Raw genomic sequence first — 72,089 nt, 5'->3', positions numbered from 1 at the left:
GTCCTAGAGGTTGGTAGATAACAGCGGTATCTTAACTGAGGGATAAAGTTGAATTGAAAGGACCTCAAAGAAGAGGTTAGGGTTACTACTAAGTGATAGTAGTAGAGGGAGAGTTTGGAAGTAGCAATGGGGATCAAAGAATGTTCTGACTCATCCAAGACCAGTTATCTAGAAGAAGACCTGCCAGCTGGATCCCTGAGGGGTAGAGTGAGGGTGTCTTTTTAAATTATATATAGCTAATGAGTTCCCATTGGTATCCTTTTTCCTAAGATTTTCACTTGAGAATCATTTGTAACCAGACAGACTTAAGTAGCTTTTAGAAAGAGGTTTTTAAAAAGGCAGTAGAGTTGGTAATTAAACTTCCTACCAAAAGTCTGTGACATGTTCTCTCACCAGTATAAATACAGTGCAGAGGAAAGTGGGTTCAAGCTGAGAGAACATATGTGGCAAAGGCTAACTCATAGATCCTGATTAGTTTCAATCTTCTCCTTTTCTTCGTAGGCTGCTTAAGAAGTTCCCCTTAGGCATGGGGTAGCTTCTTTGCTGGGTACTGGGAGGAGCTATAAATCTATATCCGGTTTGTCCTTGGCTCCTGCTATACATACTACCTTCAGCTGATTTGGGCATGTGGTCAGGACAGAGGACACAGTTGGTAAGTTGAGATGTAACAGATTCTTCAGATCCTCTGAAGCTCACAAAATCCTCCTCCAAAAGGTTGTGGGGGAGACCTGCACCAAGGCCTTGCCTTCCCCTCAAGGGGTTCTTCCTCAAGGTTTTGCATGTACTTGCTACAATCTCTGTAATAGTGGCAGTACTAAAGTAATTTGATATTTCTTAGATTACCCTTAGGGCATGGTCAAGGTTCTTTAGTTGGTGATTCTGAATCACTGGGATGGGGAAGAACATGTAGCAGTGAGAATATGCTAACCAGTGAGGAATGAATCCAGATAGAGTATCAGTGGCTAGAAAAGGATCCACTGAGAAGGGCAGCTTGATTAGATTGTTCAAGGCCCTCCCCATGAAGGTTGGATGAGGCCCTAGAGACTTGCTTCATAGCAGGCAGGAAGAGATGAAGGTATGGTCTGGGAGGCAGGAACTATTTAAGTGAGGTTTGAGTTGGGCACTGGAGAAGGCCTTAGGGTGAAGACCAAGATCTCTGAGGCAGGTAGACTAGATCAGGACTGATGTGGGGCTTCCTGGGAAGACTCTGGAGCAAAAAGGTGAGGGGCAGGTGACCTGGATTCAGGTCTGATGCCATACAGAATAACACTGTGTCATATGACACTTTGAAGCATATATCATTGTTTTCTTACATTGACAAAGCTGTATAAGTCAAGTTTCATGTACATGCATCATAGAGAAGAATGGACACTTAGTTCCCTTTTGAGTGTTTATTCATAAAGGGATGGTAATGATAGTGCAACCTGACATGTGTATATTGTTGATGTTTGTCCTTTGTTTTTGAAGAGGACCAATGTCTTGACTTATGTGAATTGGATTAAAGTAGGGAAGAGCTGGGCAAAGTCATCAGCCTCACTCTCTCCTTCAGAGTCACTGAAATCCAGTAGCAAGACAAAGGCTAAGAAGACTGACCTCAGCATCTTCCATGTCTGATCAAGCTCTAAGTGTTCCACAGCACCTGCTCCAGCAGCCTTCTTGGTCATTTGAACAAACTGTTCTCATCTGTCAGTCCACCAGGGAGAAGTCTTCATATGATTGGGATAGACATTCCCCTAATCCATTAACAGGTAGGAGGTCTGTAGTTTACCTTCAACCTGGTTTAGCCTGTCTGTGAGTAGATGAATAAAATCTAAGTGGGTAGATATATTAGTCTATTATCCCCTCCCCCTGAGGAGAACAGAGTAACCAAGTTTCTTGCCCTGACTTCATTTTCCCTCTTGGCAGAAGTTAAAGTCTCCCTTGGAGAAGGTTAGGGAAGAAGAGGCTAGAGATGTCTGTTCTGCTTCCCTTGGAGCCACACAATACCCCCATACTACACGTCTTGGATAACCTTTGCTATCTATCTAGCTCTATCCATCCATCCATCCATCCATCTATCTATCTATCATTTACCTACCTATCAATATATAATTTATAAAGAATTTTGCATATGTTATATCTCAATTCTAACCACTATTCTGTGAGACAGATACTGATTATCTCAATTTTACAGATTAGGTAACTGTCTCAGAGAGGTTAAGTGACTTGCTCATTGTCACATAGCTTAACATTGGTTAAGCCAGAATTCAAAATTAAGGTATTCCAATAATGAATACAATTAACCAAAGCTGCTTCCACTGAATGAAATAACAGGCCATTAAAAAAAAACACACAGAAGTTAAGTTTTTTAAGGACTTAACTTCATGAAAAAAATAACTATAAATCTGAAACAAGAGAATGCAAAAGATTTCAATCTTTCACTTTAAATTTTATATCTTTTGCAGCATCCTTTTTTAGCACGGTTGCATGGGCATTCCTTTCACCATGCCAGATCATTTTCTGTCTGTGCCTTCTCTGTGCACGTGCTTAATATTTTTGCTTTTTAAAAAATTTTACCATTGAGTATATAAGTAATTACCTCCACAGTTTACTAACCCCATGCCCTCTCTTCCTTCCTTGAGTCCCTCCCTACCTCGACTTTGCTCAGAGCTCTCCTTATGTGTCTTGCAACAAACAGGTCAAGCATCTGAGAAACTTATTCCCCAGTGTTTTATTGGCCACAGAGTTCTCCCCAAAGCTCAACATCCTGAAACGTCAAGTTTAATTTCCCTCCTTCTGAATGCCTCACAGTTCTCTATTCCCTTTTCCCCAATTCTCATTAATTCAAACTCCTGAGCTGCATTTATTAGTTTTAATTTAAAATTTTTTTCAATTAATGAGCGTTTATTCTCTCTCCTTTTTGCCACCCTCTCCAATGCCAAATTGGAAAAAAATCCTGGAAAGAAATAGGCACAGGTAAACAAAACAAATTCCCACATTGGCTGTCATGTATGGCTCATCCTAGGCAGCTAGGTGAGACAGTGGATAGAGTACTGGGCCTAGAGTCAGGAAGATCTGAATTCAAATTTGTTTTCAGGCACTTACTAGCTGTGTGACCCTGAGCAAGTCACTTAACCCTCTTTGCCTCAGCTTCCTTATCTGCAAAATGAGCTGGAGAAGAAAGTGGCAAACGATTCTAGGATCTTTAGAAGAAAACCTCAAATGGGGTCATGAAGAATAGGACAGGACAGCAAAAACAGCAGTGGCTCCTTCTGCTTCTTAAGTCTATCATCTCTCTGTCAGGAGCTGGGTAGCGTGTTTCATGCTCTGTCCCATGGAATCCTATTTAGTCATTCATTGGTCAGAGTTTTTAAGTCTTTCAAAGTTGTTTTTAAAATGTTGTTACTGTATACATTTTTCTCCTGATTCTGCCCAAGTTTGTACAAGCATTCCCAGGTTTAACTGAAACCTCTCCTTTCATTATTTTTTTATGGCACAGTAAAACTATTATATTCCTATACCATATTTTGTATACAGCCATTCCTCAATTGATGGGCACTTTTTTAGTTTTGAATTCTTTGCCACTGAAAAAAGAACTGCTAGAAATATTTTAATTTTTTATTTTTATTCTGAACTAAAAAAACCAGAAACAAGTATTTCCATTTTGTTCCATACAATAACAACTGCCAGAAGAGACTCAAAGGAGAAAAAAATGGATTTTTAACAAATATTGTTACAAAAACAAAAAACAAAAAGAGATTGTAAATTAAACTGAATCTCTATTTTGTATCACTTGCTTTAAAATACATAAATATTTGCATTTTTAAAATATTCTTTGTTTTTAAAAAAAATGTTTCAGTCCCCTCTCTCATTATAAACAAAGAAAAAAACCACATAACAAATAAACATAATTAAACAAAATAAATTCACATGGAGGACATGCCCAAAAATATATGTCTCTTTCTACACCATAAATCCATTACCCTTTTTTTCCAAAGATAGGTAAAAACATGCTTTAACATATGTCCTCTGGAGACATTGCTAGTCAATACACCAAGCAGCGTTTCTAAGTATTTCAAAGTTTTTTCTTTACAACGTTGTCCTTGTATAAATTGTTCTTCCAGTTCTGCTTATTTCAGTCTTGAACCATTAATACCTCATACAATCCTCTGAAATCATGTCTTTCATCATTTCTTCTAGCACAATAATTTTCCATTACATCCATTTCTTTAGCTATTTTTCAACTGCTGTGGACCTCCTTAGAGTCTAGCTCTTTACTTTTTCTTTTTCCCTTTTAATCTCCCTTTTGGGTGTCAAGAAGTTTGTTTTGCTTGCACCTATTCTTTCCTTGGTATCATATTACCTTTTAAACTCCCCCAGCCATCCCTTCTTGCTTTCCTGTTGAATTTGATGTATTTCTTCACCAAATGATGTATATGTTCAGTCCTTTATTGTCCATTTCAGACCAAGGTAAGCTTTATATGATGCTCTCCCTTCATCCTCTGTTCTTTGTATATCCTTCCTCTTACACAGAGAAAGAAAAAGTCCACTACCACTTCCTCTTTTCTTCTTTAGTATATTCCTCCTTTTCCTCTTCCTTCCCTTTCCTCTTCTTAAACCTCAGAACATAACAAATCTCCTCTTCCCAATCTTTTTCTTACTTAATTCCCTCAGTACCTTCAGAAAAAGATGAATCTCTGATAGAATACATTCAGATCCTTCCAATTGTTCAAATAACTTAACCTTGCTCTGAATTTTTGTGTCTGTTTCAAAGTTCCTGCTAAACTTGTCTTTTTATCAGAAATGCTTAAAAGTTCTCTCGTCCATAAAGCCTATTTCCCCTTTATTGTTCTGTTTTCAGATTTTCTAGGTAAACTATTGTCATTTGAATGCCTGCCCCTTTTGCCTTTTGGGACTTATTTAGCTCTTATGGCATAATCTTTTCTTGGTTTTAGTAGAAACTTACCTTGTGCAATTCATCTGTAGTATAAATCTGTCTTGAACCTGCTCAGGTCTTGAACAATCCCAGCTGTGATTCTCTTGTATTGAACTGTTTCTTTCTGGATGTGTACAGTACATTTTTTTTCCCTTTTAAATCGTATTTTATTTTTCGTGTACAGTATTTTTTCTTTGAGATAGAATCTTGAGATTTTGTCTATAACCTTCCTGGAACTTTTCCTTCACGGGTTTCTTTTCAGGAGGTGTTCAGTGAATTCTTTCTGTCTTCACTTTTTCCAGTGGATCTAATAGATCTGAGCAGTTTTAGTTTATGATTTCTGGAAATATAGTGTCCAGGAGTCTTTTGGGCTCATGGCTTTCAAGCAGTTAAATAATTCTTACATTAATTCTCTTTGACCAGTTTTCCAAGTTAGTTGTTTTCAATATCAGATATCTTACATTTTCTTCTATTTTATCTCATAGAGTCAGTGATTTCTGTTTGATCTATTCTAATTTTCAGGGAGTGTCTTCTCTGGGTAAAGTTTACCACTTTCAATTCTCAACTGTTTATTCACCTTTTAAATTCTTTATTTCAGAGTTTTAATTTTATTTTAGAAAGTCTTTTGCTTTGTTTCTTCTAGGTCTTTTTACTTACTTTTTATATTTTTTTCTCTTTTGAGTCTCTTCTAGCAGTTGTTATTGTATTACTTGCTGCTTCTTTTTGGAGAATTTTAGATCTGCAATAATATTTATATTCTTTTATTTGATTTAGTCATCTCTTTGGCCTTGGGTCTTAAACTGTGGCTTTGCCCTTTACCTGGCTGTACTTTTGGTGGATTCTCTTTTTCCATTGTTCCACTCCCAGAACAATGCAAATTATTACAAGTGATGGTAGAGCCCCTACCCTACCATGACTCTGATTATGCAGCCTATCACTGATCCCTTCCTGATTACTGTTTTTCCCCATTTGCCTCAAAATCTCCTCTCTGGGTCCATGCTTTTTCACTCCACCAGGTGTCACTTGTCTCCAGAAGTTTCAACTATGACATCCCAAGGTAGCATGAGTAGACTTTTCAAGCACCAAATCCTCCAGGCCACATCTAGCACAAGGTTCTTATCTCCCTTTACAAACCATCTCTTCACTCATAGGAGCATTTGTCAGCGGAAGCCTCTCCCACCACCAAAGCAAGGTCTTCTTCCGTTTCTCCCTTTTTCATCCTTCCCTCTTTTCCTCATCCACTCCCCTGTAGGTTTTTCTCTTGAGACTATAAGGTCACCTTCACTTCATTGCTAACTAGCCCTTGATTTGACCTGGTAGATCAGAAAAACAGTGACTTACCTATAGGGAGGGTGTTGTCAGGTTCTGTCCATAATGCTCCCTTCGCCAGTCTCCACCTTCACTCTAGTCCCCTTGTACACCTTTAGAAAGTTTCTTACTGACCTCTCTGCTGTCATTGTTGATATTGCTGTTCTTAGCTGTTGCATTTATTCAGTCATCCTGCATTTCTGTTGTTTGAAAAGCAAACAATCTCTTTGATTCTGGTTTTCATTCCAACAGTGTTTCTCATGCATGGTCAAGCTCGGATTTGTAGGGTAGGTCACTCTGGGTTGTGTCTGAAGCTCCATTGCTCTTCAGGACACATTCCATTCCCTCCTATGTTTTCTAGTGGGTACAAAATAGTCTTGTGTTATTCAAAATTTCTTTCCTTTGTATTTGATTACTGATTACTCAAATAATTTGTGAATTGTTAAATTTAACTATTACGTGTTTTGGAGTTGGCAGCCTTCATTTTCCCCGTCTCTGAAGGTGATCAGTGAATTCTTCCGGTTGATATTTCATGTGCAAAAGTTCTGGGCAGTTCCCTTCTCTTCGTTTTGCACTGTGGTGTTAAGGTTTTTTTTTGTTTTGTTTCGTTTTGTTGTCTTGTTGTGTTCTTTTGGGAGACCCATGATCCTCACTGTCTCTTTGCAGCCTGACTTGCTTGCATAATGAGCATATATATTTTTAACGCTATCATTTCTTTTTTTTGGTTTTCTCTTCTAGATTGTCCTTTACTTTTAGATATTTGTATTGTCAACCTATTTTTCTCACTTTTGTTTCTTCGGTCAGACTTGCTGTCTCAGAAGCCAGTTTTTCTATCTGGTTTGCCCATTCTAGTTCTATCTAGTTTGCCCATTATTTTTGTTGTCAAAGCCATAAATTGTTTTCATAATTCTCATGTCTCTTTTGAACCACTAAGGAACGGTCTGTTGTGGTTCCATGTTCTCCTCACATTCCACAAGGTCCTCTGTGTAGTCAAGTGTTGGATCATTTTCCTTTGTTTTGTAGTATTTATTCATAGGCACCTGAACTCATTTACTGTAGGTGGAATATCCTTCTGTTGGTAATATTTTCCTTATTAATTTATCTCCTTATGTTCAAGGCTTTCTTCCTGAGATCTTGGTCATTTCAGTCATCCTCCTTCTGGTTTTTTTCTATTCACTTTCTGGTTCTGTTCCCTCTGACAGTGGTTTCCTTGGGGGTTAATTTCAAAGCACCTCAAATTCCTCCCAGCCTGTACAATTCATGGTTCACCAGCCTAGGTTTCTGCCCCCAAGTGACTTTTGAGTGTTCAGAACTGACCCCACCTGGTAACAGTGCTCTTTCCCTCCGGTTTGGTGGAGTGCTGTGCACCTGCTCTGTGCACCCTCCCCTCCCTACCCCAAACCTCAGCCCTGCCATTGACAGCATCCAGTTGTCCTTCCTCTGTTTCTTAGTTCTCTGGTCTGCAACCAGCAGTTCAGAGATCTGCCCCTCTGGTGCTATGGAGATATCTGTTCTGGCCGTGACAACTGAGAACTTTGCAATGCTTGTGCTGTGTGGTTGTGGCCCCTGGTAGGCTTTTGCTCCTGAATGGCTCTAGCTATGTCTGTCATGGCCCAGGTAAACTTCTGCAGTCTGGAGCCTGAACTCTACATAACTGAAAAGAGGGAAGGGGGACCAGGATGCTGGAATGGATTATATTCTATTATAAGCCTTTGTCAGGCCCTTGGGACTGCTGGTGCAGGCTCTCTGCCAATAGTGTGGGAGGTGGGGGAGGGGTGATGCTGAGTGAGCATCAGTTCATGGGTTTCTTTTTCCTTTTCTTGTTAACCTTATTTTGGATTCTGGGTGTCCTAGTTCTTGGAGACAGCTGATGCTTTATCTTCAGCACCTAATTTCTGTTTTGGAGAGGTCTGAGTAGTCATTATGATCAGAGAAAATGTCTGGTCCTCCATCTTGATGCTCATATGACCTGATCAATTGATTCTTAAACCTTTCTTCACCAGCTGTTTACTAAGTATAATTTTATTTCATTATAGTCGTTAAAAGATGTCTCATAGTTTAGATGTGTTTAATGGTTCAAATATATAAGATATGTAACTTCAGTAGAGTCATTGATTTCTGTTCAGCTCATAAATTTCAAAAGAACTGTTACTTGAGTAAAGTTTTATAAAACCTCTTGTATTAGCCTATTAATTATTTCTCTAAGTTTTTTCTATATCACTTATTTCTTTTCAAATTCTTTTCTCAAGAGATCATACATCATTTATTGCATATGATGTTTTTTAGCTATGGCTACATTTCTTCCAGAAATTCTAGTTGACTTTGTGGCCAAGTTGAGTTTTTCTTTGAGGCTTTGCTTGAAGATATTGTGGAGTTATTCAGCCATCAACTAGTATTTATTGCCTGCTATGTGCCAGGCACTATGCTAAGAACTGGGGATACAGAGAAAGACAAAAAGACAATTCCTGCTCTCAAGGAATTCATGTTCTATTTGGGGAAACAACAAGAAAACAACTATGTACAAATGTTACATAGTCTCAGAGTGAAGGCAGTAAGATTAAAGAGGACTGGTAAAGACTTCTTGCTGTAGGTGGGACTTCAGCAAATACTAGAAGGAAGCTATTCACTGCTGTTGGCTTTGTGTTTTCTTTTCTTTTCTTTCTTTTTTTTTTTTTTGAGGTTCAGAGAAGTTTATTTGATTTGAACTCAGGTTTAAATATTTTTTAAAAATAGTTTTATTTGTTTGTTTTTAGATTTTGACATTCATTTCCACAAAATTTTGAGTTCTAATTTTTCTCCCCATCTCTCCCCTCCTCATATCCCATAATACCTTGCATTCTGATTACCCTTTCCCTCAATGAGCCTTCTCTTCTTTCACACTCCACCCCACGCATCTCCATCTTCTCTCTTTTGTTGTAGGGCAAGATAAATTTCTGTACCCCATTACTTGTATTTCTTATTTCCCAGTTATATGCAATAATAATTCTCAGCATTCGTTTCTAATACTTTGAATTCCAACTTCTCTCCCTCTCTCCCTCCCCACCCATCCCCACTGAGAAGGCAAGCAATTCAATACAGGCTATATATGTATCATTTTGCAAAAGACTTCCATAATAGTCATGTTGTGTAAGACTAACTATATTGCCCTCCATCCTACCCTGTCCTTCCTTTTTTTCTATTCTCCCATTTGACCTTGTCCCTTCCCAAAAGTGTTTACTTCTAGTTATTCCCTTCTCCCATTTGCCCTCCCTTCTATCATCCCCCTCACCCCACTGGTCCCCTTATCCCCTACTTTCCTGTAGTGTAGGATAGATTTTCATGCCAAATTTAGTTAGCATGTTATTCCCTCCTTAAGCCTTATATGAAGAGAGTAATCTTCACTTTTCCCCTATCACCTCCTCCCTTTTTTCCTCCATTGAACAAGATTTTTCTTATCTCTTTTATAAGTGATAGTCTGCCCCATTCCATTTCTCCCTTTTTCCTCCCAATATTTTCCTCTCACCCCTTAATTTTATTTTATTTTTTTATGGATATCATCTCTTCTGATTCAACTCAACTTGTACTCTGTCAATATGTGTGTGTGCGTGTGTGTGTGTGTGTGTGTGTGTGTGTGTATAATTCTTCCACCTACCCAAATACCGAGAAAAGTCTCAAGAGTTACAAATATTATCTTTCCACATAGGAATGTAAACAGTTCAGCTTTAGAAAGTCCTTTATGATTTCTCTTTCCTGTTTACTTTTTCATGCTTCTCTTGATTCTTAAGTTTGAAAGTCAAATTTTCTATTCAGTTCTGGTCTTTTCATCATGAATGCTTGAAAGTCCTCTATATCATTGAATGACCATTTTTTCCCTTGAAGTATTTTACTTAGTTTTGCTGGGTGGGTTTGTGTTTTGTGTGTCCTTGGATACATGAGTTCCTTGTTATGGGTGTTTTAAATTTATTTCTTTTTCCACCTCTAATTTGCAAACTAGGACTTTGTGTTAGGGACAAGCTCTGTGCATTTCTGGAAGGAATGTCACAACCATATTAAGCTATGTTCAGTGTTCTTTGGAGTTCTGCTGCTGCTTTCCTCCAGGTTTATGTTTGTCAAGAATCTCAGGGACGGCTCAGGCTACAGACTAGATAACTTTCAGCATGTGCTGTAAGTGGTCTGATCTATGGTGAGGTTTGACTGTTGCCCTCTGGGTGTGGGTTTTGTAAGTTTCTGACTCCAGTTGGGGTCTGGGTGACACAGCTGTAGACTTGCTCCTGGTTTAAGTTCCAACTGATAGTTGTGAAATCCCAGCCCCTGTCATCTAGCTGGAAGACTAAAGATTCAGAGAAATAGGTTCACCTGCAACAGAATTTCATGTTCACCCTTGGGCTGAGCTCTTCACCTTGGTTATTTAGCTGTAGGCTCCACCGCAGATCTGTGAGCTGAATCTGTGACCCTGATTCTGAGTCAGAGCCATACAACTGCCATTAGCTTATGATCTTGATTCTTGTGCAGTTCAGTCTGACACCTCATCCATGCAAAATTCCTAATACTCCTGGTTCAACCCCAGCCTCATTCCATGCTGGATCACTGACCAAGCTCCAGGGTCAGGACTGTCTTATTTTTGTTATTGTATCCCTAGTGCCTAGCAAAGTACTTGGCATATAGCAGGTGCTTCACTAAAGGCTTATTGAGTAAAATTTCATAAAATCAATAGCTGATATTTATATATCACCTGAAAGTTTGCCAAGCATTATATATACATGATTTTTTGAATGGGTCACAAAATAGCCCTGTATGACATGAGAAACTGAGGCTATGAGAATTGTTTGACTTGTCTAAAATCACACAGATAATGTCTGAGTCGGGATGTGAATCCAATTCTCCTTACCTCCGAATCTAACACTTTACTATGCCACCCTGCCTGATTAGACTTAAAAGAGACCTTATGGGAGGGGTGCTTAACCTTTATTGGGTCAAGAGCCCCTTTGACAGTTTGGGGGAATCCCTTTTCAGAATAATGTTTTTAAATGCATAGAATTACAAAGGAAATCAATTATATTGAAATATAGTCAGCAAAACATTTTTTAAAAATTGGAAAAAAATTTTTTAAAGTTCTAAATCCTAAGCTAAGAACCCAAGGACCGTAGAGATTTTCCAGTCTACTCTTCTCATTTTACAAATGGGGACAATGGGTCCTACAGAAGTGAAATGATTTGCACCAAAGGTGAAAAAGAACTAGAAGAAGAACACAGTTTTTTTTGACTTGTAATTCTGTGCTTCAACACAATGGGTTCGGAATGCTTTTCATCTTAGGAATTGGGCTTTTTACTGCCCTCTGGCCTATAATAAGCCACAGCTGTTTATCAGCTGGCTATGTCCTAGTTAGCCTACTTGTACACTACTTGAAAGATTTTGAAGTATCTTTAAAAATATTAAATAGTTCATATTTTTCACCATTTCAAATGGGCTTTTGACCTTCAGTTTAAATTCCTTTCAATTCAGTATTCATTTAGGATTACAGGAGCATTGATTTAGAGCTAGAAAGAGACAGAGAAGTCATCAAGTCCAATCCTCTCATTTTACAGAAGGGGAAACTGAGACCCAGAGAAATTAAATTTAGCACTATCTGCCACTCGCTAGATTTGTAACCTTAGGCAAGTCACTTCCTCTCTCTAGGCCTCAGTTTCCTCATTAGTCAAATGAGGTGGCTAGGCTAGAAGACCTCGAAGATACATGCCAAACCATGAGTCCCATATGGGCACTATTGTGGGCCATCAGAGAAGATGCACAGTTAGGTAAGACCTAGCTCTTGTCTTCAAAGAGCTTATAGTCTATTAGGGGAATAGGACATTAGTGAAATAGCTATAACACAATTTAATACCTTTCTTCAGATTAGTCCAAATTGATTGTGCTGTTTTGTTGTTCAGTTGTTTCAGTGTCCAATTCTTCATGAACTCCTCTGGGGTTTTCTCGCAAAGATACTGGAATGGTTTGCTATTAGTTTTTTTCTCCAACTCATTTTATAGATTAGGAAACTGAGGCAAAAATGGGGTTAAGTGATTTGCCCAGGGCTCATGCAATTAGTAAGTGTCTGAAGTCAGATTTGAATCATGTTGTGCCCTAATCATAAAACCTATGTAGTTCAAAGGATTTCCATACAAGATCTTAACTTTTAAAAAAATTCCCTAAACAACTGATTCACAGGATCATATGAAAGGGACTTTTCAGGTTATCTAGTCCTACCCTTTCATTTTATAAATGAGGGAACTGAGGCCACAAGAGGCAGTAACTTGTCTAAGATCACACAGGTGACAGAGCTGGAATTTCAATCCAAGTCTTCTGGGTTCAAATCTGTCACTTTCTAGTGCCCTCTACTCTAATCAGGTTAATATCTTATTTATTTGTTTTGAGAATTATATACCAGAATAACCAGAATTTTTCACACATGTATTTATAAAAAAAAATCTAGTCCTCACTTTAAATGTTGATAGTTTTTTTGCTTTTGGAAGCTAAATGTAGGAAACATATTTTGTGATATTAAAAAAGTTTTTAATTTCCAAAAGTTGTATTCTAGTATCTGAAAAGATTTTCTTTGTGTTGTAGTCATTTCGTTAATCATCCCTCAAGATAATCTTGCTCTTGTAACCTGTTAGCACCACTTTCACTTTGAAAATAAGAAAAGTAACACCAAATCATCAGGAGAGCTGTGTTTACTCATAAACATGGCTTTATTTCCTGAATTCCTACTTTGCTACTTCATATCCATGAAATTAAGCAATTAAAATGATTGGTCCCATATTGTTCCTGTAAGAGGCTGGCTGATGAAGTAAGAAGAAAGAACTTCTCCCCCCACCCTGCTCTTAGAATCCAGAGAGAGCTAAAAAATAATCCTAACTTTGCTATCTGCCAGTTATATAGTCCGGAGCAATTTGCTTCCACTCTTTCAGCCTCAATATTCTCATCTGTAAAATGGACTGCTGCTCCGTGGACTACATCACTGGATGGTTGTTAACTTTAAAGGGCTATTGAATTCATATTGAAAACATATTCATATTGAAATATGATTACATAAGCATATTTTCAAACTGTCAACTTTCCCAGTTTTCAATTATCCACTCAGTCCTACCAAACCAAAAAGATAATTTCTTCCCATGTAAAAGCATCAACATTTGGCTTGATAAGGGCAACCAAGAAAAAAGAAAGTGGTATTTTATTTTTCCCCAATTACATTAAGAACAATTTTTAACATTTCTTTTTAAAAATTTTGAGGTTTTACAAGTATTTTAACTTCTAACTTACTACTTGCAGAGGGGAGAAATCAGGCTGAAAAAAATATTAGATAAAATATAAAAATGTACCTTTAGTAGCTACAACTCTTAGGCAGGTAAAGCTTTTAACTTGATCTCTGGCACCACCTACAGGCTAAACTTTTTAACTGCAATTTAGAAAATGACAAAATGGAAATCAGGTTCTGGAGTAAAATGTAAATAGAATTTAAGAGCCAGAAGGGGTCTTGGAAGTTGTTTAGTGCAATCCTCTTATTTTACAGATGAAGAAACTGAGATTCAGAGAGATGAAATTAGTTATCTAAGGTTATATAGATGCTAAGACCCCTGAAATATTTTAGTTGTACAACTTCTAAAAACTTTTTGTGACTGGGTATGGAAACTCAAACATGTCTGTGGAGACTTTCAAGAAACATGTGGAAGAGAAGGGTGTGTTCCACTTGACTCCAGAGAAAGTACTGAAAGCTACAGAGGGCCAGGCTTATGTTTGATGCAGAGAAAAACTCCCTAACAATTATCCCAAAGTATTCAGTGGAAAAGGTCTTTTTAGCATCAGAGATTTTTGAACAGTGATTGGATGACTGCTTGTGTGAGATAGTAGGTAGAAAGGATTCTTGGTCAGGCAAGCGCTGGACTAAATGTCCTCTGAGCCTCCTTCTAACGATAAGATTCTATAAAAGTCTCTATTAATGAACCCACCAGTATTCTGGGTTTTACTTTCCTACTCACATTGTCCTTTGGAAAATTCTAGTTTCTCTAAGTACCCTCAAATAAAATACCAATAACCACAGATTTAGAAGTAAACAGAATTTACACAGAATTTTAAAAAAAATAGAAACTTTTTTTGTCCCATGAAACACTGTGATACCATTATTTAGGGCTTCCAAAAGAATTTGCCAGCAGGAAAAAAAAATCATGCTGTGAGCCTAAGCTTTCAAAACAGAAATAAGAGCTGTAATCTTTGTGGCTGATGTAAGAATTTCAATATAGAATTAACAGGAAGTAGAGCATTCTCCTAATATTTATACCACTCCATTTAAAACATCTGCCTCTTCCTGTTAGCTTGTTGCATCATGAGACACCACAACCAGACTCATCCTTATAGGATATGATCTGGGTGGGGCAGCTGTTGGGGGTTTGGGGAATAAGGAGCTGGGGGTGGGGGCAGCTTCCTGCTGCTGTGGAGCTCCTGGGATTAACACTTTTCAATCTAGAAAGCTTCTTTTACACTCCCTATGTTTTTTTCACCTATTTCCCTTTTTTTCAATCACCACTACCTTTTGCTTCTGGCCAGGATATCTTTCTATTCATGGATGATCTTGCATACAGTCCTTTCCAGGTTTTTTTATTCTCTCCCTCCCATCCCCCAATTAATTGACTAACTGAAAATGGGTAGAGGGAAAGCCTCTCCTTCACTGAACAAATGATGGTATTCGAATGATAGAGTATTATTACATCCTAAGAAACAAAGAATATGACTTATTTTGAGAAACCTGAGACTTTAAGCAGAGTGAATACAACCAAGAGAACAATTTACATGAGAATGACCATAATATATGGGGAAATAATCTTGAAAGACGTCAAGGCTCTGGTCTGTTCAGTGACTAATCATGACTTCAGAAGACCGGTAAGGAGGTATGCTTCTCACTGCTTGGGCAGAGACGTCTCTCTGCCTAGAGGTGCAGGAGAATGGACTGAAGGTCATAGACACAGACAATGGACTGACTTATTTTGCTCAAATATACTTATTGGTTAAAAGGGAGGGCTTCTGCTGGGGGAAAAGATGGAATTCATAGGATTGTAGAATTAGAGCTGTGACTTTACCAAGTCCACCTTCCTCATTATATACATGAAGAAACCTAGAGAGATTAAGGGATCTGTTCAAGGTCAATCAGTCAACCCATATTATTAAGTGCCTTCTATGTGCCAGGGACTGTGCTGATGGATAAGGTCACACAGGTGAGTGGCAGAACCAGAATGTAAACCTAAGCCACCTGTCTCTAAATCTAACTTTCCTTCCTCTTCAGGAGGAGTTGTATCAGACTCTTTGTGATCCCATTTGAAGTTTTCTTGGCAGAAGTGGTTTGTCATTTCCTTCTCCAGTTCATTTTACAGGTGAGGAAACTAAGGCAAATAGGGTTAAGTAACTTGCCCAGGGTCACACCTTAGCGTCTGAAGTCACATTTGAACTCACAAAGATGAATCTTCCTTACTCTAGGTCCATCTCTCTATCCACATAGATGCCCAGTCTCTAGGTTACCCAGGACTAGTTCATTCAATGAGTCCCTTTATAGCATTGAGTCCAATCCCCCTCCCTTCCTGTCTGACTTCTAGTTATGTCAATATCCTTCCTAAAAGGGGCCTGGAACTGAACATAGTCCAGATTAGGACAACAAAGAGAAGATCTAGCACCACATATTCCACAAACTTTTATGAAGCGCTTACCATGTGTAAGGGTTGTGCTACATTCTGGGAATTTAAAGACAGCAAAACCAAACCACCCTTTTCCAGTTCTCAGGGACTTTAGATTCTACTGAAGGATGAGGAGGCTTATTAACAGATACGCAAATGTTCTCTTTTGTAGGCTGGCACAGACTGAGTTAGTAGATAATGATAATGATACAAAAAAAAAAAAAAAAAAGAACATCAATGAAGGATTTAAAAATACCCAGATGAGGGCAATAGTTCAGAAGGGGACATAGACAAGCAGGACAGTTTTTTTCCTGTTGGATTTAATAGACTTTTTTTTTTTTTTAAGCTGTACACAACAGAAATCCAGGTTTGAATACAATCCTCTTTTCTGTTTTTTGTATCTTGAAATATTCATGTTTGGTGATTAAATCCATAAGATTTTTTTAAAAAAAGAGCATAGTCTAATACCTTATTCAGTTCTAATGTTTCTTTACATTTAAAACTTGGTTTCAAGGAAGTGAAATATATTAAACTTGGCACCACCAACTTAACTACATACCAAGTCTTTTGCATCAATTTAACATTTATATTTGATAAAATTTTTAAAAATTCTAAAGTAGCAAAGTCTCCTTCCTTAACTCTAACCTTTCCCCTTGACTCACTTTTCATTTAGATTGTAGGGAAGGACAGCTGCTCCTAAGTCTGATGTTGAATCTTTGTACACAAGCACTCAAGTTTATTTCCTTATAGGAGCTGAGGCAAGTCAGGGTAGAGAGTGGGATGAGGCATTTCAATAGAAAAGGCAGCTGAGATATTGCTGTGGGGTGGTGGGATAAGGCAAATGTGGATTGTCCCCATTTTATCCCTTCCCTCTGTAGATATCACCCAGAGGTGAGACAAAATTACACAAAGGTCTAAGGCTGCCTTTTTTTTTTTATACCCAAAGGTCTAAAGTTGGGTTAAAAAGTGGAGGGAGGGGTAAAGTGGAAGGGGATGTCCTAAGCAAGAGCTGGGAGAGGATAAAATGCAAAGAAAGTCCCAAAGGGTGTTGTCTGGGTAAAAAGACCATTAGTTGAATTAATGTATATGTAACCTTTCATATGTCAGGGTCATATGTGAATCAGAAATGTACATAAACCAAGATTAGGAGGTCACAGACTGGCTAGATTTTAGAAAATAAGCTCCATAAGAAAAATAAACAAACAATAGTTTGCTTCTTTTGACTGTGAATTTTGTGTTAAAAAGCCACATGAAACACGAGGGAAAATAGTTTCTTCCCTGTACTTGGAACTTTATTGGATTGCTGAACAATTCCTGTGAATTCCAGGATGGTGCTGGGAACGTCTGTCATCCAGTTAATGAAGGTATAAGGTACCCATATCAGGGTAAGGAAATATAAGAAAAGAAGTCAAAAAATACTTTTATTTACTATTGCTCAGAGCATTTTAATTATTTTTCATCATCTAATCAGTAGCGTTTTGGAAACATTTCATACACAGTGGTTATGATACGGCATTTCAGAAATGATGTGCTCTCAAGGTTTTCACAATGTGAAAAAATGGTCATATATGGCAGTATAAAATTATAATTTATTTTTCAAGGAGCCAACCTGGAAGTACTTAAATCATCATGAGAAAATTTCACAGAATTCTACTGATGTGTTTTAAACCGGTGGAAGAGATCGTTCTGAAGGAAGACATATAAAAAGTTAATCCGGTATGGAGTCTGCAGGGCAGAGCAGAGCTGGGTGGGCCCCACCCTGAATGATGGAGTACGTTTGTTTGGGCAGTTCTTGGGGGGAGGAAGAGGCAAAGATGGGAGGGGCCGTGGTGGACACCGTGATGTTCTGGCCTCCGTCGCTGACCACGGTCACTTCCGCCGCCCCCTCCTGGATCAATGCATTGAGGCCTTCCAGGTCGGAGCAGCTAATGCCCGAGCTGCTGATGAAAGTCTGGCTGGCCGGGCCGTCGTGGCTGCCGCCCGAAGGGGCGGGGATCAGAGTCTGGTGCAAGGCGGCCCCTTCGGCCGGGTCGTGCGCGGTCAGCAGAACCGCCGGCTGGCCCACGGGCCCGGCCTCGTTCGGGCACGCGGAGGGCTGAGTCGGGGCGATCAGGCTGACCTGGCGCAGAATCTGCAGCCGGTTACTGGCCGGGAGGTCCTCCTGAGCTTGGCCGACCAGGGCCGGAGGGACGATGTTCACCGCAGTGGCTTGGACGATGGCGTTTGTCTGTGGCATCTGGTGACCCACGATGATCTTGACCCGTCCTTCGCCGAACTGCGGGATCTGGCTGGGCTGCAGGGGTACCTGCAGGGGGCTGACCGTGAGCGGCGTGCCCCCCTGACGGCCGGGCTCCACCTGAAGCTGCAGGACGGCCAGCTCGGCGTTCTTGTGGCCGCTGTACTCGCTGTGCTGCTTGCGGTGGCTCCGGAGGGAATCTTCCCGCACGAAGGACGCTTCGCAGGCTTCACACTGGAAGGCCTTCTTGGCGTCGAGCCTGGCCACCTGGCGGGAGCCGCTGCCTTTGGGCCGGCCGGCGCCGCCGCCCGCGCCCTGCCCCGCGCCACCCTTTCTCTCCGGCGGCTGCTTCTTGGCCCGGCCCTTGTCCCCGTGCACCTTCCTCACGTGCGTGGTCAGGTTGCTGCGCTGCTTGGTGTCGAAGCTGCACAGGTGGCACTTGAAGGGCCGCTCGGCGCAGTGGATCCGCTCGTGCACCTTGAGCGCGGCTCTGTGCGCGCAGGAGTAGCTGCAGTCCGGGCACTTGACGGGCTGCTCGGGCTGGTGGCTCCGGCTGTGGTGGCGCAGGCTCGTCTTGTTGCCGCACTGGAAGTCGCACTGGGCGCACTTGAAGGTGTTCTCCGTGCTGTGCTTGATGCGCATGTGCGACTTGAGGTTCCCTTTCATGGCGCAGCGCACCTCGCAGAACTCGCACTTGTAGGGCTTCTCCCCCGAGTGCACGCGCAGGTGTCTTTTCAGGTCCGAGTTGATCTTGAACTTGGCGCTGCACATCTGGCACTGGAACGGGGCGTCCCCTGGCAAGGGAAGGGAGCCCAGGTGAGAAAACCGCTCCCGAGGCGGCTGCGGGGCAGGGCAAAAGTGGATCTTTTTTTTCTTCCCCAAACCTAAGCAATCATTTATTTTGGCATTGTAACGCAGAATGGTAATGGGAGATTAAAAAGGGGTCTCTAGTTTTCCCAAATCAAAATATAATTTGTGAGTATACTTAGTGCATTCTTCCTCTCTAATAAGCAAGCTCCCCTGCATATGGCTAATTTGCCCACTTTACCAGTTAATGGTTCATAGTTGTATAATTTTGCACAATTTGTTGATTGAGTTACATATTATACTGATTTTGCTACATGTTTTTGTATCATGCTGTGCTAATCAGAGTATATTTTAAGAATGTTTGAAATGCCTAGCTCGTATTTTATGCAGATTTTTATTAATAAAGATGCATTGTTTACTGGTCTGATTTATTTATCGTACAATCCCAGCTGCATGCTCTGCTAGTGGAGTTATATAAAACCCAGCTGCTGGGTTTCTTAAAAAAATCAATTTTACCGAAAGATGTCTTGACAGAGGAAAATGGTCCAGCAAACGGTGATTCCAAATTCCAAATTCATTTGCTCATGGCCTGGCTAAATTCTTTCTGGTTGCTCTGTTTTAAGAAAAAAGCTACAGAAAATAGGGAAAGGATCTTCCTAATCTTAAGGCCCAGAACATGGACATCAAATATAATGCTCCTTTTCTTAGGCTGCATAGTACTTTGATATGTTATAAAGGGCAGCTAGGTAGCATGGTGGATAAAGTGCTGGGCCTGGAATCTGGAAGGCCTGAGTTTAAATTTCATCCCAGACGCTTACTAGCTATTTGACCCCAGGCAAGTCACTTCATCCCCATTTGCCTCAGTTTCCTTATCTATAAAGGGAGCTGCAGAAAGCTGTAGAAATGGCAAACAACTCCAGTATTTTTGCTAAGAAAATCCTAAATGAGGTCATGAGTTGGACACAAATGAAGCTGCTGAACAACAAAATTCCCATAGCATATAGACACTCTACTATCTCATTTGTTCTTTACAACAAATAAGAGGAACAAAGAGAAAGTAGATGTCATTATTATCCCCATTTCACATTTGCGGAAACTGAGGCCAAGAAGTTAACTGATATGCCCAGAGTCACGCAGTCAGTAAGTGTCTGAAACAAGAATGGAATTCAAGTCTTCCTGACTTTGTCAATTTTGCTATCCGTTAAGCTGCCTCTACTGCCCAGCACAACACAGGCATTTTAGATGTACCATTTTTTTTAATGAGAACATGGAGAAATAAACTTTAAATGTGAATAATCACCTGAAGAAAAAGTGATACCTGAGAACACATATTGAAAGCCTGAATTATAATCTCTGAATTTCCCCTTACATATTCTAATCTTATGACCTTATTGTCTTTCACATCCTAGCATACTTTGTGTGTGTATGTGCCTGAGAGAGATAATTTCAAATTATTTTTTGTGGTAGGGATGTTGCAGAGCAGAAATGTCAAAAACACTCAGCCCACAACACTCCCTCATGGGGAATACTTGACAAAATAAATAAAAATACGATTAAGAATAGATAATGTTATGTGTAGTTTTCTAAGTCACTATGCAGCCTGCAAGGGTTCTTGCACGTGGCACGATGGCCCCGATTTCTATTTGAATTTACTACCATGGTTGTAGAGGGAATTCTTGCACCAGAGTGTTGCAATCGATGACCTTTAAGGTACTGTTGAATTTGAAAAAATCTGCTTCTATGTAAAACCCTCAGAAGGCTAAATCCCAGGAAATTTAGACCTCTCATAGCTAAGCTGCAGAGCCTAAACTCTTTTTGAATAAGGGAAGAATTAAAGTTTAAATAAATCTCTTCTTTTGCTAGGGATTTATTTTTTAATCAGTAAGAAATAAATCCTTCAGAGCCCAGGCAAACCAATTTGAAGGGAACTTATAGGGAATTCTCAAGTTCAGGTTTCAAACTAAGAGGAAGCCCTCATTAAGACTTCCCTTGAAATTCACAAGCAAGATGGCAAAGAAAAAAAATTAAATAATTTCATAGGTCAGAAGCTCAAGAGGGACAGCTAGAAAATGACATCATTTCCATTTCCTAGGCTAATTTGAAAATATTCCTGTTGCACATGACAAATTCTGTCTGATAATACAGAACAATACAATAGTAACAACTCACATTTCTAAAGCAGTTTTAGGTTTGCAAAGTACTTTCCTTACAGAAACACTAGTAGGTAGTGAATATAAGCAATGTGCCTATTTTATAGATGAGGAAATTGAGACAGACATGGAAAAAATTGAATACTTATGGTTAGAAGAATCTCACCTCTGACATTTGATATTTGTGTGACTTTAGACGAATCTCTTTATGTGCCTCAGTTTCTTCATCTATAATGTCATAGGCATTAATAGGCATAACTGGCATTATTCCCATTTTATAGATGAAGAAACTGAGGCTAATTAATGGGGTTGAGAATCAAATGAGGTAATGCGTGATAAGTGTAACCTTAAAGCACCATAGAAAATTTGGTTATTGTTATTACTACCTGTGAATAAGTCATATAACGAGTCAGAAAAAGGGTGAAAAACTAGGTTCACTGGTTATTCTTCTTCTTAACTTAATGAAAATTAATCATAATAACTAGGGCTTAGCACTTCAAGGTTTGCAAAGCACTTTATAGTGACCTTGTTTTATCTTCACAACAACCTGAAAAGCAGATGCTATTATTATTATTCCCATTTTTAGGATGAGGAAACTGCAGCAGAAAGAGGTTGAAGCGAGGTCCCTCAGACAGGAGGTATTGGAGGCGGGACTCGAATTCAAGTCATCACTGCAGTTAGCATTTATATTGTGCTTTAAGGCTTGCAAAGCATTTCACAGATATAACCTCACTTTATCTTCACAACACTCTTGGGAGACAGGCGCTATTATACAAATAAGAAAACTAAGGCGGAAAGAGGCTAAGTGACTTGCCTAAGGTCACGCAGCTAATAAACATCTGAGGCTGCATTTGAACTCAGGTGTTTTTGTCTCCATGTCCAAGGCTCTATCCACTACACCACCTCCTTCTGCTGATTTCTGTACTATTCTGTGTTGCCTTTTCACACACTCCATTGATCTCTCCATACTAGTGATCTCTGCTTTTCTAACATAGGTAAGGCAAGTCTCAGAAGGCCATTAATCCTTTCTGCACCAGCTATATCAGACCTCACATTTCTGAAATAGAAGTAAGGCATGTTATATGTAGAGAGACAAGTTGGGAGGAGGTTTTCTGGTGAGGCCCTTCCTTACCAGTGTGGGATCGGAGGTGCACAGTCAGCTGGCTGGAGTTCCTGCTGGCATATGGACAGATTTGGCATTTGAAAGGCCGCTCATTAGAGTGTATTCGTTGGTGTTTGTTCAGGCTGCTGCTGTCAGCGGCAGCGTAGTCACAGCTCTTACACTTGTATGGCTTCACGCCCGTGTGTGACCGCATGTGCATCTTCAGTTTATCTTTCCGGCTGAAGCACTTGCTACAGACCTCACACTTGTGGGGCTTGTCTCCTTCAAACAAAACAGACATCACTGGTTGGTCATGATTGGAAAAAAGGAAAAAGGTCATGGGCAGGGAGTCAGGTTGGGATAAGCTATTTTAAAGGGTGATGGCACATTTAAGTTGTTTTGTGCCACTTTTGGGGTGAAGAATGAGCTCATGCAACCTGTGGGTTCCCATGTAGCAGCTTAGCACCCTGGGAATCTGTCCAGACTACTTTGGAGAGAGATACAAAATAAGGCATTTGTTGTCTCCTCGATATACATGATTTCAAACAAATGATGGCAAGTCTTAGAACAATGAGATTACACATTTTACCAAACCTTACAGCAATTTTGCTTATAGAAATACAGTTTATGAAGTTTACCTACTCTATTTCAGCTAATAATTTATAACAGTGGTAAAATGATCAACTGTTTGCATGCATTCCTTCCTTTTGCAAACATTTGTAAAATGCTGGCTACATGTAAAGTTAAAGCAGATACAAAGATACATTAGTCTTTTCCACAGATGAATTTATCATCTAATTCTAGAAGCATACCTGAGTGGTTGATAATAGTGACCAATAATAACTTTTAAAGATCTGATCCATCTGATAGTACAACCTATAAATAGCTACAAAAGGTTGCACAGTTAAACATTAAAACATATTCTGGGAATACATGAATAAAAAGAGAAGATCATGGACACTTACCTGTGTGAGTTCTTAAATGACGTTCCATATCTTTCATGCCATATGCTGTCCTGAACTGGCAACCTAAAAAAAACCCAGTAACTTTTAAAAATTTTCCTAAGTTTTAGAACCAATCAGAACAGGAAAATGATGAGGTAGTAGCTATGTAAATACAGAGAAGACTTTGGATTTGAGAGACGTTGTGGATATAGAAACGGCAAGAATTGACAAATGACTAGATGGAAGAGGTGAGCAAGGGTGAGGAGTTGAGGATAAAGCCACAGTCATACACCTGAGATACTGGAAGGATGGTAGAACCTTTGACAGAAATAGTTGTAGTTTGGAAGAGGAATAGATTTTTGAGAAGATAATGAGTTCACGTAGACTTTGAGATGTTTTTAGGTTGTACAGTTTGAAATGGCCAATAGGCAACTGTTGATGAGGTCCTGAGATGTGGGAACCATCTGCAGAGATATGATGATTAAATCTATGGGAGGTGATGAAGTTACTGAGAGAGTAGAGAAAGAAGAGGAGACCTGGGACAAAACCTTGGGGAACAACAACGTGAGAACTTTAGAATGGGGTAAAACAAAGTGCTAAGTGAGGTCTGAGGAGAAAGATCATTACTAATGGAGGTGGGAATCAGAGAAGGATTTATGGAGGTGGCATCTGAGTTGGGCTATAAAGGATGGAAAGTCCGGAAGACAAGATGGTGGAGCAAGCAGTTAGTTGCTCTCACTCTCCCTTATTGACCCTTATTGACCTTGAAAAAACAAAGAGAATATTGAAAAAAACCCAGAGAATACTGCCCCAGGAAAAATCCTGGAATAGTGGAGTCAGCAGAAAGATGGGGTACAGCAGTCTTTGAGCTTGGGATGCTAGAGGGATTGAGGGAAAAGGTCCTTCCTGTTGTGGCTGAAGGGGACCAGTACAGGATGGGATGCATCCCAGCAAGCCAGCAATAAGCCCCACCTCATCAGATGACCAGGAAATCCTGAGCCCCAGGGTGGAGGAGCAGGCAAGCACCAACATCAAGCACACACCAGCTACCACCACCGGCTCCAGCTCAGCACCAGGTAAACTAACAGATCACTATAACATCCAGCTGCCAGCACCTAAGGCCCCAGTAACCAGGTCCCTAGCCCCCAGCACAAGAAGTCTGGGACAGTGCACCCTGGACCTCAGAAACAAAAATCAAATTTAAAAGCCCAAAAAAGGGCAAACAACATGAGCAAGAAGAATCAACAATGACCATAGAGAAATATCTTGGTGACAGGTAAGATCAAAATACAAATTCAGGAGAGGACAACATAGTCAACATACCCACATCCGAAACCTCAAATGGGAATATGAACTGGTTTCAAGTCCAAAAAGCCTTCTTGGAAGAGCTCAAGAAGGATTTTAAAAGTCAAATAAGAGAGGTGGAAGAAAAATATAAAGGATGGGAAAAGAGCATGAGCAAAGGCATAGGGACAGTAAAGTACAGATTATTCAGGGAAAGAGATTGATAGGGACAAATGCAAGAGATATTACAAAGGTAAAATAAATAGGACTCAGTAATTGATAAGGGGAACGAAGGAAGGGGCAAACATAACCTAAAATTTCAGACACAGGAGTGAAGGATACATGTGGAAGACAGAAACAGCCAAGTCAGAAGAAGGAAAAAATTTAAGACAATTTGAGTTTGGACTCATCAAGTGTGACTGAAGCACTCATGGATTCAAGTGGTTCTGGGCATCCAGGCATCTGGAAATTTCAGAAGAGAGATCAGACTTGGGGACGTAGATCTGGGAGTCATCTATATTGAAGTGCTAGTTAAACCTAAGGAAGAGAATGTATTTACTAAAGAAAAAGTGTGGAGAGAAGAGAAGTGAGACAAAGGTAGGACTTTGTAAAAGGATGAAGAACCAAAGGAGACAAAGAAGTAGTGAGAAACAAAGGAGAACCTCTCTGCAGCCAAGTGAAGAAGATATCCAGAAGGAGCCAAGTCAACAGTTTTAGATGTGGTGAAGTCTAAGAGGATAAAGACTGAACAAAGGCCATTGGATTGAGCAACTGGGAGTTAGGTGATGACCTTAGCACTGTAGAGAGTTGGGTTGGGGACAGTAAAATTGCAAGTGAATGAATAGCGAGGGTGTAAGGAAGAAGGTATCACTTGATAACTAGATGACTTGGTCACCAGATGATTTTTTTAAATAATCTTAGAGGAGAAAGATAAGGTGTCATAGCTGGATAGGTGGCAAGGTTCAAGAAGGCTTTTTTTCTTTCTTAAAGGACTCAGAGGTCAGAACATGCTTGAAAGCAGACAACAGGAAGCTAGAGGAGAGGGAGAGGCCAAAAATGCACATGAGAGACAATGACAGCTGGAGATATGGACAGAATGAGATCAAAGGTGTAGGGAAAGAGATGAGTTTTAGTGAGAAATAGGGATATCTCTTCTTTTGTGAGTAGAGGAAAGAAGACGATGGGAAGTTATGAGGAACAGAGTAGGTAAGCCTTAATCTCATTAAGTCATCTGTATTAAGTGTAGTGGTATGGTTTGAGACTTAAGAGTCTCTCAGTTGCTCCTCTTCCACCTTCTCAGCTGAGAACCTTGCCTCATATTTTACTAGATAATTGAGACCAATAAAAAAATGTCTTCTCATCTTACATCCCCTAGATGCCTTCTGGCACCATCTCTCCCTTTACCTTCTCCTCACATGAAGAGGTGGCCTTAACCCCTATGTGCACAAGTGGTCTCATCTTCTCCAAGAGACTGCCTCCTCTGTCATGCTCACTTTCTTTTATCTTCAACCTCTCCCTGTGAATTGGCTGCTTTTCTACTTCCTACAGATATGTGTATGTCTCCTCCATCCTCAAACCCCCCTCACTTCATCTTTCCATATCTGTCCTAACTTTTGTGGCCAAACACATTGAGAAGGTTGCCTATAACAGGGATCTCTACCTCTCTTTTCACTCTGTTCTGAACTCTTTACAATTAGGCTTCCTACCTCATCACTCAACCTAAACTACTCTCCAAAACTACGAATGATTTCTAAATTGCCAAATCTAATGGTTTTTTCTCAATCCTCATTCTTCTGAACCTCTTTGCAGCCTATGACCCTGTTGATCACTCTCTCCTCCTTGATATTCTCTTCTCTCTAGGTTTTCATGACTGTTCTCTTTTGGTTCTCCTCCTACTGGTCTCACCACTTCTTAGTCTCTTTTGCTGGATTTTCATCTGGATCATATCCACTAATCATGAGTGTCCCACAAGGCTTTGTCCTAGGCTATCTTCTCTTTTCCCACTACACATTTTCACTTGATGACCTCATTAGCTTATAGGGTTCAAATTATCATTTCCATACTGATAATTCTCAAATCTACCTTATCTAACCCTAACCTCTCTACTGACCTCCAGTCTCTCATCCCTGTCTATTGGACATCTCAAACTGAATGTCTTATAGATATCTTAAACTCAAACTATCCCAAACTGAACTAATTATCTTTTCTTCAAACACTTCCCCCTTCCAAACTTTCCTATTATCATTGAAGGCACCACCATTCCCAGTTCCCTAGGATAACAATGGGAGTGTTATTCTTGACTCTTCACTCTCTCTTGTTCCTCATCATGAATCTGTTGCCAAGACTTGCTGATTTCACCTTTACAATATTTCTCATATGTGCTCCCTTCTCTGCTCTGACACCATTCTAATGCAGGTCCTGATCACCTCATGCCTGATTATAACAACCTACTGATGGGTCTGCCAGCCACAAATCTCAAAGTACTCCAGTCCATCCTCCACTGAGCTGTCAAAATGATCTTTCTTAAGCACAAGTCTGATAATGTCACCCTCTTACTCAATAAACTTCAGTAGCTCCTTATTTCCTCCAGGATCAAATATAAAGTCTTGTTTGGTTTTCAAAGTCCTTTATAACCTTCCCCTGTATGCCCTCCATCTTTGCAGTCTTCTTATATCTTATACCTCTTTACTAACTCTTCAATCCAGTGACACTGGCCTCCTTGTTATTCCTGAACAAGATATTTCATCTCCCAATTCCAGGTATTTTCACTAGCTGCCCCCCATCAATGGAATGCTTTCTCTTCATCTCTGCCTCTTGGTTTTGCTGGCTTCCTTTGAGTTCCAGATAAAATCTCACCATCTACAGGAAGCTTTTCCTGATTCCTCTTAGTCACAGTGCCTTTCTTCTGTAGATTATTTCCAATTTACCTTGTATACAACTTGTTTGTACATAGTTATTTGGATGCTGCCTCTCCCATTAGATTGTGAGCTTCTTAAGGGCAGGGCATGTCTTTTAACTTTCTTTGTATCCCCAGTGATTAACACTGTGCCCAGCACATAGTAGGTTCTTAATAAATGTTTACTGACTAAAAGTTTATTGACTGACTAAAAGACTAGTCACTATAGAGAATGAGAAGAATTTGATAAGAATAGAGTAAGTGAACTGGTGAGTAGCAGTGAGGACTTAGTAGCATCAGGCACCAAATGTCTCCAGTAGATTTCCCCCAACTGCAAATGCTCTCCTCCTTCTGTAATTAAGTTGTATTTAACTACCTTGTATTTATTTTCTTTATGATTCATTCCATATATACTTATAAAGGTACTTATCTCCCCAGTCAGAGTGTAAGCTCCTTAAGGGCAGGGATTGTTTCATTCTTTGTGTTCGTATACACAAGCCTCGGCTCAGCACCTGGCACATTCTACATGTTAATAGACAGTGGGTGAGATCATTTCAATTTTGTAACTTTCTCCAGTGATGCTCAGAAACCCAGTAGAACCAAACAACTATGAATGTGGTGATATATGTGTATATATGTGCATATACCCTCATATATATATTTATACATATGTGTATATGTATGTATTATACAATGAGAAAATTTGTTTTCTTGATTGCATATTTATTACAAAGAATTTTTTTTCTTTTTTTAAAGGGGTAGGGGAGGGTGGGAGAGATATAAAACAAATTTTTATTAATTAAAAAAAACAATTTAACAACATAGAGAGGAGAGGCGTTCCACATGTGGAATGTTGGCTGTACTTTCAGATGAGGTCACTATAGTCTTAGCTTTGCTTATTTGTTTTATTTTGTTACAAGAGACCTCATGGGGATAATCTGTGCTTGTAATATAAACATAAAACACATCAATAAAACTTTTAAAATTGTGAAAAAGGGAAGAGGCTCTAGGGTAGTAGCTAATGAAGCAAATGAAGTGTTTGATTGCAGGGTCAAATCTGGATATGGAGGCACGAAATGCCAGAGTGGGAGGGATGCTCCAGAAGAACAGGGACACACTAAGAGTGTAAGGGCCCCCTTACAGATTAAGGGTAATTTTTGTGTGAGTGATAGAGCAGCTGCAGTGAAGTGATAGAAGGTTGTGACTGAAGGGCAAGAATTTGAAGTGTCGAATCTTGGTGCAATTCTCAAAGACAGTAAAATCTAGGTTGTAACTATGTCAGTGTGGCTGAACTGAGCTAGTCTCAACTGGGATTAAACACTTGTATGGCCACCTGGGGATGAGAACTTGTTAATCAATCAGCATGAATCAAATGCAGTTCGTAAGGGTAATGGCAGGGGGTGGTGTGGAGAGGAAGACCATAACCTACTGAGATCATCTGAGAAGAATGGGAGATGAGTGATTTTAAGGTTGGTAACAAAGGTGGAAAAAGAAGATACGATGGATTATAGAGACTTCAGAAGGAAGTTAACAGAGATCTGTGGCCCTGGCAAGTCATATAACAGGCTCAAAAACACTACAGAACTCCTTTGAATGAAGTAAGCATCCAGCAATAGCTGACAACAGAATATTGGGTGTGCTGGTGAAGCTGGTATAGATTGGATGCCTTTAACAGGCAGCAGTGGTTCTCTGATGTCTGACTGTGCAGAATAAGAGAATGGGAAGCCTGAATTCCCCATTTTAACCCTCACTGTGTTGTTCAAGAAACAAGATACAATAAATGTTTACCTGGATAGCAGCAGTTAAGTTTCTTCTGTGCAGGTGAGGTTGCAGGCTTTCGAGATCGGGACTTAGGAGGGACCGAGATGACTGTGGCAGTCTGGGTATCGCTGCTGTCTGAGGGCAGGTAGGTTTGGTAACCATGTTCAAAAACAAATTCTGGAGCTGAAACTAAAGATATGGAAAGGGTTACTGTCATGTAAGCATTTTTATAATTCTTAATGTAATCATATAGTATGATTAATAGTAAGCTGAACTATTAAAAATGTGAAAAATGATTTACAATCCAAGTAGTCTAAGAAAAACACATGAATATTTAGTCCCATGCTAAAAAACACAACACTTCTCCAAAAAAATTCTTTGGATATGGAAGAATTATGTCATATTGAACACTGATAGGAATTAAAGCATCATTGTCAGTATCTCAGAAATATTTTTTCTTTGTACCTAAATTTATGTTGATGGGATCTGACCTGCAATAAAAAAGTTAATAAGAAATTACGTACTTTTTCATTGCCTAAGTTTCTCAATGTTAGGGGCTACTCTCCCTTCTAGAGTTTAGCATGAGTATTATTCTCTGCATGCTTAGATAAATGCCATGTCCTTAGAATTATTTTGCCTTGTGGATGAATTTCCTGTGAATCTTCCAGACTCTCTGACAATAGGCTTGGGCCTATTGTCAGTAAAGACATACAGAAACCAAATACTTAGATCTGAATGTATGAACCATAGTATAGTAATTAATCACTCTATTCTTCTGGCCAATGGTATCTGTGGCTGTAGCTGCTGGAAGATCGAGCTCATGACCCTGATATCATTAGGAGAGCATGCATTAATTTTTTCATTCGTTCACTTACCAAACATTTATTAAACAATGGAGAAGAAACCAATATAAAGATATGGATGTTGCCCTCAAGGAGTTTAAAATCTAAAAAAGGGGGGGATGACACAGACACATATAAATATAAGTTAGTATATGATAAGTGCATAAGAGGAATGCAAAATTCTGGAACATAAGATGAAGAATGGACCATAAAAATCATATAATTTCCCTCTCATTTTACTGATATGGAAATTTGAGGCTCAGAGAGTCTGAATGACTTGTCTGAGGTTACACACATTATAAATAGCAGAGCTGGAATGTGAATCCAAGTTTTTAGACTCTAAATACAATGCTCCTTCCACAATTACTTCTGGTTTGGAAGGTATCACAGAAGAAATGGCATTTGAGCTGGGCCTCGAAGAGAGAATTTGGGAGGAGTAGAGTACAGAGGGCCATCTAAGGCATAAGGAAATCTCATTTTACAGGCAATGAAACTGAGGCCCAGATAATTAGGGAAGGGAGCATTAACAACTAGTGAGAGAAAAAAATCAGGAAAGGCTTCATGTAGGAGCTGGAGTTCATAGGTACTGAAGCTAAGCCTGAATGGAATCTAGGAAATCTAGGAGTCCGAGGCAAGGGGTATCAGGGGTGAGAAACCTGTGGCTTTGAGGCCATATGTGGCCTTCTAGGTCCTCAACTACGGTCCTTTGACTGACTCCAAACTTTATAGAACAAATCCTTTTATTAAGGGAATATATGTGTATGTGTGTGTGTGTGTGTATTATATATTTATGCATATATACACATATACACATGTGTGTATATATTTATATATGTATATATATATATATACACACGTGTGTATACACACAAACACATATGTAAAAAGGGGACCCACAGTTTATGAAGCACTGAGCTAGACCACAACACAGTTAGATGGATTTGGAAGTAGTTGACTGACTGGACAGCCCCAAAGAATAGTTAATTAATGGCTTGATGTCAACCTCGAAGATCTCCAGTGATCTTTGCTTGGCTCATTTTTTAATCAATAACTTGGAAAAAGAATTGGATGCCGTCCTTACCAAATTTGCAGGTGACACAAAGCTAGGAGGGAGAGAGAACATCCTGGATGACACAATTAGTATCTAAAAATATCCTGCCAGGCTGGAAAATAGGGCTGAATATAAAAAGATGAAATCTAATAGGGATGAATGCTAAAGTCTTACATTTTGATCTGAGAAATTAACTTAACATATATAGCATCAGATGGCAGAAACTCAATTAGGCAGAAATTTGTGGGAATAGGATCTCAGGGTTTTAATAGACTAAAAAGGACAATGAGTCTACAGAGTGATATGGCGATCAAAAAAGCTGCTATGATCTCAGACTGCATTAAGAGAAGTACAGTTTCCAGGAATGAGAAGTTGATAATCTCAATTTATGTTGCCCCAGTCAGACCATATCTGGAACACTGTTGTTCAGTTCTGAGCATTACATTTCAAGAAAGACTTTGATAAACTAAAATGTCCACAGGTGGGCAACCAGAATTGCAAGGGTCTCAAATGCATTCCATCTGAAGAATGGCTGAAAGAACTGGGGATGTTTAGCCTGGAGAAGCGATTGGTGAGGACATTGTAGCTTTGCCACTTTCTAGCTATGTGATCCTGGACAAGTCACTTAACTCTTCTGGGACTTGGTTTCCTTATCTGTAAAAAGAGGGCCTCTCAAGTCCCTTCTAGCTCTTCATCAATGACCTAATGTATCTGCAGGGCTGTTTTATGAAAAGGGATTAGACTCCATTTTATTTGGTCTAAGAGGGCAGAACAAGGAGTAATAAATAAAAATCAGAAAGAGGAACATTTTCACTTGATATCAGGAAAAATTTCCTAACAATTGTTGTTCAGTTGTTTTTCAGTCATGTCTGACTCTTTATGACCCTTTTTTTGGGGGAGGTCTTGGCAAAGATACTGAAGCACTTTGCCATTTCCTTCTCTAGCTCATTTTTTTTACAGATGAGGAAACTGAGGCAAGTGGGGTTAAGTGACTTGCCCAGGGTCATACAGCTAGTATCTGAGGCCAGATTTTAACTCAGGAAGATGAGTCTGATTCCCAGATCAATACTTTATCCACTGTTTCACCTAAGTTGCCCCTTCCTTTCAAATGGATCCATCCAAAAGTAGAATGAACTGTCTTGGGGATGATATACTGGCATTCTTTTCACTGGGGCAAATGTTAGAGGTGTGTGGTAGTAAGGGATTCTTTTTTTGGAAATGAATTGGGCTAATGACTTCTGAGGTCCATTCTAATACTGGAATTCTAGAATTCTATGAAGGGAGAAGACAAAGTAGGAGGCTATTATAATAGGCCAAGTTAGAGGTGGTGAGGGGGGCTCTAATCTAAGACAGCGATAGGAGAGAGAAGAGGATAGATGTAAGACCCACTAAGAAAGTGTAAGCCCCAAGACTTGACAACTGATTTGATATGGAGGGAGATGGAAGGGTACACTGTGACTGAGGTTGTGCACCTGGGTGATAGAGGATGGTGGTGTGTTTAAGAGACATAGGGAAGCATGGAGGAGGGATGTTTAGGGGGGAATATATGGTGGATCTGAGATATGTAGGAGACATCCAGGTTGGAATTGGTAATTGGAAATGAAAATTCAGTGAAGATTTGGGCTGAAGACAAAGATTTCAGAAAATTGTAGCTATGGAGAGAAATGAGATCACTGAGAGAGAGTACGGGGTGGGGGGGAGGGAATAAGCATTTATTAAATCTCCACTATGTACACTATGCTAAATGTTTTACAAACGTTTCATTTTACCTTTTCAACAACTCTGTGAGGTAGGTACATTTATTATCCTCGTTTTACAATTGAAACTGAACCAAACAGGTTTGCCTAGTTCAAATGCCACTTCTATGATGCCTTCCCATCTAGAAGTAATAGTGGAAGGAGCATTGATTTGGAGTCAGAGGTTTGAACTCAGGTCTTCCTGTCTCCAGGGCCAGTGCTCTAGCCCTTGATTGACTTGGCTGCTTAGTGACAGATGAGAAGAGGGTCCAGGATAGAGCCTTAGGGGACAGTCCAATTTGGTATGATGGTTAATCAAAGTAAACTGAAGAGTCTTCAGGCAGGTACGAGGAGAACCAGGAGAAGAGGGTTGCTGTAGTCAAAGGAGTAGAGAGTATGTGAGAGGGGAAGGTGGTCAACAGGATCGAAAACTGTAGAGAGGTCGGGTGTGATGAAGACTGAGAGAAGGCCTTTAGATTTAGCAGTTAAGAGATGGCTGATAATTTTGGAGAGAGCAATTTTAGTAAAGTGCGGGCAGAAGTCAAGTCAAGTATTAAGTGCCTACTATATGCCAGGCACTGTGCTAAGCTCTGAAGATACAAAGAAAAACAAAAGACAGCCCTTGGCCTCAAGGAACTCACAGTCTAACGGGGAAGACAATATGCAAACAACATACAAACAAGATATACACAAGATAACATGGAGCTAATCCTAGAGGGGAAGCATTAAGATTAAGGAGGATTCGGAAGAGCTTTTTGCAGAAGATGGGTCTTTAGCTGAGACTGTAGGGAAGCCAGGAGTTACACATGAGGAGGGAGAAAGTTCAAGCCATGGGGAGAGCCAGAGAAAGTGCCTACGGTTGAGAGAGAGTGTCTTGTGCAAGTAATGGCAAGGTCAGGATCACTGGCATAGAGTACATGGAAGGGAACAAAGTGTAAAAAAGGTGAAAAGGTAAAAAAAGGTCAGGTTATGAAGGCTTTAAAAGTCAAACAGGATTTTGTATTTGATGCTAGTGCTAACCGGGCAACTAGGTGGTACAGTGAATAGAACACTGGGCCAGGAGTCAAGAAGACTAATTTTCCCAAGTTCAAATCCAGCCTCAGACACTTACTAGTTATGTGACACTTAACCCTGTTTTCCTCAGTTTCCTCATCTGTAAAATAAGCTAGAGAAGGAAATGGCAAACCACTCCAGTGTCTCTGCCAAAAAAACCCAACAACAACTCAAATGGGGTCAGGGAGAGTCAGACATGACTGAAAAAATGACTAACCAAGTAGTAATAGGAAGGCATTAGACTTTATTGAACAGGAGGGTAACGTGGTCAAATCTGTGCTTTAAAAAGAATCTGACCTTTGAATGAAGGATGGACTGGGCTGGGAAAAAACTTGAATAAGGGAGACTAACCAGAAGGCTACTATAATAGTCCAGGTGTGAAGTGAAGAGGGTCTGTACCAGGGTGGTAGCAGTATCAGAATAGAGAAAAGGGAGTATATGAGAAATGTTATCAAGGTAGAACTGATAGAACTTAGAAACTGATTGGATATGGAGGGTGAGAGAGAGTGAGAAGTCAAGGGTGGCATTTAGGTTTCAAGCCTAGCAGACTAGAAAAATGGTGAAGTTTGAAGTTTAGAAGTAGGGAGAGCTTTTGGGGAAAGACAATGAGTTCAGTTTTGAGTTTTTGATGATAAGCTTATGGTGTCTATGGGATATCCAGTTTGAGATGTCCAAGAAGGCTGTTGGAAGTGTGAGACTGGAAGTCAGCAGAGAGGGTAGGATTAGACAAATATATCTAAGAATCATTTGCTGAAAGATGATAATAGAATCTATGGGACCCGGTGAGAACGCCAAGCAAAATAGTATAGAGGAAGAAGATGAGGGATCAGCGCATAGCTTAAGGGAAAGCCATGGAGAGCATGCAAGATCTGGATGAAGATCCAGCAAAGGAGACTGAGAAGGAATGGTCAGACAGGCAGGAAGAGAGCCAGGAAAGAGCAGTAATAAAAACCTAGTGAGAAGATAGTATCAAGGAGAAGAGGGTGACTGATAGCATGAAAGGCTGCAGAAATGTCAAGGAGGAGGACTAAGAAAAGGCCATTAGACTGGGCAAGGTAAACATCACTGGAAACTCTGGAGAGAAAAGTTAATAACGAGATCAAAAGCCAGATTGCAGAGGATTTAGAAGACAGGAAATGGAGACAAGGCACTGATTTTAGAAGAGTTTCTCAAGAAATTTATTCATGAAAGGGAGGAGAGATAGAGGACAGTAGTCAGTAGGGATGGATAGACCAACTGAGGATTTTTTGAGAATGGGGAGACACAGGCGCGCGCGCGCGTGTGTGTATGTGTGTGCGTGTGTGTGTGTTTACATATGTGTTTCTCTCTCTCTCTCTCTCTCTCTCTCTCTCTCTCTCTCTCTCTCTCTCTATATATATATATATATATATATATATATATGTAGGCAGTAGGGAAACAGCCATCAGAGAGACTGTGGATTAGTGAGAGAGTGGAAATGATAGAAAGGACAATGTGCTGGAGAAGATGGGATGGCATGGGACCACCTGTGAATGTAGAGGGGTTAACCTTGCTAAGGAGTAAAGCTACATCATCATGTGAGACAGAGTGAGGGAACAGATAGTGGCAGATGGTATCTGAGTGATGTGAGATTCGATGGAAAGGAGAAGAGGGAGCTCCTGGTGATTGGCCTCAATATTTTCAGTGAAATATGAGGTCCTAAGATGAGAAGGGAGGGGGAATGGGATCTGTGGAAGGTTTGAGGAAGGATGAAAAGGTTTGGAAGAGCTGTTGTACAGAGTGGGTAGTGAACTCAATAGGGAGGCATAATAGAACTGCTTTTTCACAGTGAGGACTAAGTGAGATTATGAAATATAAATTTGCAGTGGATCAAGTCAGTGTGGTTTCATGATTTTTCTCTACCTTTGTTCAGTAGCAGCGAAAGCAGTGGATGGTGAAGTAATCCAAAGCTGATGCTTGATGGGGCAACAACAATGACATAAGGGGACAAAGGTCTTAAGAAGACAGAATACAGTTGAACTGGTGGACTGGTTCACCAAACGATCAAGACACAAGAGGAGATTGTGCAGGGCAGAGGTGCTGGCCTAGGAAAGAAATGATGGTGGAGTAATGAGAGATCATGGTAAGGATGAAAAATGGTTTGAGGATGAAAAATGGTTTGAGATGCAAGGCAGAGGAAGAGGTGGAATGATGACTGATTATGAGATCAAAGAATTTCAGACTTCATAAACACAGAGGTGGGACACTTGGGGATGAAAGCAAAATCAAGGTTAGTACCATCCTTGTGTGTAGCTAAGGTGGGCAGAGAAGCAGCTCTTTTAAAAAATGAATAAATTGAGGAATTCAGTTAGGGTTTTGGGGGGAGTATATGGGAATAAGGGAGCAGTCAGTGGGAGATGAAGAATAAAGTGTGGACAATGGGATGGGGAGGGGTCACCTAGAAGTGGAGTTGTCTCAGGGTGTCAGCTAGAAAGTACTGGGAAAGGGAGGTGAGGAGAAACCATGTGTCCGCTCAGGGACAAGGTAAGGTTTCTAGAGGATGAAAAGTGAGTGGAAGATAATGAAATGAAGGCAATGAGAATAGGCAATGTTTCTGGGAGTTTGGCTATGAAATAGAGTTGAGATACAGGATAAGATTCTGAAGAGATGGCAGGATAAGTCAAGTTTGTTTTTTCCTTAAGGATGGAGGGGAGACTTGGGTATGTTTGTAGGTGATAAGATAGAAATAAGAAGATTAGGAAAAGACTGAAATAAGAATAAAAGAGAGTATGATTTATTGAAGGGACAAGCTACTGGAGGAGACATGAGGGAATATAATCAAGGAAATAATTACCAGGATTGGCTTTGGTAAGGAGAAGGGCTACTACTTCCTCAGAGACTGGAGCAAAGGAGAAGACGATGAGGGATAAAATAGATGGGTTTTGAGGTGTGGAGTATGGAGGAAGAGAGAACTCAGCGGATGACCTAGATTTTCTTAGTTAGGTAGTAGACAAAGTCAGGGGTTGTAAGAGGGAAGGTGCTCTTAGATCAGTGGTGTCAAACTCAAATAGAAATGGGGGCCACTAAATGGTACAAAAGGAAACCTGTGGGCTAAATATTGACTTAGTTTTAAAATATAACATTATCTATGTCTCATTGTATTTTTACTTATTTCATTAAATATTTTCCAATTATATTTTAATCTAATTTTGGGTGCAAAGGGAAGGGTTGCTGGCCACATGGCCTGCAGTTTTTGCTATCACTGGAGGACTCAAGGAGGTTTGGACTAGCTGCTATGGGGAGTATGGAAGAGAATCAATCAAGAAAGAATGAAAAGATTGCTAGAAAGTATTGAGGACACAGCTGAGATTAAATTACACAACTATGAACATTAAAGTAACAATATTAAAATATTAAAGAACAATAACCAACCAATACAGCTGTATGGCTTCTTCTAGTGGCATTTGGGAGTATTCAGTGGCATGGGAATAGAATAATAAAGGCAGATGGGGGAGGTAACCCAGGGCATTGGAGGGGAAGGAAATAAACATTTATTAAGCACCTATTGTGTGCCAGGAACTATGCTAAGAGCTTTATAAATATTATCTAATTTGATCCTCACAACAACCCTGTGTTGTTTTGGTTGTTGTTTAGTCATGTCTGATTCTGTGACATTATTTGGGATTTTCTTGGCAAAGATACTGGAGTGGTTTGCATTTCCTTCTCCAGCTCATGGAAACTGAGGCAGATAGGGTTAAGTAACTTGACCAGGGTTACAGAGCTAATAAGTGTCGGATACCAGATTTGAACTCAGGTCTTCCTGACTCCAAGCCCAGAGCTCTAAATACTTTGCCATCTGGCTTCCTCAGCAGTTTGGAAACTTGTGAGTAGAGGTTTAGGAAAAGGAAGCAAGGGATGCAGGACAGAGAACAGGATGTAGTTGAACTGATCAATTACAGTGTTGAGATAACAAAGCAATGAAAGTGAGGTTTCAGACTGGGGTGGAAGGACTATATGTTGTCAAGAACATAAAGCTTGGTTTAGAAGGAATGACACTGAGGCAGAGTCAGAGAAAAAAGAAGAGGTTATGATCAGAGAAAGGAATTTTGGAATTCAGTATCATAGAGGCAGCAGGTACTGGGGCTAGCGAGATCTAAAGTATGACTAGCTCTTTGCCTAAGAGAGGTGTAGTGAAGATATACAACACGCAAGTTAAGAAATTTGCTCAACTAGACAAAAGTAGGAGTATATTAAAGGAGCAGAGAAGAAGGTACTGAAATCCTTGAGAAAACAGGGAGAGTGAATCAAGGGCAATATCACACACACATACAGATACAGACACAGACACAGACACACAGACACACACGGATCTGGACTGGGTAATATAAGCAGATGGAGAAAAGATAGCTGAGGGTCAACAACAGTCAGTGGGTGTAGAGATGGTAGTGATGTTTGTCTAGCTTAGAATGGCATGAGAGAAGAAATATCTAGTATTGGAGAGTGATGGAATAAGGAAAAAAAAGAAAGATCTACAGTAGGAGTTAAAAGGCTTCTCCCTCCTCATTAGACATTTTGGACAGCACATCCCACATATATCTCAACTTCAACATGTCAAAAACAGAATTCATCTTTCCCTAAAACCCTCCCATCTACTGCACTTCCCTGTTAATGCTGAAGGGACCATCATCCTTTCATATTCATAACCTTTATCTTCTCATTCTCTCTCATCCCCATCCATTTCAGTTCTGCTTTTTCTTCCCTGCCTTTTCCTCTTTGTGTTTCCCTTCCCTCTAGAACCTGTGCTTTCTTGTTAACAAATTCCTCTTCATCCTAGAACTCTTTCTTACTCTTTCCATCTTCTTATGCTCAAAGAAACCTGACTTTCAATAGAAAGAATAAGTTGCCCAATTTTTGCTGTTATCTACCTCTACAAGAGTTTAAGAATCTGATCCCCTCTGTCTATTCACACTGCTCACTTGGATTATTGCAACAATGGCCCAGTTGGTCTTTGTCTCAAACCTGCTACTCCAATCCCCCCTTCCTCACACAAGAGCCAAGTGATTATCCTTAAGTATAGCTCTGACCCTATTCACTAAACTCCAGTAGTTTCCTATTGTCTCTACGATAAACTATAAACTCCTCTGTTTAGCTTTTAACGCCCTTCACAATTTGGCACCAACCTCTTCTTCCTGCATCATTCATTATACATTATTCCCCTTCCTCTACTCTATAATTTAACCAAACTGGTCTCTCCTTTATTCTTCACACATAACACTCCACCTCTCATCTCATGGCCATCCCCAATGCCTGTACTACACTCCCTCTTTACCTCCACCTCATAAAATCTCTCACAACCTTGAAGATGCACCTCAAGCACCATTTTAACAGGAAGCCTTTCCTGATCCCCCCAAATGCCCTCCCTCCCTAACAATCTTTCATTTAACTATATTATGTATTTTTTGTATTTACTCTTTTAATATTTATTATGTTCATACTTGTATAGATACATGTATCTCCCCTGGTAGAATATAATGTCTTTAAGAGTGGGGAATATTTCACTTTTTTGCCTTTGTGTGTACCTACCACACTGCTAAGTATACTGTAGATACCTAATAAATGCTTACTGATGGACTGATTTTGCCTTGTTATTCAAAGTTCTCCACAGTTTGGCACAATACTATTCTTTCCAACAATTCCACCTTATCTCATATTACAAACAATTTCAGTTCCCCAAATGGGTTCTTACCTCTTTGCCTTTGCTTACGCTGTTCCTTTCTTATGCCTCGTATCTCTGCCTTTCACCACCCCATTCCTCAAAACCTTATCTCAAAACCTTTGAAAGCCCTCCTCAAATGTTGCCCTTTCCAGGAAACCTCCACTGGTGAGGAATGATCTCCCCTGGATCTCACAAAGCACTTTGCATCTCTCTAATGTACTTGTCATGGTTAATTGTGTATTGCAGATAATTATCAGTGTATGGGTTTTAGTTCTTTACCAGACAGAAAGTGCCATAGGGGCAGAGACGGCTGTCTAAACTTTATATCTCTCCTAGTATCCAGCCCCATGTTCTTAACATAGTAGGTATTTGTTAACTATTTATTAAGTGTTCACTGAATGAATGGGAAAAGGGTAGAGTTAATAACCACATCTGAAACTAATAATTTTCTTCCCTGTGTTAAAGTGTAAACCCTAAGATTCCAAACCCAGAACTTTCTTGTATTGCATACAAATGATTGTGTTCACTGACAATGATGACTTCAATCCAAGGGTTTTCTCCTCAAAGAGAACAGTATTGCACTAAGAGAAAAGAATCAGGAAAACTGGGTTCTGGTCTCAGGTCTGCCACTAACCAACTTCCTGTATCATCTTCAGCAAGATATCTGCCTTCTTTGAATCTCAGTTTCCTCATATATAAAAAAAGAAGTCTGGTTTACATAGAAGACAGACTAAAGAGACTTTCAACTTTAGAATTTTGTGACTAGCCCCCTTTTAAGACAGTGGTAAAAGCTGGCATTTAGTCACAAGGATCTGGTCATTTATGGTTACATTTTTGTTTTCTGAGTGATTAAAGCTATACATACATACCTGTGATGGTCTGTGTCTCTGAAGTGATGGTTCTTGTGGTGGTCTGAGTCTGGGTAGCCGGCACCGTTTCCTCTGACACAAACTGAACTGTGCTGGGAGCACCAGGGGTAGTGCTGGTCAGCTGACAACCACTTTGCTTATGGGCTACAAAGGCATCCAGGTTATTAAACTGCTGCTTGCAAATGCCACAGATGTGAATATCTGGGGTTAGCTCCACTAAGACAGTAGTGCCACCAGGAACTACATAAAATGAAAATAAAAAATGCATAAGTGAATTAAAAACATTTTCAAAGTACAAAATGAATGGGCTTTTACCTTTGGACTAATGATAAAGATCACAGATCAGGGTGACTGGTTTGGAGCCAGAAAGGACCTCTGAGTTCATCTAGTGCAACCTCTTCAGAAATATGAAGTGATCTGTCCAATGTCAAACAAGCAACATGTCTGAACCAGAATTTGAATGCAGGTCTTCTAACTCCAAATTAAATGTTCTTTTCTGTGCAATTTCTTAAAAAGGTAAATTCTTATGACTATACCAAAAGTCTACTTAATGGCATGAAAGTAACTCTGGATTCTCCGAGATTCCGCCAGTGGAAGGCAAACTCTGGAAGGCCCTACCAAAATGTAAAGACTCCAAGAACAGCTGGACAACAGACCACCTGAGGAGCAGGTTAGCTAGGCACAGAAAGATGTCAGGAAAAGCCTGGCCACATAAATTTATTTATACACAAACTTATGTTTGCCTGGGTGTAAGTATAACATGGATCTTTCAAAACACTGATGAATTTCTTGTGAATTTTTAAATACCAAGCCCAATTAAATTTATATTTGCAAAACAAAAGAATATATTTTTAAAGGAGTGAGGCCTTCAATATATGCTACGTAAAGTAACTAAATCATTTCTTTTTCCCATCTCCTAAAGTACATGTGTCCTGCGTGTATTTCCTTTTGGTAAAGTAGCAAGCCTAAAGTTATTCTCATTATTTTATCACTGATATTACTGGTATAACAATATCAATAATACTTTAAATTCAGATAACTTTTTCCCCCCTAAGGAGCTCGAAGTCCTTCCTAAGTATAATTTCTTTGTAGCTATTTTACTATCCACATTAACTGAGGAAATGAGACATAAAGTGACTTGGAGAGAGGATACATTTTTTCAAGGTCACGCTTTCTCATTAGATTAAAAGCTTGAAAGAGGAAGATATGTAACTGACAAGTGTTTAAAAAAAAAAATTCCAGACACTTTCTAATCTAGGGGACAGCAAGGGTTAATACAGAATGATGCTACAATTAAAGTGGTTTCCCCCCGCAAACCGCACCCCACCAGGGGTACACCGCATAATCTGCTGCGCCTTCAGCTCACCTGGATTTCTTATTAATGGGGTCACGCAAATGCGTTTTCCCCGATTATTAATGCTGAAATCACATCCCCCAACAAGGCAGGATTTGGAGTGAGCGGCAGAACTTTCTAGCTGTATCCGGGCAGGGATTTCCTCTGGCTCCCCCTGTCTAGCCTCGGTCCTGACAGAAGTGTCCCCAGCCCCGAGGGGGAAGGGGCCGCGAACCAAGGCTGGGGTAGCCTCAAACTTTTTCCTAAGCTCCGGTCCCCTGGCGCCTTGGCTGGGCCTTCTGCACTGGCAGGGGTGGGAGACGGAGCCCGTGGCGGGGCTGATGCTGGAGCTAACCCCGAGGCAGACGCAGCCCACCCCGCCTCCCCCCCGGCTCGAGCGTAGCCGCGGCGCTGCCCGGAAAAAAAGGCAAGCGAGCGGCGTCCCCGGCTCCCACGCCCTCCTCCGCTCCGCAAGCGCGCGCTCTCTCCCAGCCAGGTTCCCGGGCTGGGGCTCGCGCCGGCAGGTTGTTGCTACCCAGGTTTCGGGGCTCCAGACTCGGCCCACTTCTCCCTCAGCGTGTTCCAGCCCGGACCCCGGAGCGCGCCGTGCGGCATAACTTACACTGGACTGAGCCGGGGAAGCCCTCGCCCCCGCCGCTCGCGTTCATGGCCTGGGGCTGGAGTCTCGCTGGGGCCGCAAAGGCCGGGGTGCATAGGGCTGATGGGGCGAGGGGGGGTGGTGGTGCTGGGGGAGAGCGCGTGTTTATTTACATTATGCAGTGACTTTTCCTCTCCCCTCCCTCCCCCCTTCCTCTCCTAACTCTGCGATTCGAGAGGACGGATGTAAAGAAAGCCACACTTCCGCTGCCTAGAGGGCGCTTCGAGGCGGGCATCCACCTGCTCCTACTTCTGCACGCCCCCTGCTAGGCAGAACCACCGAGAGCCGTCGGGTGGCCCTGCTTTGTTGGGGCTATGGCTGCTGCTCCCCGTTAGGGGTCGGCGGCCCCAGCAGCCCCCCGAGACGCGCGGATCGCGTCCAGGCGCGTGGCTCCTAGGACTCACCCCTCCCCCTTTCTCTGCAGCTGTTAGCAGCCCGCTGCTGTGACTTTCTCCCTGTGCGTAGTGCGCCTGCGCGCTCTTTGCCCTTCAAGGCAAGCAGAACGGACGTCTCCCCCTGCTGGTCATTTGCAGAAGACAATGGGCGGGTCGGCTCTTAGGACAGCAGGAATAAGTATTGGGAGAGTAGCAGCCGCCTTGTTAAAGGATATATTTACAAAGGGCAGAGTCCTAGACTCCTGGAAGCTTTTTAAGATAGAGTTGTAAAGACCCAGCAGCAGAAGGTTATTTTATCTAATGTAGTTTTAACTCAGATTTTTTTTTGAGTTCCAGAATCTTCCCCCACCCATTGAAACAGCAAGCAACATGGCATTGATGATACATGTGGAAACTGGCAGAACATATTTCTATATTAGCAAGAATTTTTTATTCTGGGGCCCTTTTTTTTTTTAAAGGCAATCGGGCATAAGTGACTGGCTCAGGATCACACAGCTAGTAAGTGTCTGAGGCTGGATTTGAACTCAGGTCCTACAGTTACCTAGCTGTCCCTGGTCCATGTATTTTTTAAAAAAAATTCAAGGTAATATTAATTTTAAAGTATTTGATAATTATTTCAATAAAATTGACTTTATTTGCAATCTTATAGGCAGATGATATAGCACAGTGGATAGAGGGCTACACCTGGAGTTTGGAAAATCTGAACTCAAATTCTGTTTTAGGCTCTTAGTAACTGTGATCCTAGGCAATTGGTTTAACCCCTTTTGACTTTAATTTCCTTATTTGTGGAAGGGAGGAAATAATAGTAGCATCTACTTCCAAGGGTTGTTTTCTTATAAAATAAGCTCATGTTTGTAAAACATTTTGAGAACCTTAAAGCTATATATCAATGATAACTCATGTGTGATTTTCTTCCTTTTTTTTTTTTTAAAGAAGGGACCATAAGTTCCTACTACCAAATTGCCAATTTCTGTTTGTGTCAACCCTGTACCGGACTCTGTGCTAAGTGCTAAGGATACAAAGAAAGGCAAAAGATAGTCCCTGCTCTCAAGGAGTTCATGGTCCATGAAATAAAAGTGGTTTATAACTTTGGCCCAGAAGGGTATATAAATGGAGCCTAGAGAGGTGAAGAAATTTTCTCTAAAGCCTCTCTCTTATTTGTAGACCTGGTATATTAGGATCATAGGATTCACAGTTGAAATGTACTTTAGGGGTCCTCTGAACAGCACTTCTTAAACTGTGAGTCTTGACCCTTGGACTAAGTCTAAGTTTTATAGAACAAATCCTTTTATTAAGGGGATTTGTTCTGTGAAGTTTGGGTTCAGTCAAAGGGATGTACTTGAGGACCTAGAGGGCCATCTGTCTCCTGTGTGGGTGTTCCCCACCCTACCACATGGGATTACATAACTGAATGTGGGGGTCTTGAAAAACTTGGTGCTAGTAAAAGCTATCTGAACATGCAAGGACCAAAAATTAATTAAAAAGCAGACATGTAACAGAAGTGTTTCTGGCAGTACTTACCCATGTTGCATTGTGTGAATTCACTGCAGCCTTAGTTCTGAACACACAGCATGTGCATTTTGCCCTATGCATGCTGTCATGCCACGCAACACCAACAAACACTGCCAGAAATACCTTGGCTCCGACTTGAGACTATTACATGTTATGAATTGCAAGGTTTTTACTGTACATGCAAAGTTTTCAGCTCTTACAGAAACATAATAGTTTAATTGTGGAATATAAAGATTTTTTAATATATTCCTACCATCATTCCTCAGCATATAAGTGTCAAATTGGTATGTCTTTGGATTGTATTGTGTTAGAATATTTGATTTTAAAAATTGCTATCTCCTTCTTTTACAGAAACATAAATGTTTAATTGAAGCAAGTAAAGACAGCCCTTTAATATTTCTCCACCATTACTGCTGTATATATATATAAGTGTGAACATCAGTTTTTTAAATTAAGCACCAACAAATGTATTTTCATAAACTAAACTTGTATTTATTTGAAAAGTTGTTAGCAATATTTATTTACATTTTATTGTTTTGGTTATGGATAAGTGGTTAAATTTAACAGAAGAGCCAAAAATACTGATGACAAAGGGGGCAGAGTCTTCACCACCAGGGTGTAGTACACCTAAATTGACAAGAAAAAGAAATTATGTCAAATCATTTTTGCAGTGTGGATTTCTAATAATGATGATGGTGTACAAAAACCTCGTTGGTTGCTTAATTTGTAATGAAGTTTTGACTGCTCAGAGCATGAAAATAGCCAAACTAAAATGACTTCTTAATACCAAGCACATGGTGTATTGCAATAAACCAAAGGAATATTTTGAATGACTTTTAAAATCTTCAAATAAAGAAAAACAGTGTTTTGAGAAATTTGTTGCTGTCAATGAAAAGTATTTACTTGTAGCTTATGAAACTTTTTATTTAATTGTAAAAGCTAAAAAATGCCATGCAATAAGAGAAGATCTTATGTTACCTGCTGCTATTAAAATGTCAGAAATAGTTATGGGAAAAAGTATGGGGATGAAATTCATAAAATTCCTTTATCAAATGATACCATTTCCAAAAGAATGTCCAAAATCAGGAATGACCAATTCCAGCAGTTTATTACCAGGTTAAGGGCAGTTCAAAGTTTGCAATTCAGTTAGATGAAACAACTGATAATTGTAATATGGCACAGTTATTACTTTATGTAAGATATGTTTATGAAGGAAGCATCCATGAGGAATTATTGTTCAGCACATGAGGGGAAGATGCGTATCTTAAAGTCAATGATTTTTTCACAAATGAAGGTTTACAATGGAAAAATTGTGTTGGAGTCTGTACAGATGGTGCTGGAGCAATGATGGGTGAGAATGTTGCATTCATAACAAAAGTTAAAGCTGGCAGCAATGAGCATATATTTACTCTCTTTTACTCGCCGAATGATTCATTATTGGGAGGCACTTGTAGCCAAAAAAATAATCATCAGAGTTAGATGTGCTTTGTGATACTATCAAAACCATTAACTTCAGTAAAAGTCATATCTTTAACAGTTGTTTGTTTTCAAACCTTTGGAAAGACATGGATTCTGATTACAAAAGCTTATTACTACATGCAGAGGTAAGGTCACTTTCACGAGTGGGAAACTTAAACAGATTATTGAAATTGAGAGATGAAGTTGTATTTTTGATTGAGCAGAAATCCAATTTTGTTAATTTTTTTCATAATGATTTATGGCTTTCAAAACTGTGTTATTTGTCAGATGTTTCTGAAAAACTCAGTGGTTTAAACATGTTGCTTCAAGGGAAAGAGCATAACATTTTTATTAAAAGATAAAATTAAAAGTTTTACTTAAAAGATTAGTATATGGAAGAAATTTACAGATTATTTTGTAACTGAAAATAACCTTCCCAAAGATTTAATTATAAGAATTATAATTGGTCATCTGAAGTGCCTGGAGACACAGTTTCAGAAATACTTCCCTTCAAATTTTGATTCTAAAAAACTAAGTTGGGTTCACAAACCATACTCAGTTGATATGAAGAAAACTTCAGTCATCTGCCATTAAAAGTTCAAGAATTTGCCGTTATCAAGCTACATGTTTAAAATTTGAGTTTCCTAAAAAAAAAAATCATTAAGTGAATTTTAGCTTGGAATTAGGACAGAATTTCCAACAATTTTTGAAATGTCTCTAAGCATATTTCTGCCATTTTATATTACATATTTATGCAAAGTGGCATTCTCAACATTAACAATTATAAAATCAAAATATCAGTCAACTCTAAAAAACTTCGAAGATGCTTTACATTGTGCAGCATCAAATATTCCACCAAGATTTAATTCTTTATGTAAAAATAAACCAGCACATCTGTCTCATTGGTATGCAATTTTACCTTCATCTTTAATAAATAGTAAAATTATATGTATTCCAAGGAATTATTTTAAAATAAATTTCTCTGTGATTTATTAGCAGTAAATGTTTGATTTGTGTACCTGTTTTATAAACCTATATATTTGAGATAGCACAAAAATTTCTTGGGTGAAAAGGGATTGGGAGTGGAAAAAGTTTCAGAAACCTTGTTCTGAAGAAAGGAAACCAGGCAGCTGGGTGGTGCAGTTGATAGAGTGCTGGGCCTGAAGCAGGAAGACCCATCTTCTTGAGTTCAAATCTGTCCTCAGAATCTTCCTTGTTTGCCTCAGTTTCCTCATCTGCAGAGTGAGCTGGAGAAGAAAATGGCAAACCACTCCAGTATCTTTGCCAAGAAAAGCCCAAATGGGGTTAGGAAGAGTTGTGTGTGACTGAACAGCAGCAACAACAGAAAGGAAAACTGGACCCATGGTTGGGACAGACCTGAGTTCAAGTCTAAGCTCTGACACTTCCCACCTGTGTGACCTTGGGCAAGTCATATAAGGTCTGCCTCAGTTTTACCATCTGCCTCCTCCCAGGATTATTGTATAGCTTCACAAAAGTTATATTAATGCCTGTTACCATTAATCATTCATTATTCAAACCCTGTCTCTGACCCTTGCTATATAACCAACTTTTTTGTATAATGAATCCTTTTAACAATCTGATGAAACCTACCTACCTGAGTAATGTTTTTAAGTATATAAAATAAAAGATTTAGGATTACAGAGGAAAGGAAAGCAATTATATTTATATATAGTTATTAAAATATTAGGAAAAAAAGTTCACAGGTCCCAAGATTAGGAACCCTTGTCCATAATTATAAAGCCCAAATGTGGTCACATGTAAAGCACTTTTCAAACTTTAAAATGTTCTTCCTCTTTTTTATATAATATTTTATTTTTTCTCCCAATTACATGTTAAAATAATTTTTTAAACATCTTAAAAAAAGTTTTGAGTTCCAAATGCTATCCATCCATCCTCTTTGAGATGGTAAGCAATTGGATATAAATTTTATACATGTGCAAGCTTGTAAAACATTTCCATATTAGTCATTTTGTACAAGAATACTCAGATAAAAAAAAGAATGAAAAGAAAAAGAAAGTGAAAAATAGCATGCTTTCGTCTGTATTCAGACAGTACTAGTTAGCATGCTTCATCATTAGTCCCTTGGCATTGTCTTAGATCACTGTATTGCTGAGACTAGCTAAGCCATTCATAGTTCTTCATTGTACAGTGTTGCTGCTAATGTGTACAATGATATAATTTCATTCATTAGAGTTAAATCTTTCAAAGTTGTTTTTCTTAATAATGTTTTTTATCACCTGCATTATTCTCTTGGTTCTGCTTATTCCACTCTGCATCAATTCAGGAGCTTCCCAGACTTCTCTGGAACTGTCCATTTAGTCATTTCTTATAATAATAATAATTATTATGGTTAACATTTATGTAGCACATTCTATATGCCAGACATTCTACTAAGCACTTTACAGTTGTTAGCTCCTTTGATCTTCACAATAACCCTGGGAAAGAGGTACTATTATTATCATCCCTATTTTACAGATGAGGAAATTAAGGCAAACAGAGTTTAAGTGATTTTCCCAGGGTCACACAGTTAGGAAGTGTGTATAGTCAAATTCGAACTCACATCTTCTTGACTTCAGGGCTGGCACTCCATCCACTGTGCCACCTAGTAGGCTATAGTAATGTGTTATTACATCTATGTGCTATTATTTATCCATTCATCAATAGATAGGGTACCCCTTTAGTTTCCCTTTCTTTGCCATTATTAAAAAGAGCTGCTATAATCAGTTTTGCATTTATGATATAAGTGGGTAAAATGGTATGTACAACTTATAAATTTTTGGATGTACTTCCAAATTGCTTTCCAGAAGCTCTGGATACATTCCTGTTTTCCTGTAGCCCCTCAACAATTGTTATTTTCTTTGTGTGTCATCTTTGACAACGTGGTGGATGTGAGGTAGAACCTTAGAGTTGATTTCATTTTGCATTTCTCTAATTATTAGTAATTTGGAGCTGTTCTCCCATTTGTTAGTAAGATTGCCTCCTTTTAAACCTACCTGCTTTTATCTTTTGTTCACTTACATATTGGCATATGTATTATGCTTATAAATTTTATTAATTTCTTATCTATCTCAAAATTTTATCAGAGAAGTTTACTGCAAGGATTTTTTCCCCCACCAATTGCCCATTTCTCATCAGATTTCAATTGCATTGGTTGTGTTTGTGCAAAAAAACCTTTAACTTTTACATGTTCAAAATTTTTCATTTTATTTTCTGTTATCTTCTTCATCCTTTGTTTATGAACTTTCCCCTTATGTGTAAATCCTTCCTTGCTCCTCTAATTTGTTTATGATGTCATCCTTTACATCTAAATTATATATATATTTGGAGCTCATTTTGATCTATAGTGTGAGATGTTAGTATGTGCTAACTTTCTGTAAGGCTACTTTCCAGCTTTCCCAGCAGATTTGTTAAGATGGTGAGTTCTTTCATCAGGTTACAAGATTCCTTTGTAACTCATTTATTCTATTGATCAAGCTCTCTATTTTTCTTTCTTTCTTTTTTGTTTTAAAAAAAACTATCCATTTAAAATCCAAAATTTTATTTTCAGTTTCAGGTTTTCTCCTGCTTCTCACCCTTCCTCCATCCACTGAGAAGACAAAAAAATGCAAAACTTATTGCAAATAAGAAGTCATGTAAAACAGATTTCCTCACATTCTGAAAAAAAAAGAGGAAAAATATTCTTCAATTTTAGCTCTCTGTTTTTCAACCAGTACCAAATTGCTTTTTCATGATTGTTGTGTTATAGTTTAATTTGAAAGTTAGTAATACTAAACCCTCTTCCTTCCTACTTTTAAAATGTATTTTCTTTGAGATTCTTAAACTTTTGTTCTTTCACATGAATTTTGCTATTATTTTTCTAGCTCTGTCGTGATCTTTCATTGTTTAATTGTTTATGGAACTAAATAAGTAAATTAATTTAGATAATATTGTTATTTTTATTATATTGGCTTTGCCTATCTGTGATCAATTACTGTTTTTCTAGTTATTTACTTCTTTATTTTTTGTAATGTTCTTATAGCTGGATTCATATAATTCCCATGTGTGTAGAGTTATGTGGTAGAGTTACAAGTATTTATAGATTTTTGTATAGTTATTTTCAGTGGAGTTTCTCTTTTATCTCTTTTTGCTGAGATAAGATACAGAAATTATGGTGATTTATTTGGATTCATTTTATATCCTACAACTTTGCTGAATATTTAGTTTCAATTAATTTCTTAATTAAATCTTTAAATTTCTCTAGATAAACTTATATAGTCTGCAAAAGTGATAGTTTTTTTGTGTCTTTTTTGCTGGAGCTAGCATTTCTAGCACTATATTATATAATAGTAATAATAATGGACATCTTTGCTTTAACCTTGTTCTTATTGGAAAGGCCTCTAATGTTGCTCCATTAAATATAATGTTTTCTTTTGGTTATAGATAAAGAAAAATCCACTTATTTTCCAATTCTATGATTCTTTTTTTTTTAACAGAAGCAAATATTACATTTTATCAAGTCTTTTTAGTGTTTGTTGACATAAAAATATAGTTTTCATGATTTTTGTTATTAATATGACGTATTGTGTTTATAGTTTTCTTAATATTGAGCCAAACCTACCTTTCAGGTAGAAACCAGATCTGGTCATTGTATATAATCTTTAAATATGTTGGAGTCTCTTGGCTAATATTTTATTTATTTATTTATATTATTATTTTATTTGTTTTCAGTGTTCTACAGTCACTTCCATATATCTTAGATTTTTTTCCCCTCCCTCTGCCTCCTCCCCCCTACCTCCCCACTCCCTCCTTGAGATGGCATACAATTTTATATAGGTTCTACAATACATTCCTATTAAATACATTTTCACCTTAGTCATGTTGCATAGAAAAATTAAAATGAATGGGAGAAATCATAAAACAAAACATATTGAAGCTTACAGCTTCACCAACAATGAATTAGTGTTCCAACTCTCCCACATCTTCTCCAACGTTTATCATCTTCCTGTTTTGTCATGCTACTCTTGGCTAATATTTTTGCATTGAATATAGTAATTGTTAGTTTTTCTTCTCTGCTTTGTCTCTCCCTGATTTAGGTATCAATAGTATATTTGTATCATAGGAAGAATTTGGAAGAATTTATTGTCTTTTTTTTTTTGCAAAGATTTTTTGAGATATTACTATTAATTGCTCTTGAATATTTAAAAGCATTGCCTTGAAAATCCATCTGGTCCTGTAGTTTTTTCTTTTGAGAGCTTATTTATGTCTTGTTCAATTTTTTTTGTTTTTCTGAGGTTGGATTGCTTAAGTAACCTATTTCTTCTTATGTTATTCTGGGTATTCTATATTTTTTGTAACTATTAATGCATTATATCTAAGTTATCAACTTTGTTGGCATATAATTGAGCAAAAAGTTTCCCTTATTTCATCTCCAATTACTGCGAATTTTTAAATTTTTGATAAAAAATAATTTGATTTCCTATTTTAAAAAATAAGGCTAAATAACTATTGTTTATATATTTTACTGTTTGTATATTCAGTGTTGTTATATTGGTGTTTTACTTTCAGTTTTGTTAATTTCTTCTTTAGTTTTAAGAAAGTTTTCAGAAAAGCTGCTTTGATGTTTATTTGGGGATTTTTGATTTCTTGCTTTTCTAGTTTTTTAGTTGCCAGACTACTTTGTTGATTTCTTCTTTCTTTTGTTGGTAAAAGCATTTAAAGATATAAATTTTAGTGTAAGGACTGCTTTAGATCAATTCTATAAGTTTTAAAAAAATATATCTTATTTTTTCAATCAGAAAAAATGCATCTTCTCTCCTTTCTTTTCCATCCTTCCTACCCCATTGAGAATGAAAGAAAAACAAAACGTCTGTTGTAAACATCCTTATTCAATTCAAACAGATATTCCTGTTGTCCAAGTCCAAAAGAATTTGTGTTACAAAATGCGCATAGTTTGTCTTTTTTCTTTTTCTTTTTAAATGATTGCTCATTTCTGTTTACTTTTTAATGTTTCTCCTAACTATTATGTTTGAACTTCAGAGTTTCTTTGTAGGTTTTGTCTTTTCAAAGGTTGAAAGTGCTTTATCTTCCTATTAAAGATCCATTTTTATTTTATTCTATTTTACTTGTTACCTAGTAGGATTATACTCAGTTTTGCTGGGTAAGTTATTTATGACAAATTGTACCATTTGCATAACTGCTGTTGCTGACCCTTTGCCTCTGGACACACAGTTTCATTATATCATTTCTTTATTAAAGAACCTAGGGGTCTTGAAGCAAATACTGAAGGACCATTTGCTAGGTACGTTATAAAGAGGGCTCCTCCTCTGGTGTGAGTTGGGCTAGATGTCCTTTCTATGACTCCTTCCATGTCTTGAGATTCTGTTATTTTTCTCAGGTGTATGTTGGTTGAAATCTCAATTCAGCCCTTTGTAATTCTGAGCTATTTGTGCATCAGTTGACAGTTCTCCCCCTCCCCCACCCAGTCCTAGAAGCAAAGGATGAGGAAGAGGGGATTTCATTTGGAGTCAGAAAAACTAGTTTAAAAACCTTCCTTCTGCTGCCTATGTGTGTGACCTTGGGCAATTTGTGCCATCTCTGGGCTTCAGTTTCCTCATCTGCAACAGTTAAAGGAATCTTATTTTTATTTAGTAAATAATAAGGAGCTAAACTATAACCAGTTATGTGCTAGGGAAATTGATCTGAGATCTAGGTTGTTTTATGATTGTGTAAGGAGATAATAACCACATAGGAATTGTTTTATGTTTACTCTGGAACACATTGGCATTTAAGCATTTAAAACAAAATAAACAGGGCAGCAGAAAACAGAAAAAATAGACTTTGGTTTAGACCAGGGTAAATAAATCCATTCTCAGAATAATATCATTTATTTCTTTTTCTTTTTATTAATTAATTAATTTTTAAATTTTCAACATTCGTTTCCACTAGATTTTGAGTTCCAAATTTCTCCCCATCTCTCCCCTCCCCTCACCCCAGCAAGCATGCATTCTGATTACCCCTTCCACTAGTCTGTCCTCCTTTCTGTCACCTTTCCTTCTCTAATCTTCTCCCCTTCTATTATCCTGAAGGGCAAGATAGATTTCTATACCTATTACCTGTATATCTTATTTCCCAGTTGCATGTAAAAATAATTTTTAACATTTGTTTTTAAAATTTTTGAGTTCCACATTCATTCCCTTCCTCCCCACCAACCCCCATTGAGAAGGCAAGCAATTTGATATAGGTTATACTTGTGTAGTCATGCAAAACACTTCCATAACAGTCATGTTGTGAAAGACTAACTATATTTCCCTCCATCCTATACTGCCCCCCCCATTTATTCTATTCTTTTATTTGACCATGTTCCTCCTCAAAAGTGTTTGCTTCTAATTACCCTCTTCTCCTATTTGCCCTCCCTTCTATCATCTTCTCTCTCTTATTCCCTTCTCCCTTACTTTCCTGTAGGGTAAGATAGATTTCCATACCCAATTGAGTTTGTATGTTATTTCCTCATTAAACCAAATCTGATTAGAGTAAGGTACACTAGTTCCCTCTCACCTCCCCCCCTTTCCACTCCTTTGTAAAAGCTTTTTCTTCAGTCTTTTATGTGAACTAATTTACCCCCTTCTCCTCTATTTCTCCTTCTCCCAGTACATTCCAGTCTCCCTCCTTAATTTTATTTTTTAGATATCATCCCTTCATATTCCACTCACCCTGTACCCTCTGTCTCTATGTAAATATAAATACAAATACACACACATTCCCTCCAACTGCCCTAATACTGAGAAAGGTCTCATGAGTTGCAAATATCATCTTTCCATGTAGGAATGTAAACAGTTCAACTTTAATAAGCCCCTTATGATTTCTTTTTCCTGTTTGTCTTTTTCTTGATTCCTATATTTGAAAGTCAAATTTTCTATTCAGCTCTGGTCTTGTCATCGAGAGTGCTTGAAAGTCCTCTATTTCATTGAATGTCCATTTATCCTCCTGAAGTATTATACTCAGTTTTACTGGGTGGGTGATTCTTGGTTTTAATCCTAGCTCCTCTGACCTCTGGAATATCATATTCCAAGCCCTTTGATCCCTTAATGTAGAAGCTGCTAAATTTTGTGTTATCCTGATTGTGGTTCCACAATACTTGAATTTTTTCTTTCTGGTTGCTTGCAATATTTTCTCCTTGACCTGGGAACTCTGGAATTTGGCTATAATATTCTTGGGAGTTTTTCTTTTGGGCTTTCCTTCAGGAGGTGATTGGTGAATTCTTTCAATATTTATTTTACCCTCTGGTTCTAGAATATCATAGGAAGTTTTCCTTGAAAATTTCTTGGAAGATGATGCCTAGGCTCTTTTTATATCATGGCTTTCAGGTAGTTCAGTAATTTTAAAATTATCTCTCCTCAATCTATTTTCCAGGTCAGTTGTTTTTCCAGTAAGATATTTTACATTGTCTTCTATTTTTCATTCTTTTGGTTTTGTTTTATAATTTCTATATATTATAATTATAAATATAAATCTATATATTATAAATTATAATTATAATTTCTTGATTTCTCATAAAGTCATTAGTTTCTATTTACTCTATTCTAATTTTGAAGGAATTATTTTCTTCATTGAGCTTTTGGAACTCTTTTTTCATTTGACCAATTCTACCTTTTAACGTTTTCTTCTCCTTGTTGGCTTTTTGGACCTCTTTTTCCATTTGGATTCACCTGTTTTTTCAACCTATTTATTAATTTTAAATATTAGTCTATTTTCTTCAGCATTTTTTGGGTCTCCTTTAGCAAACTGTTGACTCATTTTTCGTGATTTTCTTGCATCACACTCATTTCTCTTCCCAGTTTTTCCTCTACTTCTCTTACTTGATTTTCAAAATTCTTTTTGAGCTCTTCCATGGCCTGAGACCAATTCATTTTTTTCTTGGAGGCTTTGGATGTAGGAGGTTTGACTCTCTTATCTTCTTCTGGTTGCATGTTTTGATCTTCCTTGTCACCAAAGTAAGATTCTATAGTTTGATTTTTTTTTTTGCTGCTGTTTGCTCATTTCCCCAGTCAATTACTTGCCTTTTTAGCTCTTTGCTAATGTAGGATTCTGCTTCCAGTGTGGAGAGTGTACCATCCCAAGATTCAGGGATTTTGTGCAGCTGTTTTCAGAGATACTTCTAGGTACTTGTAAAGATTCAACTCTTCCAAGGTAGTATGATCAAAGGAAAGGTGTGTATTCTGCTCCTGGCCTGTGCTGTGGTCTGTGAGTAACCATAAGCACTCTTTTCTGTCTTGGAACTAGGAGAAGGATTCCCTCTCCACCACTACCGCAAACTCTGCCATGCCAGTGCTCCTCCTCCTCCATCCAGGACTGTGACCCAGATCCAGGCATGGACAAAGCAAGAGAATCCTGCCTTGGTGCCAGCAAAGAGATCCCTGCAAACCTTCTCTGATCAGCTACTCAATACCCCCATGGTCTGTTGACCAAGAACTCTGGAAACAGCCACTGCTGCTGCTGTTTCCTCCACTGTGGCTCTCACCTCTGCAGCCACCTCCCTAGGGCCAGAACCAAATCACATTCCTCCCTCACCTAGGTCTGACAGACCTTCCCTATTGACCTTCTAAGTTGTCTTTGGTGTTTGTGGGTTGAGAAGTTCAGAAACTGCCACAGCTGCCAGTGATTCAGTCCCCTGAGGCCTGCTCCTGACTAGCAGGGCCCATTTTGGTCTGATTTCTCTCAGATTCGTGCAACAGACCTTTCCTGTTGATCTTCCCAGTTGTCTTGGGCTGGAAATTTGTTTCACTCTGTCATTTTGTGGGTTCTACTGCTCTAGAATTTGTTTAGAGTCATTTTTATAAGTATTTGGAGGGGTTAGGGGAAGAGCTCAAGCCAGTCCCTGCTTTTACTCTGTCAACTTGGTCTCAAAATAATATTTTACATGTATAACATAAAACACATAAGATTATAAAAGAAACCAATTGTATTGAAATACAGTTATCAAAATATTAAAAAAAATTAAGAACTGATTTCAATGAGTAAAATCCAAGTGCATTCCAATCCAACATTTCAGACCTTTATTAATTCCCACACTATAATGTAAACTTTTTGAGAGCAGGAATTTTTTTACACCTTTTGTCTTTGAATCCACAGTGAATAGCATAGTGCCTTGCAAACATATGTCTTTTTCTTTAAAATAGAGGCTTATTGAGCACAGGAATTGTTTCATTCTTTGTATTTATATCTGAAGTACTTAGCACTTAGTAGTAATGCATAGTGCATGGTATTTAATTGTACTTGTTGATTGTTAATTGATAGATTGATACTCACTAGGCTCATCTGATAAATACTTCTTTGATTAGATTATATTGGCCATGAATTGAACTCTAACTTTAAGCATATCATTGAATCTCTATGTGTCATGTTAGTTTCCTCAAATATAGTGGAACCAAAAAGTAGGCATGGGAAAAACTGAGTTTTAGTTTCCTGCATGGAGCACACTTATTGTATTATTATAATTCAACAAACATTATGCATTTACTATGTTCAAGGTGTCTGGCTAATTGGTTGACATATAATGATTTAAAAAAACAACTGATGTAAAAGAGCTTTCATTGTCCTGAGGGCGGGTATGATAGGGAGGAGGGATACAATGCAGACATAACTAGATACAAAGTAATTTTAGGAGGGAGAAAACAGCAACAACTAGAGGGATCAAGAAAAGCTTCATGGAAGAGGTGGAACTTAGGGTGAGCTTTGAAAAAAGCTTGAGATTCTAACAGGTGGAAGTGAGGAGCTAGTGCATTCCAGGCTTGAAGGACAGTCTTTGTGAAGCAAAGCAATGATAGAGGAGATAGTTTGGCTGAAACAAAGAATTGTTAAGAGGTAATAAGTGATAAGTAATATGAAATATTAATTAATATTAATATAATATAATAATATATTAATAATGTGATAAGTAAAATGAAATAAGTCTGGAAAGGCATGCAGGAGCCAGATTTTAGAAAGCTTTATAATCCTTGGATGAGGAATTTCAGTTGTATTTTATAAACATCTCAGTTAAAGGGAATAGCAGTGTGTAGTAAAATTTTATGTATGGGACAAACAGGGTTAGACCTGTGCTTGAAAATACTAAGTTGGCAGTTTCGTGGAAGATATCAGGGATGATAGAAGAAGAGAGACCAATTAGGAAACTTAAATAATCTAGGTAGGAGTTGATGAAATCCTTAAGTAATGTAGTAGCCATGGGGATGAAGAAAAAGAGATAGATTTGAGAATCCTGTGGATGTAGAATCAATAAGATTTGGCAATTGATTGAATCTGGGAAATGAAGGAATGGAAAGAGTCAAGAATGACTCCAAGGATGGGCTGCCTTGGATTGTGGTAGATTCATTAGAAGTCTTTAGCTAGAGACTAGATAGATGACCACTTACTGAGTATATGGTAGAAGGGCATTTCAAGTATAAATTGGACTAGATGACCTCTGGGGTTCCTTCAACTCAAAAATTTACTGATTCAGTGATTACAAACCTGGGTGATGAGAACAAAGAAAGGGATGATTCTCATGCCTATCTGCTACAAATAATTCTTTTTTTATTTGTTTGTTTTGTAATAGGGACAAGAACTTTTCTTTTGATTTTTGGAGGCAGTCAGGGTTAGGTGACTTGCTCAGGTTTGCACAGCTAGTAAGTGTTTGAGAATTTGAACTCAGGTCCTCCTGACTTCAAGGTCAGTGCTCTGTCTACTTTGTTACCTAGCTACTCTGACAAGAACTTTTCTTAAACATTTTTTTCTTAATTTTTTCTTAAATTTCTCTGAGGTCTGTAGCAAGGCAAGAATGGAAGAATCAAGAAGTATGTGTATTTTATAAAAGAAATGACATTGGTAGGACAAAATTGCTTTCCGAGACTGCTGTGATTAAAAGATTCATGGTTGAAATAATCAAGCAGAGGATGTCAGGAAAGTAGGGATGGTTGCAAAAAGAAGGATGGAAGAAGAATAAGAAAAAGAACTATGGAGATAAGAGAGAAAAGAGTTTCAAAGTTGTTTTGCCAACCTGGAAGCAAAAAAATCTCATGAAGAGTGGTGCTGTGGAACTGTGTGATCAAAGGTAACAGCAGCAGACAGCAGCAATGGTCATTATGAAACACATCTATTGAGAGAAATGGATGACCTCTGTGGGAAGGCCAAAGCAAGAAATTGGTTGAGTGGTTGGCAGAAAGGATCCAATACCTAAGACTCACCACAGGACTAGCCATCACAGTACACTCATGCTAGTTCCTCTAGACCAAGGGTGGTGAACCTGTGGCCTCAAGGCCACATGTGGCCTTCTAGGTAGGTGGGTGTGGCCTTTTGTCAGAGTCCAAGTTTTACAGAACAAATCCAAATTCAGGGAATTTGTTCTGTGAAGTTTGGATTTAGACAAAGGGTTGTGCTTGAGGACCTAGACGGCCACATGTGGCCTCCAGGCTGCAGATTCCCCATCCCTTTTCTATACTTTCTCTATATATGACATCAGTTTTCTTGGACTGAATACTAACCATTTTGACAGGAAAATGTTAAGAAATATCACTTATTAGCATTAGTAACTGATCACTAATCCCTAGTGTAGTCATTTAGGTGAGGGGTGGGGAGGGATCCTAATCTCTTCTATGAACTGTACATGCTTTAAAGTGACTTTGCTTTAGATATTTTTATCTTTTTTTTAAACAGTTAATATATGGTATTTTATTTTTTAAGTTTAAGAACAGGGTAACAACACATCAGCAGCAGTAAGAACAATAAATTTTAAAAAGAATCAAATATTGACTCATAAGGAGGGAGTGGGGGAGAAAGGAATTTACTAGTTCTGTAGGAGACTGGAAGATCAGATTCTCTCCTCTGTCTATATCTCCTCCAGTGGGGGGGTCGGTCCTGAATTCTGAGACTTTGTCCAGATCATGAATTGAAGCAGAATAAGAGGAAAGCAGGCAATTTATATGAAGTTCAGAGGGGTATGGTTTTAGAAAAATAACAAAGGGCAGCCAAAATCATAATTTCCAACCAAATCTCAAGAGTCAGGATTCTCCTCAGATCAGTAGCATTGCTTCTTTTTATGGAACTGAAGCATGGAATTTTAATATGTTCCATCTGGAACATTTTAGCTCTTATGAATCACTCTTGCAGGTAAAGTTTTTGTGCTAAAGAATTAATTCTTTCATCGCTTCCCTAGCTTCTTATATTTTACTTCTATTGTTTTTTTTCTGATATGCGTCCAACTCGTAGGCTACTTACTCAAGAGTTGCTATCCTCAGTTAAAGTGATCTGATCCAGATAAGGCTAAAGTGCTATATACATCTGGTTTAAATCTTTCAGATTTCTGCTAATGTTTACTACAACATCTTTCAAGCTGGTCAGCTTGTTCATACTTTCCAGAAGTTTGTAATGTTCATTGGTGACTGTGAGCTCACTGATCCAGTAAGTGGACTTTTTGGTGATTGTGTCCTGGAACAGTTCCATGATGTCCACCTCAGTGAGTTCTGTGGTCTCCAATTATCTCCATCACTACCACTGGCATTGTCTAGGCTGGGGAAAGGAGGAAGAGGAAAGGATAGAGAGGGGAAAGGAAGAGGGAGGAGGGGAGGGAGGAAGGAAATGGAAAGAGAGAAGAGGAGGAGAAAGGAAAAGGAGGAGGAGGAAGGCAAAGAAGGAAAGAGGAAGGAGAGAGAGAGAGAGAGAGAGAGAGAGAGAGAGAGAGAGAGAGAGAGAGAGAGAGAGAGAGAGAGAGAGAGAGAGAGAGAGAGGAGAAAGGAAAAGAAAAGGGAGGAGTAATGAGGAAGGGGAAGGGAAGGGGAAAGATAGGAGAGGGAGAAAAAGAGAAGGACAAAGATACCTAAAGGTGATAGGAAAAGAAGCCTTTATTGTCTAAAATAAATCTCCTATGCTTAAAAACTCTGGAAACCTTAAGTAGTTTATAGAAATGGAGAACACTGCCTAGACCAAGAGTCAAGTTACAATGAACTAGATTTTGGTGATGATGACTGTTTTTTCTAGTGAGAGATTCTGGGTAGGACCATGAATAAAATAGATGAAATATTGAGAATCTCTTAGGCAGAATCTAGTAGAACTGCCAAGAGCAGAAAGGTTTTGGAGCCTCTCTTGACATTGGGGTTATATACCACCCACCAGAATAACCAATCAAATTTGTATAGCACTTGGAAAAAATCCTCAGTTTTATTTTCATTTTCATCCCAATTCTCCTTGCCCTCACCATCAAGAAAGCAAGAGAAACAAAACCCCTGATAAAAACATGTATGGATAAGTAAAACAAATTCCGGCATTGGCCATGTGCTTTCTGCTTTCTTCTAATGCCTGTCTCTACTATGAGCCCATCACTTCTCTGTCTTGGAGGTGGGGAGCATGTTTCTCCTGAGTCCTCTAGAATCATGGCTGGTCCTTGAGTTGATCAGAGTTTCTAAGTCTTTCAAACTTGTTTGTCTTTACAATATCATTGTCATTGTATGAATTATTCTCTTGGCTCTGCTCATTTCACTCTACATCAGTTCATACAAGTCTCCCAGGTTTCTCTGAAATCATCACCTTCATCATTTCTTATAGCACACTAGTATTTACTGATATATGCCATAACTTGCTTAGCCTCTCCCCAATTGAGGGACATCCCTTCAGTTTTCAATTCTTTGCCACCACAAATATTTTTGTACATATGAGTCCTTTTCCTCTTTCTTTTATCTCTTTGGGGTATCAACCTAGAAGCTGCATTACTGGATCAAAGGGCATGTAAGTTTACTAGCTTTTAGGCATATGTCTAAACATATATAAACACCTTCCTTGAAATCCTTTGTGGTAGGTATTACAGTTATTTTTACCTACATTTTTCAGATGAGAATATAGGTTCAAAGAAGCAAAAGAAGTAAAAATCTAAGGATCAAAGGATTTAGGGCTGGAAGAGTCATTAGAGAATCACTAGAATCCAATCCTCTAATTTTTCAGATGAAGAAACTAAGACCTAGAAGGATGAAATGGCTTGTCCATGGCCACACATAGTCAGTGTGTGTCAGAACCATCATCTGAACCTATGTCCTCTTTCTCCATGTCCCAAGCCTTTTTGCTACAACATGAATTATTGTAATTATCATTATTATTATTACCAGTAGTAGCTTATTGGATAATATATAGTATTAGGGAAAATTATAGCCTAAGCAATGTTTGTATTTGACATTTCCAGCATTGTGTTGTGAGGATGTGTACTTAAACTGGCAGGGGAGGGGCTACAGAGAGAGAGGATATGTTAATGGAGATGTATGGCAGCAATACAGCCCACATCCTTCTCTGATAATATATTAGAGCCAAGGTGGCATTCTATTTTCTATCTTCCACCTGCTCAGAGACTACAGAGGGAATTAGAGTGCTAGTTCCTGATATGAAAATGTTGGCATGGAAATGTCCTTAAATAACTTGCTAATATAATAAAGGATTCAAAGAAAGCCCAGGACTTGAATTAAAACAGGCTTTTATTGAACCTGGATCATTTATATGGGTTTTGAAGTATATTCAAGTCCCAGAGCTCATATTAATGGAATGAATGCTACAGAAAGGGTGAGAAATGAAGATGCTGTTGGGTCAGCATATATGTCTAGCCATAGCACATAAAAGGACTTTATAAACTCTAGTAATAGGAAATAAAATTTGTGTTAATGAGGCTCTCTTTGGGATGTGTCAGAGGTAGAGCAAGGTTATGTAGCAACAGTAACCAACTCAAAATTTTCCACACCACAGAGGAAAACTCATGGTTGAGATATCATAACGAACATCCTTTTTTGACTCTTTAACCAGACTTTTTCACTATTCTTGTCATTTTCTTTTTGGCAGAAAAAAGCATCGTTTTTTTTCAATGCAACTTATTTTGACTCAGTCTGACTTGCCATATTCTTTAGTCATGTATACTACTAGACCACTTGCTTAAGGGGAAAAAACAACCAAAACCAACAAACCCAGTTATCTTTAGCCTATGAGGCTGACTGACCAGGCTGGGAGAGAGAGGGAAAGGGGTATATTTAATGAATGATAAAGGAAATCAATAGTTCCTATATTCCTTCTTGTCTTGTCCTGTCTTTTCTTTCTTTATCAGTGTTCTAGATGACCTTTTGAGAAAATGCTCAGAGAATTAGGCAGAGAGCTAAGTCATGATTTGGTTTGTTGAAATAGTAGAGAAGTTGACATAATAGTTTTTCTTATGGCAAGTGAAAACATGTAGGATTCCCACATACCAGGTACATTAACTCTCTTAAAGAAGCCTTTAATGGAAAGGAAGAAATAGTTGATCAAATAACACTGTGTATTTTCATATACAAATATAGGAAGAACATATGATATTGTCAGTTTGGTGAACTCCCTTCATACCCCATCTATGCCTTAGATGAGTCCTAGGGAATAGCTTGTAGACTCAGGGGTGTACAGGAATGCTCAGAGAGCTGATTGTTAAATTTCCAGTGTGGGCATTTACACTTCAAAAATCATTAAACCCTACAAATCAGGGCTTGATTTACTGTTTTGTTGATTGTCTAGTCTTAAAGTAATGGTGAAAATGTTAATAAGGAAGATCAAATGTAACAGTGTGTTGTATGCATAGACTAGAGAACTATTTGTCAAACATTTATCTGCATACCTCTGCTTAAAATAAAGAGATTAATTCTTTTGCCCAGGGTCATACAACCAGTAAGTGTGAGAGGCAGAGTTGGAACCTAATTATTTTCATCCTGGACTCCAAGCCCAGCTTTGTTATTCAATGGAAAGAGCACTGACTTTGGAGTCAGAGGACCTGGACTTGAATTCTGCCTCTTATGCTTACTACCTTTGCCCTTGGGCAGATCACTTAACCTCCCTGGTTCTTCATCAGTTTCCTCACCTGTGAAATGACATGGTTGAACTAAAGCCTCCCAGGCCTCTTCCAACTCTAAATCTGTGATCTCTCCATTATATAATACTGCCTCAACATTGCTTTCATGTCATATTTAAATATGTTAGTTTAAACTTGTTGGCAGAAATGTGGTCTGAAAGCAAAGAGGTTTTCAAAGCTGATTTTACTCTTGTCATAGGTCACCTCTTTCAGCACCATATTCAATATCTTTGTTTTTTCTCCAAAGGTTCCAACAATGGCTACTTCATGAGGATCCAGAGCTGGAAGGGATTGCAGAAATAGAATCACAACATGTCAAACCTGGAAGGGAAATCAGAGGACATCCAGTTTAACCCACTCTTTATACAGGTGAAGAAACTGAAGTCCAGAGAGATGAGGTGGTTTGGCTCAGGTTATACTACTTGATAATGGCAGAATTGGTACTAGAACCCTAGTCTCATGTATCTTCCACGATACCAGGCAGCCTTTCCTAGTAAAAGAGTTACAAAAAACAGATGGGAATTCACCTAGTTCAACCCCTTAATTTTGCAGAGAAAGAACCTGAGACCTGGGAGGTGAAATGATTTCCTTAAAGTCACCCAGGTAGCGTAGGTAGCCTAGCTGGGATTTGAACATAGTTTGCTTACTTCAAGGTCACTGTTCTTTCCATTATACCACACTACCTCTCAAGGCTTCCTCAATTAATTGTTTGCTTCATAAATACGACACTGTAAGACTTAAACTATAACTGTGCTCTGAACTTTTAGGTTTTTATGAGTGTGTTCTCCAGTGAGTTATCCTCAGACCTAGCAAGATTCACTTACTTTGCTTCAAATAGAGAGAGGACAATCTTCCTCATGCCTTATCCTAAGTTGCTTAATATTGTTTTAGGCTTGAAAATTCCTCACAATCAAAGAGAGAAAAACAACTGCTCTCAGGGGTTTCCTTTTGCTTCTTAAAACAAATGAGGATGAATAGTCCTGGTAAAAAAGAAGAAAATGACATAAAGGAAGGAAATGTTTTTGTTGTTTCTGAGTAGAGTAAAGACCCTCTTCATAAGACTGCCTCTGTCCTCTTTGCTTTGTATCTCCCTACAGAGCACAGCACGGCTTGTTTTCTCTATAAAGTAGATAGATGCTCATTTTTAAGTGCGTGACTGATGAAAAGTTACCGAATCAAAGCATGTGGAAGGAAAAAAGCAAATAGGCCAGAAGGATAATAAAGGAAACAAAAATGTTCTGAAAGAATAGGAAGTGAAATGAACTTTGAAAGTCTCTATCTTGTACATAAAATTGTGATTTGACTTCACCAAGGAGTTTTTCAGATGGATGTGAAGACTACAGATCTCAGTGAAGAAAGAAGATTGGAATTAGAAGCAAACATCCAATATCATAAACAAGGTAATTTCTTTAAAACTTTGAAGACCTTGGGAAAGAAGACTTTGATTTACACCAATTGATGAATGATCCCATCCACTGTTGTTAACATACTGCAGAGGAGTTATGTTAAGATAATAATCAGTCTCTGATATATGTAATTATGATTTCCCTGCTTCAGATTTTAAGAAGTCATTTGAATTCATACAATAGTGTTACTTTGACATTTAATTAGATATTTATGCAACAATAGTAAAAAAATTATGTTCCACTTTGAAAATATTCAGAATCCACATCCTGGAATTCCTTACTGCCATGTGAACATCAAAGTGTGCATATATGAAAATAATTGCTGAGGTAACACACATAATCACATTGACAACAATGAATGTGTCAAGCGAACATTTTGTCAAAATAGTAATTTGTCTGTTTCTTTGCTAATATGTATAATTATTCATTGTCAAAAAGTATTCTTAAAATATTAACAGGTAGGTTGTCAGAACTGTGCAGTGGTTTAAGCCTCTGAACTTAGATTTAACTTTAATCTGAACCCTTAACTTTTGGGATTTTCTTATGTGGTATATCCCTTTGCCTGGTATAAGATAAACTACAATTATGCTCTGGACCTAAATCATAACATTTTCAACCTGAAATCAGGAAGTCTGAGGGTAAACATTGACACTGCTTTCTGGTGAGAGTATTCTTTTCCTACAGATACTGTATTTTTATCTGTGTAGTATGAGGTTTCTAGGTAGCACCTGATCCAATGTTACTTATCTCTTATGAGGGCTCAAAGGATAATAGTTGCTGAAAAATTTCATATGCTCCAAGTCTGAATTAACTCAGATTTTGAATCAAGTTTCAAATTTTCCACTATCAAGGGTTAGGAGATATGTAAGTAAAAGATCTATCCTTTTCCCCATGATATGACACTCCCCAAAATGTCATGTATAAAAGATACCATTTTCTTTCAGCATTTCACCTGCAAAGAAAGTGTGCTTTTTAAAACCTTAGGGTAAAGTAGTCCTACGAGAATTATAGTTTTCTCTCGACCCTCTACAAAGAGAGTAGAAGGCACTTGGCCTGGTGGAGTCAGGAATTTATCATGGTTCTGCAGTCAAAAGATAGGTTCAGATATCTAATGTTTAACTAACTATATGAGCTTGAGCTTTGTAAAATGAGAGGGTTGGGCTGGATGCCCTTTGTGGTCCCTTCCAACTGCAGCACTACAATGTAATCTTATTTATAAAGAACAATCAGTTATGTCCTAACTAGAGCTCAGAGTTTGCTCTGGCTTGCTAATTTGCTGTATGATTTTAGGGAAGTCAGTTAATTACTTAATCTGTGCCTCTTTTTTTTGGTTATTCATTTATCAAATGGGGATAAAAATACCTATATTGCCTCTCTTACTAGGTGGTTATAAAGATCAGATGTGAATGAAGGAATAGAGGAGGTTCTTTGAAAAGCACAAATTGCTGTTTAATGATGAGTTTGCACTTCTGTAGCTATTGGGATCATTGCATTTCCCTTACCTGTACTAAAAATTTGTTGACTTAAACGTATCCATCCCACTTAACTTTGCACGCAGAAGAATTAAACATTTTCCTTTACCTTCTGTTAACTTCCTGCAGATATTGTGACTTGTATTTTGTTCATGTATTCAGTGTTCTCCTCCATTGCGGATGCCCTGAAAAAATTATCCTTGGTTCAAGGCACATCTAGGTCGTTACCTACTCAGAACCACAGCTCATGAACTAAGGCAGATGTTTCTTTTCCTAGATCAGAGGATACACTAGTTCAGAAGAAAAGATGTTCAATTAAACAACATAGCAAATAAATGAGGAGAATTTCCTCCCGTATATACAAGGTACTCTCTCCCACATATTCCAACAATACCAGTAGGTGAGGGAATAAATATAGCAAATTAGAGGGGGTGGGGCTTATTGGTCTTTCCCTTCTGCTTACCAGTGAACTTTTAAAAATGAATACTTTTTGTGGTGTCAGTTCCTGCAATAAAAAGCATAAGACAATTTCTGCCCCCTCCTCCAAAAAAAAAAAACCAAACAAACTGATTTAGCTGAAGATGAGGTTATTGGATGAAATTTAAACGTGTAGTCAATCAGTCTCTGTTCTTAAATGGCAGAAATGTAGCTGATGAAAAATCGATCCCAGAATTTGGGCATATTTCTTCAGGCCTGCTGGAGGGTCTCTAACGCCACTGCTGACACCTGTCAATGCAAGCTGGATATAGTTCTTCGAAGTCTGAAGCAGTTCAAAGGTGGGACTGTTCTTCCTTTATACGTAGAAAGGCTTCTCATTTCCTCATGTTCACTTCTCTAATCCTCCCCCCCATTTTTTACTGTGAGGTTAATGATGATCAACAAACACTTCCATAAACAGCAAAGAATAGGAAAGAAGCTTGTATTAGAAGCTGAATGTCTGTTGTGTTCAGCTAAGACGTCAAGGTACAATATACAGTTTTAAGCTCTAGATCTGCCCTGGGACTTTAGGGACACCTTATATATTAAACCTAACAGGGTAATAAGAAAACAGAGCTATTTGTATTCTTGTATATATTTTTATGCTTTTCTTCATACACTTTATAATCTTTTTATTGATCTTCTTTTTGTGTGACTTTATTACTACCCATTAGCCTTCCACTCCCCCCACTTCCCACCCTATCTCACATCCCTGAGCCTTCCCTTGTAATAAATATGGATAGTTGAGAAAAATAATATATACTTGCACAATCCTGATTTTATAGGATAAAATGATTATATGGACCACATTGGTCATTTCTGAGGATGTTTATTTCATTGGGCATCTCTAATCCATGACTTCTCTGACAAGAGGTGGGAAGTCTATTTTATCATCAGGTTTTTGAAGTCACTACTTTGTTTACTACTTTGATCAGAGTTTCAGATCTTTCAGAGTACATTTTCTCCATAAAGAGAATATTGAAATCATGTAAATTGTTTTTGGGGTTTTGCTCATTTGATTCTGCACCAGTATGTATAAGTCTTACTGTGTTTCCCTTCATCCATCAATATTTATCATTTCTTATGATGTAGTGATATTCCAATCAGTTTCTCCTGCTTCCAAGTCCTTTATTGGGACTTCAAGGTCAAGAATCACTAGGTCACTTTTGCCACAAACTAGAGTTATGAAAGGCCTGCTGCATTTACCCATACATACATATACTTATATCATAGTACACATTTTTTTTCTGACTAATAATATACATAATAAAGTTTATTTGTATTTAAGGGCTGCATACAACTTATTGGTCTAACAAAGAGCAGAGGAGTTATCTACTTTTTGTAAATATGGCAAAGCAAGAGAAGTTATCAACTTGCTTTCCTTGTGCTTGGGATTTAGATTAGTTTAACAGAAAGTAAGGAAAGATCTTTTTAGCAAAAGGACATAGGCAAACATAGGGATTTTTTTCCCCTTGGATACAGATGAGAATGGAGAGAGGCCTGACTCACTTTTGCATTGCAGAGTAAACATAGAGAAAGGAAAAAGGCACCTCTTGATAAAAGTAAAATTGCGTATTTATTATACATTTAAATATATATGAATATAAGCATAAACAAATGTAGCTATACAAATGCGTGTATGTATAAACACTGTTTCTCAGTTATAAATTAGGATAATGCAAGTATATATGTACATGTACATGTATGTATAACACAGAGATTTAGATATACTCATGTGCATATGTAGGCACATGTATGCATGTATATTTGTATCATGGATATGCAATTATACATACTTATATTTACAAATATATAGAAATGTATACATAATACATTTATATATATCTGCATATATGCATATATCACAATGGCACAGTGGGTAGAGTGCTAGGCCTGGAGTCAGGAAGACCTGAGTTCAAATATAGCCTCAGACATTTACTAGCTGTATGACTCTGGCTTAGTCACTTAGCCTTGTTCTGCCTCAGTTTCCTCATCTATAAAAGGGAAATATTTATAGCCCCTGATATCTAAGGTTGTTGTAAGGATAAAAAGGAATAATATTTCAAAGTGCTTTGTAAACCATAAATACTCTGTAAATACTATTATACAAACACATACACATAAAAATATCCATGTTTATGTTTTTAATGACGATAATATTCCGTGATTTTCCAGTGAAAATGACCTTTCCTTTTTAGAGATTGTTTAGAAAGGCAGAGGGGACATTGATAAATATTTGCTTGACTGATTATCTTAAGGAGCAAGACTATCTTTGATCATTCCATTAAATATTTACTTGAGCAGATGAAAATTTAACATGAAAAAGAGAAAAGAAAGCAAACGACAACACTTATCTTTTACTGCTACTTTAAAGAAAGTCTCAGTGAGTCTGGAAAGTGAGGGGTTCAACTGATTATAAATTTAGAGCTGGAAGAAATATTATCTAACTACTTCATTTTACAGATGAGGAAACTGAAAATCAGAGAAGTTCAATTCAAGGTCAAGGTCAATTCAATTCAAGTCAATAAGCATTTATTAAATACCTACTGTGTGCCAGGCACTATACTAAGTGATGGTGATATGAATAAGAAAAAGAAACAATCCTTCAGGGAGCTTACCAATCTAAAAGGGGAAGATGAGGCACAAAAGGAAGCTGGAGAAGGGAGGCAAGGAGGATGAGGGGGGTGATACCTCTGGAGAAGGGGTTCAAACCAAGCAGAGTTGCAGATGGAAAGATCGCACAGGTATTGATTAAGTGGAAAAGTTGGTCTTTGAATCCTGGCACTTTTTTTCATTGTGCTGTGATGGGGTCATTTTGAGAGCACATATATAGTCTGGAACTGGGAGACAAGTGGTTTAATTGGGAGAGTATTTTTTGGAAGGGGAGGTTATGGTTTTAGGATTTATTTTTATGTCCTTGCATTCATATCTCAATCTCTCTCTAGGGACAGGAATTTACAATCTCACAGAACAAATCATGTAAAGCTTATTTTAATGTTTTATGTATTGGAATGCCCTGTTGATCAATAGACAGACAAGTTAAAAAAAAGACCCCAAAACTTAGAAAAATTCAACCAAAACATGTAGTAGACACAGATGACCAGGAAATACACATAGAATGAATGTTCACGTAGCTGGGGTAACTCCTTCTCTTAGTGAGTCCTCGCTGGAACCCTTCTCTGCTTTCCCAATAGCTTCCTCACATTGCTGCTGAATTCATCTGCTGTTGGGTGATGTCACTGAGTTGAGAGCTGCTCTCTCAGCATCTGCTACTTTTGTTGCTCATTCTCTGTTCCTATCAAGTATTGGTGCTCTGTTGAATTGCATTGTCTTTGTAGTCTTTTCATAATAGGAGGAGGAGTTGTCTCTGTTCTTTTAAATCATAACCCCAGGAGCAGTCTTAGTGTAGAAGGAGCAGATGCAGCATAGCACCCTCCCCTTCACTAAGCCAGGCCTCCTGTCCACAAGCTCAGATGCCATCTGGGAGGCCCAATGGGAGGAGGCACTATGGGAAAGCCTTCTCTCCCAACCCTCCTGACATTGCTTTCTTCACTTTATTCCCTAAGGAGGGAGCTCCAAATCTCCACTCTATTCCAACTCAAACTCCTTCCTTGCCAGGAATGATGCACTTCTCTGTTCCTTTGTATTTTAGGGTTTCTCTTCCCCACGTTTTTCAATATATATTCCTTAGTGTATGATCGATTGTGATCTTAGCCAAGGTTTAATTCAGTGTAAAATTCAATTGTGCAGTTGGGTAAATAGAGATTTTTCTAGTACTCATCTTAAAAATTCAGATTGATCAATAAATATGATTTTAAAACCTACTTCTTTTTATTTTATTTTTTGGTTAACAAGGATTTTTTTCTTTCCCACTTCCCTTCCTCTATCCACTGAGAGGATAAAATCCCTTGTAATAAATACATGTAATGAATTCAAGCAAAATGATTTCCCTTAATGTCCCTGTCCTAAAATACAAGTCTCATTCTGCATATGTAGTCCACTACCTCTCTATCAGGGGGTAGTTTACCATAATCAATTTCATATTGACCCAGGAAACAGAATAAAATGAAAAATACAAAATGGGAACTATTGATTTTTCATTTTTTTTCAAAAACAAAAAGTTGTCAAAATGATACTATTTTAGACCTTTTACAAACATTAATTTAACTTTTGGTATTTTAAATGTAAACTCTTTGTACAAAAACTTAGCAAATTGACATATCTTAGAGAATTTGAACCACATTCATACTGATGTTTTCATTCTGAGTGAATCCAATAGAAGATGGAGTTTAATGGAAGAATGGCTTGCAGATTTTTCTTGGGGAGGCAAATGAAGGAGTTGGTGAGCTTGGATTCATCGTGCTGCCAGGGTAAACTAGAAGACATAATTTCATAGAATGTCTGTTCATCTCACCTTGCTGTCCTTATGATGAATGTAGGCAGAGATATTACCATGAAGTTAACTTTCCCCTCTATATTAAAGAGGATGTAGACATTCTACAACGTAATTCAGACATTCTACGATGTAATTCACAAACTCCTTGAAACTGAGTCAATAAACGCCTCAGTATTAGGAACTTCAGTGTGAAGGTGGACACAGGAGAGATCAGCAAAAGATGTGTTGGAAAATGTGGTATTGGAGTAAGAAACGAAACAAGACCAAGGCTTATATATATATTCAAACTCATATTATGGAAATACTTTCTTCATAAAGAAAAATAGATTTCCAGAATATGAACACTAAGAAATTGTTACAACAATAAATAGGCTATTTCTTAACAGAAAAGATGTATTACTCATGTAGGAAGTATTTCACAATCAGCTATCTATGTGGTCATATCATTGATCAGTTAGGGAAAAGACTAAAATTAATATGAAATTAGAAGACCAGAAAAAAGATCAGAAGACAGTGTATATAGTTACAATAGCTTGAAACCAGCTTATTTAAATGAGCTATTAATAATGAAAAATAGATAAAAAATAAGAACGTTGATTGCTCATCTATTTCTTTTCTTTTTTGATTTATATTTTATTTCCCCCAATTGCATGTAAAAACAATTTTTAAGATTTGTTTTTTTAACTTTTGTGTCCCAAATTCTATCCCTTCCTTGTATGCCTCCTCTCTGAGACAGTAAGCAATCTGATAGAGGTTATACATATGCCATTATGGAAAACATTTCCATATTAATCATTTTGTGCAAAGACTTGAACGAGAAAGAAAGAATGAAAGAAACTGAAAAAATAGTAAGCCTTAGCCTGTGTTCAAACCACATTAGTTTTTACCCTGGAGGCTGATAGAATCATTCATCATAAGTCCTTTGGGATTATATTTGATCACTGTATTACTGAGAAGTGTTCACTGTACAGTGTTTTTGTTACTGTGTGCAGTGTTTGCTTGGTCCTACTCACTTCACTTTGCATCAATTCAGGCAAGTCTTTCCAGGTTTTTCTGAAATCATCCTGCTTGTCATTTCTTACAGCACAATAATATTCCGTTACAATCATATGCAACTACTTGTTTAGTCAGTCCCCAATTTATGGGCATATCTTCAATTTCTAATTTTTAGGCACCATGAAAAAGAGCTGCTATAAATATTTTTGTGCAAATAGGTTCTTTTGCTTTGTTTAAAAATCTCTTTGGGATATACCTAGCATTAGTATTGTTGAGTCAAAGGATATGTACAATTTTATAGCTCTTTGGGTATAATTTCAAGTTGCTCTCCAGTTGTTAGATCATTTTACAACTCCACCAACAGTATATTAGTGTCCCAGTTTTCCCACATCTCTTCATCATTTATCACTTTTCTTTTTTTGTCATATTAGCCAATCTGATAGGTGTAAGGTGATACCTCAGAGTTGTTTTAATTTGCATTTCCCTAATCAATACTGATTTAGAGCAATTTTTCATATGACTAAGAGTTAGCTTTTATTTCTTTGTCTGAAAACTGCCTGTTCATATCCTTTGAACATTTGTCAATTGGGGAATAATTTGTATTTTTATAAATTTGACTCCATTCTCCATATATTTTAGAAATGAGGCCTTTACCAGAGATACTTGCTATAAAATCCCCTTCTCCCTGTTTTCTGCTTTCCTTCTAATTTTGGTTGCATTGGTTTTGTTTGTGCAAAACCTCTTAAATTTTATATAATCAAAATTATCCATTTTACTTTTTGTATTGCTCTCAGTGTCTTGTTTGGTTTTA

The 72,089-nt window shown here is 38.3% G+C and overlaps 1 protein-coding gene across 1 annotated transcript; it reads right to left on the bottom strand.

Moving 5' to 3' along the window:
* Window positions 1-17,308: 17,308 nt before the first annotated feature.
* Window positions 17,309-42,693, bottom strand: ZFP64 (ZFP64 zinc finger protein). Its single transcript, XM_072633531.1, has 6 exons — window positions 42,261-42,693; window positions 40,306-40,545; window positions 29,108-29,269; window positions 23,161-23,223; window positions 22,226-22,477; window positions 17,309-18,930 (listed from the first exon to the last, which is right to left on the bottom strand). Exons 1-6 carry the CDS (start codon window positions 42,304-42,306, stop codon window positions 17,609-17,611), a joined length of 2,085 nt encoding a protein of 694 aa, XP_072489632.1. The 5' UTR covers window positions 42,307-42,693; the 3' UTR covers window positions 17,309-17,608.
* Between the last annotated feature and the right edge of the window lie 29,396 nt (window positions 42,694-72,089).

Source organism: Notamacropus eugenii, chromosome 1 (genome assembly GCF_028372415.1).
Source record: "Notamacropus eugenii isolate mMacEug1 chromosome 1, mMacEug1.pri_v2, whole genome shotgun sequence".
NCBI lineage: Eukaryota > Metazoa > Chordata > Mammalia > Diprotodontia > Macropodidae > Notamacropus > Notamacropus eugenii.
This window is presented reverse-complemented; position numbering and strand designations above follow the sequence as displayed.

Bases quoted from the DNA above. Each gene is read 5' to 3' on its own strand.
- ZFP64 (XM_072633531.1), bottom strand. From the start codon at position 42,306: ATGAACGCGAGCGGCGGGGGCGAGGGCTTCCCCGGCTCAGTCCAGT. The intron at 40,546-42,260 runs GTAAGTTATGCC...CATTTTATGTAG, and splicing joins CTTCCCCGGCTCAGTCCAGT to TTCCTGGTGGCACTACTGTC. The intron at 22,478-23,160 runs GTAAGTGTCCAT...TTTTGTTTGAAG, and splicing joins TCATTTAAGAACTCACACAG to GAGACAAGCCCCACAAGTGT.